This window comes from Aedes albopictus, chromosome 3 (genome assembly GCF_035046485.1).
Source record: "Aedes albopictus strain Foshan chromosome 3, AalbF5, whole genome shotgun sequence".
Taxonomy (NCBI): Eukaryota; Metazoa; Arthropoda; class Insecta; order Diptera; family Culicidae; genus Aedes; species Aedes albopictus.
The window spans coordinates 69,306,422-69,378,510 of NC_085138.1; the positions used below are offsets into that span (position 1 = coordinate 69,306,422).

Consider the following 72,089-nt stretch of genomic DNA (forward strand, 5'->3'; position numbering starts at 1 on the left):
ATTACCCACGCTAGATCCTTGCATACAAGGTTTGTGTGAATTAATTCGGTTCAATTACCCATCGTTGACTTATTCCGTTAGAGTTCAAACAAACAATACCTGTAAATCCAGTTCTTTTCAACTTCCACGCTACTAATATCACGTACTTAGGCTAAGGCCGACAAACCCTCATTGACACTCACATAACGTGACAAGCTACAAACTAGTTTTCGAAATAAACTGTTATGTGTCAATTTGTTTTCATAACAAAACATCACATATCGTAATTAAACCGGCACGCAGTTCAAGTACCCGAACTGGGACCGATCAATATCCGTTGCGTAGTAAATTAATGTTGATGTATACAATCCTACTACCTACTGGTCTTATTTACACCGACAACAAGAAGTACGCATTAACATCCGCCACTCGTCCTTGCTTCGATGGTAACGCCTCAACCGTTGACCTTCAAGCCACCTTCTCTACCCGTTCTTTCCATAAATTGAAGCCTATATAATATGTATTAAAGAAAACTCGGTCACCTAGATAAACAGAAGAAGGTTGCATTACTATACACGCAACTGGGTCGACCTCGTCGTCGTCGACACGCGCACTGTTTGACGACCTTGAGCTGGTGTCCTTTTGGTGCCGGCCTAAAAATAAAAAGGAGCAGATTGGTTTCCGGCAAACATGAATGTACACTGAACAGCTGACGACATGTGCCATCCTATCCGGAGGGGTACTGCCTGAGGCAAATTCGGCATAATGAACTGCCGAATCGTGTACATTACCAACCAGAAGTACAAGATTTTCGAATAAAAGTTTGTAGGGGGAGGAGGCACTGACGTCTTTGTCAACTTATGTCTATTTTTGGATTTTCGTTTTTTTATGAGGACATGGATAAGAGGATTTAGGTTACAATATTGCATACCGTCAGTGGGGGTGTCATTGGGCCAAAATTGCATAGGCCATCGCTTTGTAGGTCGTTACAACAATATTTTAGCTGTAAATCAATGTTGAATTCGGTAGACACGTTTATTTTTATGTTGTTTAGGATTGTTGAAAGTATAAATGCTTCAACTTTAATTTTGACAATAATATAGCCTAATTAAAATTGGCCCAATTTCACCCCTTCTAGGGGGTGACATTGGGCCAACCACTAAAATTCAATCTAAATAGTTCAATGTGAGAAATTATTGCTTGCAAATCAAAACTAGTGAATATATAGATGCTTGCGCACAACATTTCAGTGTCTAGTCACTTTAACATTACTTCACAGACAAACAAACGTGAAAGTTTGACCACGGTCATTGTAAACGATCAATGATCTAGTACAATACATCCGCTATCCCCTAGATATAACTCCCTCAATGCTAGCTCAAAGACGAAAGTAATATTTCCTTATCATCTACCTGGAAACTGATCTGCGTGCATTTTTAATTTTGCATGAATCTCACATTTATTTCTAAAACTAAGACCGTTTTATGCATAAAATAATGTGAATACTCTCAGTAGTTTTAATTCACATTTGTAGGGTTCTCGTACTGACTGCATTGCTTTTATATGGCCCAAAGTCACCCCAAAATGAATTATTTGTACTACAGCTCAAATAAATAAGTTTTTCATGCAAAATAGCATACAAAACCAAGAAAACTCATATTACTTTTCAAAACAACTACTCAATATTCCTAGAAAACAGCAATTCATTACATGTCCGGTGTTCAGCTGTTTTGTACTGGACATTTTAAAACAACGATTTTGTACAGTAGGCCTAACCAAGATATTCACATCACGTTTTCTTAATGGAAAATCAACAAATTGTGACTTTTTTCTACATTGGCTGGTCAACGCAAGTTATATTTACCATATACTATCCACTTTTTGATAATCACTTTGATAAATGTTAGTATTTTGAGCGAAACATCTTTCTTGATTTTTGGCCCAAAGTTACCCCCCAGGCCCAATGTCACCCCGACTGACGGTATTCATCAATTCATTTATTTGATTCTACGACATATTATTAAAAAAAACTGAAGCGATCTGGCACCCAAAATATTTGGTGTGTAGTTGCAGCCTTTCAACCTCAATAACGTCCAACATGCGCCAGTTTACGCTCTATCTGGCAATCTCGCAATACGTTACGGCGTAAGATCTACTATAACAAATTTTTATCTTGTAATTTTTTTAGCTTTGTTAATTTAAATGCAGGAAAATTCCAAGATCACAATTTGGTCTAATAAACCATTTTTTTTCATGAGGATTCAGGTATTTTTTGTCTATGTCTAGAGAGATTTATTTCCGAAAATTATGTAACTGTTGTGAGCATATCACCATTTAATACTATTTGCTATTTCAGATGTACAAGCGGGCAACCCTGCAGTCGGGACGACGAAACATCCTTCTTATTTTTTGAAGAGCCAAGATCGCCATATCATTCGGTGGCGGGTAGAACATGTTGTCCGCGTCGTTTTTCTTCAAGCCGTGTGTCAATGTCGCGGGTGCAGATGTGTTTTTTTAGAAAAAAAAAGATTTTTTTTTAAATTAACATGTTTTTTTTGTTGTTCAACGCGATTTTTTTTGTTTATTTTTTTTTCTTTTCTTTTACCTATTTTGTTATTTCTCGAATCGCCATTTTTTCCTCGCGTTTTAAACATTTATTGCAAAGTTCCGATGACCCTGGAGGGATCGGTTTTGCTTGTGCCTCGCACTGAGCCGAAATATACTTATTTATACAATAAATCGAAAAAAAAAAATCTTTTGATTTTATTTTCGCTCAACACGTTTTACGTTATTTTTTTTCAATAAATTCAGATGTTTTTTGTTCGTTGTTTTCGCGTTTTTTATTGTGTAAATTGAGTTTTTTTTCTCGGATCTCCAACTTTTTTTTAAATTTTTTTCTTTTTTTCGCGCGTTTCAAACATTGTAATGTATGTTCCGATGACCCTGGAGGGATGGGTTCTGCTTGGGCCTCTCATTAGCGTTAGCGTTAGCGTAGTTACGGTATACTTCGTAGATTGGATACTAACAACATTCATGTACCTTTTGCTAATCTTGCTCGGATTGCTTTTCGGAAAAAGGCCGGGGAGTTAACTTTGTTCCAATCTTATGCAAGAATACCAAAAGCACAAATGTCATTATTCCCGGCCACGCCCATCTTTACCGTAACTTGGCATAGGGGAAGGAAGTGTTGATGTAGCACTTATTTAAGAGGCCTCCGACTCAGTGACACTCCCATAAGTACTACAGAGTGGGTGGTTGGGTGATGTATTATGTAGGTCAAGGATTCGCCTGAAAAGCTGACGATGGACCCACGGCATTAGTTGTTTAGATGGTTAAAATTTAATCTTTTGAAAGCCGGCAATCAAAAGAGATTTTTTTTTTCTATTTATTGTTTAATCAATTATGTTTCTGCGCAGTGAGAGGCCCAAGCAGAACCACCCCGTAACGTGGGTAGATCACCTTATAATGGTGCGTTACGGCGTAAGATCTACCATAACAAATTTTGATCTTGTAATTTTTTAGCTTTACATATTCTTCAGAGAATTTCCCATGATTTCCCCAATTTAATAGAATATTTTAGATCTTTTGATTTTGAAATCAGAAACATTCTTACGATACGAAAAATAACAGGAAAAGAAAAATAAGATTCTAGAACATTCTCCGTAGGAATAAAATACAATTTAAAAAAAATCGACAATGTTCAATAGCGTTTTGTTTAGAATTCTGAGAAACTTTTCGAACATAAATAAGAGTAAGATGGTTTTGCGGTAGTCTAGAACATCCTTCCTTCGGGTGAATAAAGATGATTTCTTAACAAAATACTTACATTGACTAGGGGTTTTCAAACATTTTGTTTCACTGTGCATATTTCAGGGACAAACTGCCACGCGGTGCACTTGGTGCTTTGTTAGAAATGTTAATGTATTGTTATAATTATCTGATGCCTGATCTGTGGGGTTTGCAAAAAAGTGCATGAGTGCTTTGCTGGTAGTATAATCCAGATCTCAGAAAATTTACAGTGAAGAAATTTGAGCAACGGAGTGAGCTATTTTGTAGTCATCGATCCCAGGAAGGATTACAGCTGTTTAGTGTGGAAGTGTGAGGCCGACGATCGGCGTAAAAAGTGCATTGTTACAGCAACAAGAGGGCACGTTGACCTCCCTATTGTTCCTATTATTCCACGTTGGGGTTCATTGGCTTTGGAAGAAATTAGGCTGTTGTTGCTGTTGGGCTGGAGTGAGTTGCTGCTACTGTTGTCGATCGCCATTGTTGCTGCTGGCGCTGTGAAGCCTTGGACTGGAGGTGGCCCGAGCAAAGGATTGTATTGATTCTGGTAACTAATCGTGTGATTGCGCGGCGAAATTCAGGTATGTCATACAACCATTGAAAAGCAGTGTGGTGATTTTACAAGAAGCGATAGGTGCTGATATAAATATGTACATTGAAGTTTTTTTTACGACGGCAATGGTACCGCGTTAATTCAAAAAACGTCGTAAAAAAAACGTTATTTCAAAAACCGTCGTTAAAAAAATCGCGTTATTTCAAAAAACGTCGCAAAAAAAGTAAAAAAAAAATCAAGTTACGTTGGATGTAATCCTGACTATTTTGCGCGTGTTTTTGAAAAAAAAAACCCGGTTTTTTTTTTTACGACGGGTTTTGAAAAAAAAAAACGCGGTTTTTTTACGCGGTACCGTAAAAAAAACCGCGTAAAAAAACTTCAGTGTATACATATTTTGTTCCTTTTTTATTATTTTTCCCTGTACATACATATAAACAAAGCATGTCTCTATCCACAATCATTGATCCTTATGTGCCAGAATCAATCCCGTTTGTTCAATATCAACAGCAGTTGGAATTCATTTTTCAACACAACAAATTAGAAGAAGCACAATACAAAACTTTGTTTTATGCAGTCTGCGGACGGGAACTTTATTCAGAGTTGATAAAGTTATTCCCGGGGACATATTTCAAATTTGATGTTCTTTCTTATCAAAAAATACTGAGACCCTGAGGAAAAGATTTGATAAAACTGATTCTGATGTGATCCACAGTTTTAGATTTTGGACAAGAAAGCAATCAAAGCACGAAAAAGCAGAAGACTTTGTCATTACGGTTAAGCTTTTAGCGGAGAAATGCAATTTTGGTGCGTTTAAAGAGAGGGCTGTTCGAGATGTTTTGGTTATTGGAGTCTACGATCACCATTTGCAAAAAAAAAGACTTTTTGATCAAGATGACCTGACTGCTGAAAAAGCGGAAAAAATAATTCTAAATCATGAAATTTCGAACAGTCGTACCCGATATATTAAAGATGACGACGAGTCATTCCAATTTGACGACGAGCGTCCAATTTGTTTTGCATCTTTTAGTTTGAACGACGCTCAGAGAAATTATCCAATTTTACATCTGGAAGCGCTAGCAGTGGTTTGTGCGGTAAAAAAGTTTCACAAGTTTATTTTCGGTATGAAATTTGTTATATTTACGGATCATAAGCCACTGATCGGTATTTTTGGAAAAGAGGGTAGAACACAAATTTCAGTAACCCGATTACAAAGATACATACATACATTTATTTGTTCAGCATCATTAAGACAAGACATAATCAACAATAGTACGCCACAATATTCGGTTTGTGGCTGCCGCTCTCCATCCTCGTACAGGTATACCTCGATTTAGTGGACATTTCATTTTTGAAATGTCTATAAAATCGAATTTTACATAAAATCGAAGCAATTTTTTTATTTTATTTTTATTTAAATTTTGTACCAAAATGTATCAAAACATATAAAAGTTGCATGAAAATTGAGTTTTAGAAAACATGCTCGGAGTTTTTGGCATATATTAGTAATTCTCGCTAAATAACGAATAAACAATTTCCTCGCAATTTTGTTACCATCGAGATCTTTCGTCTCCAAAACTATGTACAGGGGATAGACAAAATGATCGGGACAGGCAAAATTTTCACTTTTCAAAAAATGTTCAACTGGCTGTAACTTTTCGAAAAGTGCATCGAATATTCTCAAATTTTTACTGTAAGTTTATCAACTAGTTGTGTATCAGTAGTCCAAATTTGGAAAAGATCGGGCTATTCTCCACGAAGTTATAAAGATTCTTGAAAAAGGTAAAATTATCTGATAGCAAACTTTGAGCTGTTATATCTCCGTATTCAATGAACTGATTTCAATGAATTTTTGACCATTTATGACTTATATAATGAACTCTGTAAAACGTTTGAATTACCTTGAAATTTTTAACAAGAGAAAAAGTTATAGCGATTTCATTTATTTCACGATTTTTTAGTAAATTGTTCTATTTTTAATATGCATCCCATTACTTCCTCAATTTATTGTCGGCTGTGTTGTTACTTTCCTTCAAAACACATTTATAAATAAGTCATTTAGAGGGAATTTAAATGAACTATAATTTGCATCTTGAATTTTGAAACGATGTTGAAGTTTTGGATAATTTGGCATTTTATTAGAAAAATAATCTAACCGTTATACTTTTCTTTCGTGTTAAAAATTTTAAGTTAAATCAAAAGTTTTTCATAGCTCATTATGTTTGTCATAATTGGTCAAAATTTAATTTCATTCGGTTCATTAAATCCGGAGATATAACAGCTCAAAGTTGGCTATCGGTTAAATATACCTTTTTCTTAGAATCTTTATAACTTCGTGCAGAATAGCCCGATATTTTCCAAAATTGGACCACTAATACACAACTAAATAATCAACTTACAGTAAAAATTTGAGAATAGTTGATGCACTTTTCGAAATGTTACAGCTACTTGAGAAAAAAATTGAGAGGTGAAAATTTTGCCTGTCCCGATCATTTTGTCTATCCCCTGTATGGTTGATTCAAAAGTAATAACAATAACTTTGTTGCATAAATGTCCCAAAAAAATTGCAAAAGTTCAGAAATTCATTCAGGAATTCCTTTGAAAATGTCTCCGAGGGTTTATTTACCCTGGAATTTCTTTATGAATTGCTTCATAAATTCCCATCTGAAATTCCGCAAGGAGCTCCTTCGGAAATTAAGAGATTCGTGACAAGCACTTGATAGAGCGTGGTAACTAGTTGTGCTGTATTTGCTGAACGATCTTTCTGTATGAGTAGTGTTGGTTTGTACCGCTATCTGCTCGGTCGCCTTTTGTTACGATTCTGAGGTGTTAAAATTAAGTGAACGCAAAATTTTCAACTTGATTACAACGGTCTCCGAATAAAACTTCTCACATCAAATTATCATGTTAAAAAAAAAAGACATTACACCGTCTTCAACCAGAGATTGCACAGACTGAACATTCACTAACATTAGGCAACGGACAATACGGAACACCCAGTGGAGGATTTTTCATTTGACGAAAAGTTTCCTCCGGCTGGAGCGGGAATCGAACCCTCACTCCGTGGCACTCACAATACGCCTAAACGACTGACGCCGCTAACCGTACGGCCACGAAGCCCACATGTTACAGAATATTTCAGAAAATCTTCCATGTATTCCTTCAGAAGAGTCATAACGAATTATTTAACGAAATTTGGCAAGAATTGCTTAACCGATTCCTCCATGATTTTTCACAAATCATTTCAGAGATTGTTTGAGATATTCACTCATGAATTACTTTAGAAATTCCTATAGTTATTTGTTCATGAATTCCTCTAGGCATTTGTTTGGAGAATTTTTTGAAGATTTCTTTAATAAATTTACCAAAAATTTCTTCAAAAATTCTTCTAAGACATCTTTTTATTTATGTTTGCAAAATCTTGTCCGAGTATTTGGCCAAAAAATCCTTTACTTTCAGCGATGCCTTCAGAAATAATTTTTCAGAAAATGTTTCAAAACTTCCGCCAAAAATTTGAACTGTGGTTACTTTGGGAATTTTTCCAAGGATATCACCAAAAATTTCTACAGCAGCTTCCAATTTCTCCAATTTCAGAAAGAGTAGTGAATGATTTTTTTTGTAAAAAATCTTCCAAGGATTCCTTCAGAAAATCCTTCAGAAAATTTTTTCGAGACTTTTTTAGATTTTTTTTTTTTGATAAATCATTTGGAAACTCCTTTAAGCATTCTCTCAAACGATCCCCAAAGATTTATTTCAAAACTTTCTCCGGGGTTTGCTTTAGAAATTACTCCAGAGATTTTTTTTTTGAATCTGAATTTCTGTTAGAAAAACCTCCTGGAATTTCTCTAGATATTCCTCCAGGGACTTTTTAAAAAAAAAGTGAGATCCATTCTGGAGTTTTCTGCAATGATTCCTATAAAAACTACCCTGGGGATTCCTTTACAAATTTTTCGAGGGATTGTTTCGGAAAACCTCCCATGGCTTTTGATTCGATTAATATCTTTAAAAATATCTCCAGATTTTTCTCCAGAGATTTCTTTACAAATTTCTCCAAGGATAGCTTTCAAAAAACTTCCACAGATTTTTAATAATTATTTTATGGACCCTTGCTGAGGTCCATCGCACTATTCATTTAAAAATCTTTCACGAGTTCGTGAAAAAATCTTCCACGGATTTTAAAGGAGATTCTTTGGAAACTGCTCGTAGATTTACTTAGAAAATCATCCAGGAAATCCTGAAAAAAAAATCAGTCAGAAATGTTTTCACATAATCTTCTAGGGATTCCTTTAAACTATTTATTTATATTTAAGAATGCCATTTAGAAATTTCTCCAAGAACTCCTTAAAAATGTCTTGCACGGACAACTTTCAAAAATGTTGCATTCAAGAAATCTTGCATAGATTGTTCCAGAAATTCATCTACGAATTTCTCGAGATTTCTTTAATAAAGATTCCTCCAGATTGTTTTTAAAGCATTCATCTAGAAAACCTTCCATGAACTTTCTCAAAAATACTTCATGAACTTTTTTAGAATATGAATACATTGAGAATCAGAAACTCAAAACTCCTTAAAAAATTTCTCAGAAGCTTTCTGAAGAACTATCTCCAAGGATTGCTTTATGAATTTGCAAGAGATTATTATGGAATATCATCAAATTTCTTTACATTTCTTTAGAGATTCCTTCAAGACATTCCTCTTTTAGAAATTGCTTAGAAAATCCTCCAAGGATTACTTTAGTAATTTTTCTGCAGATTTTGCAGACTTCTTTGCAGAGGATTGCTATTGAAAGGCTGGAAGACATTCGTGCAGAGATTCCTACAGAAATTGACACTGAGATTTCATCAGAAATTCTGCCGGGTATTCGTCTATGCATTGTCCCAGAAATTCCTCCATGATTTCCTCCAAGCGTACCTCTAAGAATTTCTCCATTGATTTCTCCAGAAATTCATTAAAAAATTGTATAGGATTTTTTTTGGGGATTTCTCTAGGATTTTAATTTCAAAAAAATCTCAAGAGATTTTGTTAGGTATTCCACCAGGAGTTTTCAGGCATTCCTTTCGGAATTTCTTTGGAAAATCCATCTATGGTTTTTAAAATATACCTTTCTTTCTCAGAAATTCTTCCAGGAATTTGTTGAGAATTTTCTTTGGATTTTTTTTCCTCCTGGAATTGCTACAGCGATACTTTCGGAAATATCTTTCGAGACTTCTTCAATATTACTAGAATAACTTTATTCAAAAGTTGTTCCACGGATTCTTTCAGAAATTGTTCCAGAAGTTCCTTCAGGAATTTCTCAAGCGGTTCCTTCAAAGATTTCTCCAGGAATTCATCCTTGAGAATGTACAAGTGAAGGGATGCTGAAATCGGGAAACCTTGACTAACTAGCTCTGATTCTACCATGATCACTAGAAATAATTTATCACACATCTTGTCAGTAATCTACCGAAGCATTACAATGACTTTTTTGAGGAATTTGCTACAAATTTTGGAATTCAATCAGCAGGCATCTACCAAAAGTCATAAGAAATGTTGAAAAAAGTTTGTTAGAAAACTTTGAGGAAAAGTCTGGTGAATGAGCAGTTTGCATGCATCTGTCAAAAATGTTGTCATTGCTCAGGGACCTGTAAAAAATATCACCAAAAAATTACCACATATACACCGCTCATCGTGAACATCGACAAAGCCAGAGATATTAAAAAAATGAAGTCAGAAAGGGAAGTATGATATTAAGGAAAACTTATAAAACTAAGTATTTCATGAGATATGCTTTGCCGCTATTATGGGTGCTCCACAAAACAATTTATTGATACGAAGTGCTCCGCCTGTCAAAAGGCTGAAAACCCCTGCATTATGAGTCATCATGATTCAAACTGCAAGTTTTAAACTGATTGAATATTAAAAATTTTGCCATTAAAAAATGTACATAAAATCGAGGTAAAATGTACATAAAATCGAAGTACATAAAATCGAGGGTCCATATAATCGAGGGTCCACTAAATCGAGGTATACCTGTATTTATATTTGGCAATCATTCTAACGAACATCAAGGTGAAGAGATTCCAAGTCGACAAGAGTCACAGACTGTAAGAAGATCAAATAAAAAAGATGAAAAGAGATTACCTTTATTATTAAAGCAATATTTGATTCTTTTTAGAAATTAGGAGATAGAATTTTAAACTAAAGGAAGGAGGAGTTGAAGTGATGTTAGTGAAGAGATATGAGCTATTACATGTGAGTATTGAAGAAAGTGAGTGCCTATATTGTAATGTATTAAACCATGAGCCTGAAAATACAGAAGGTTAGAATTTACGGACGTAGGCGGTGTTTTTATTGTGTTCCAAGTATTAACCCATTATCTCTAAATATTTCAATAACAATAAAAACTTCGAGTTATACGACGAAAAAGTTTCTAAACCAGTTCATTGTATTGCAATTCATGCATCCAAACTGGCAGTGGAGTTGATGATCCGGATGTATTCGTTCAAATTATGGAACGGTTATTTCATAGATAAATGGACATATTACTTGGAACAATTTGCGATTAAAATCATCGCTCGAAAACATAATAAATTGCCCAACCACGCTGTATTTCGCAAATAGCTATGTAGGTGGCGGTAGTGCACAAACGTTAAACAGGAAGAAAAACTATGCCAGCGCCTTGATCGAGCGAATTTGCGAACTACGGAATATCCGAACTAACCGTTAAAAAGTGAACCGATGAGAAGTGAGTAGAGTGGCATTGTGAGCTGACAGTCTAATAATTATGTCAGAGGAACCCATAATTATGGGATGAGTATACCTTACGTAATCTCAAAACTAAGAACTGCATGTAATCTATGAGTCTCATGAAAAATTTCCATCAGCTGCTCTGCTACTGATTCAAATGCCTAGTTGCTTTGTCTCACCTGATGATGAGTCAAGGCATTTCGATCGTCATGTGTACATCCCGTGTGCCCTGCAGGGGCAATCACACATAATCGAAATCAAAACCCAAATTGGGCTCCCCCACCACGCTCAGTCGCAGTAAGACGGCCTAGCTCTCTAAACGATCGCAGGATGTGGTTTTTGATAGTGGGTTTAGTCTTGGTGTTGGTTTTGATAGTGGTTTTGTGGATTCAGGAGCTGCGCCACAGAAGGGACTTCGCCAAACATATCCCATGGGTTAGACCGTACTGTCCGGTGTTGGGCAACGGGTTGCTCTTCATCGGCAAGGACGATTTGCAACGGTTTCGCAATATGCAGAAGATGTTCGAAGGAGATCGGGATCTGTTTCGGTTTTACTTGGGTCCAAAAATGGTGTTCGGTACTAACGACCCTGGAACGGCACAGCAAATTCTAAGTGATCCAAATTGTATGGATAAGCCGTATGTGTATGATTACTTTCTGGCCGGTGACGGAGTATTTGCCGCGAAAAGTTAGTTGTTGTGTGATTTGAGTGTGCAAGTAGAAGAAGAATATAGATTTTCTGCATTTTAGCAAGTGTATGGATGAGTCAACGGAAAGCATTGAACCCTACTTCAAACGCCAATGTGCTTCAAGGATACCTTCCTACCTTATGCCGGATCAACAGTGCCATGATCAAACGATTAGAAGTCATCCCACCTGGGAAAACAATCAATTTTATGGATTATGCATCGAGACTGGCTGTGGAGTTGGTTTGTGCTACCACGCTTGAATACGATATAAACCAGCTTGATGATCCTGATGAATTCGCCCATAATATGGAACGGTAATTGGTTAAGTGTACCTACCTGAATCGTCGACTTTCATATGATTTGCAACATTTGTAACTTATTCCCACACTAAATCGTGTTTAGTGTCTTTTATGTAGCTTCCAGGAGGATGCTGAACGTGCATCTACAGTTGGATGCTGTTTATCGATGGACCAAAGATTACCGTGAGGAACGAGAACTTCGTAAAATGATGGAGAGCTATGCAATGAAGGTAATTATCAACAGTCAGTGCTTCCTTTTTAAAATCGTCGACAAACTATTGTAAATTTCTACACTACAGTTTCGCCATAACTTGCCATAACTCGTTTTTCTTCACTCAATCGCACACCCCCTTGAAATCAATTAACAGATGATGGGTCTGCAAGTTGCACTTCAGAAACAATCTGCCGCTGAGTGAACATCTGATTCGTCATTGATCGATCATATACTGCCTATGATCCCATAACTGTCCCATATGAATAGGAAACCCAGCAAATATGGGACTGATATGCGATCATATGTAGTATACCGCTTGATATTAGCTGACGAAGGACTCCTCAATTGGCTTCAGCCTGTTAAACAGGATTCCGAACAAAATCTTGTAATCTGAATTGAGAAGTGTTATTCCTCTGTAATTCGCGCATGCCAGTCGATGCCCTTTGCTAGAAAGAGGACAAACAATACCATCCAACCAACTAGCATGCAGTTCCTCTCTTCCCTTATGTTGAGCTTGAAAAGCTCGGCCGGGAGTTCGTCCTTCCTAGCAGCCTTGTTGTTCTTCAATCTTTCTGTCTTGACCTCGTTTAGCGTTGGAAGTTCCACAGCCGGTCCGTCGTCGTCGATACGAATTCTGGCTGTCGCTTTTCCATTCCCACCGTTCAACAATACCTCGAAGTGGTCGCTCCTCCTGGCAGCCACCATTCTTTTATCTATCAGCGAGTTTCCAGCAAACTCTTGCTTCGCTATGTCGCACGCTACTCTGCCGCTACAATGGACACCAACACCCGGCTTCTGACAACATTCTTCTCGTCCGATATCCACTTCCACTGGTACTATTCGTCGAACCATTCATTCCTGGGTCGTCTTTAAGCAGTGCCTATTACTTCCCGTGCTGCCGTACTCAATGCTTCGTGAATGCACTCCCACAGAGTGCTGAGATTATCGCTCTTGAAGATCTCACTTATCCGCCTGTCCAGCTTCTGATGATAGTCAGCTACCGCACAGTCTGCTGAAAAACGCTTGTTGTTGAACCGCATCGATCGCCGATGCCAGAGTCCGATACGGTTGATAACACAAGTTTACAAAATAAAACGAAAGTCGTGAACTTCTGTCAACGACCAACATTTTTGAAGCACAATTTAGTGCTGATTTCGAAACGGACCTTCAAAAAAATTTAAGTAGAACAGTTTTTGAGTTTTAGCTCAATATCGAGTTTTGCAACTCTTCAAAATATGTAATTTACTAAAATTCAAATATATTGCGTTTTGTTCAACCAATTTTAAATCTTTTTCCATAAGTTAAAAGCTGAATACAATACCATTCGATCATCTGAATATAGGTTTTGCGTCAGATTGATGAAATTCAAGATTTTGGCGAGTTTTAGGGGCGATCTTCTTAAATTTTAGCAAAATTCCCAAATTTTTTTGAAGAAATGTATTTTTTTCATAAGAAAAAACCAACTTAAAATTCTTTCTCGACGTTTATTTGACAAATCATTGGTCGGCGCTAAGTCAGAGGGGACCAAGTAACAAAATTGACGAAAATTAGATTTTTAGGGCATTTGATAAAGAATTACTTAAGCAACTTAGAACATTGACCCAATTTTCATAATGTTATAATTAACGAGAGTTGTAGCACAATTTTCTTTTGATTGAACTGCAAAAATCGATAATAGTGTGCAGTCAGAGTGGACCATATGCTTGATGTCAAGAGAGTTGAAAAAATGTGTATTGGTTAAAATCCAATAAATAAAATAGTTTATCATCTAAATGTGATACGTTTCTAAATTGTATGACTCCCTAACGCATTTTCTGATGATTATTGATCAAAAAAGCATGTGAATAATTCCATTTTATTGTGGTCAATATCGTATTTTACAGATCATTGTGTTGAAGCATATTGTGGCATATCGCGTGCAGACAAAGTGGACCATGTGTCTCTAAGAAAAATAGTTGAAATTACCTTATTCTTCGTAATCCTTTCCAAATCAAAATATGTTTGTTTAGTAGCTGTTGGGCATCATATTGAAATGAACCAATACCCGTTTCATGAAGAAATTGATTTTACCGATTATTTAAGAATTGTGTACTTGGTTCACTCTGTCTGAACGAATTTTGGAAAAATTCCACTCCTCTGAATAAATTATTATGAACTGTGTAACAACAATAATTTCAAAAACGTACCGAACTATGAAATTACATTCAAAAGTTGTTAGCTATTAAAAGTTCAAGTTAAGAATTCTTAAATAGCTCATTAATTGACTACCCTTCATGTGATATTGAACTGTTGTACTTGGTCCACTTTGACTGAACATAAAAATTGAAAATGGTAATCAACAGTGTAATAACAGAAATATCGAATTTCAAACTTCCTGCTCACATTACACACTACTCCTTATAACTGTTGTTCTATTTGTGCATTATCTTTTCATCAAATATTTAAAAACTTGAGTGTGAACTGTAGTTGGTTAAAGATTTTCCAAAAACCGTTCAGTCAGAGTGGACTAAGTACAATCAATTTCTCGGTTTCAAGCTTTATTTTACGTTTTTTCGTGATTAATACAGAGCGATGCTGTGATGAATAGTTATTTAGATTTATGGCAAAAACTCAAGAACATTTGTTGAAAAACTTAAAACTTATAGGTTGCAAACTATAAAGTCGTTTTTCTAAAAATTAAGTAAAAGACACATGGTCCTCTCTGACTTAACGCCGACCATATGTAGGTGAGTTACAGTAAAAATTTCAGCTCAATCGGAGCATTGATTACGGAGAATGAGATGTTTGAAGTGAGCGACTTTGCTTAAAAATAGGACAAAAATCGATTTCAAATCATCAACCTTGTATGGAAAGTCGAAAAAATTTCCGCTCTACTGTAATTTTTTTCTTTCGCGTTTTCGAACTCAGGGCATGGTTCTACACCAAAAATGATCATCAGCTTACCGAGTTCAAAAATGCTGTAAACTAGTGTAATCGAGCTCGATTTTTACTAACTGCGAGGATCTGAGTCAATGTAGGAGCCTCTCAAAGTTCTAACATCAATCAGGTCCGAAAAGTATCGGACATCTACCAGCACATGTGTCGATTTGGTTGCAAACTTCTCCGTTTGGGTGTGCTTATGGATACCCTTGTTTGCCAAGTAATTACTAGAAATGGCCATCACTCTGGCAGCAGCAAAGTTGACTAATCTCAGGCCGTTGGGTTTAGTGACGGAATAAAGGCTCTCCGTAACGACGGAAAAGGTCCTTTCTTAATACCTGCGCGTTGACGTCACCGATGACAACCATTACGTCGTGTTTTGGGAATTCTCCATAGATCTTGTCAGGACATTCGTAAAACGCATTCTTCAGGTCGTAGGTTTTGTTGTTGGTCGGCGCATAGGTATTGATCAGAGAAAATAGGTAGAGAAGCGAATAGTGTGAAGCCAAAAATACCTTATCGAACCGTCAAACTGGAATGGGTGACAAAACGTCGAATGTCAAAACGTCGAATGCCAGAACGTCGAATGCCAAAACGTCGAAAGGACAAAACGTCGAAGGGACAAAACGTCGAAAGGACAAAACGTCGAAAAGTGTGTATGTGTTCACAGTTCAGCGTGGATTTTTTTTTTAAATTTTGTGTGAATTTAAATTGATCGGTAGATCCACCAAGATGGCAGGATGACGAACTGATTAACACACGAATATTGTCTCGTTATCTGGGGTCACTGCCCGAACGCTGAAGGTCAGTGACTCATTTTGCACTCTATAATGCTTCAGTTGAAACCACTAGCTGAGTAAAGATTATTGCGAAGATACTTGGCATTGTTATACTAGTACCATATTCTGTGAATACCGGATGAATTGCGGAGAAGGACAGCTAGTCAAAACCCCGCTATTTCAAGTAGAACTCCGGTTCTTAATGAGGAAGACATTCCCTCCCACCCCTTACGTTGGGATGGAAACTACCGGCAAGTCGTGCCGTAAACCAAACCAGACGCCCTGGAAGGAATAATGCACCCGATGATCGCCATCGCCACCCTAAAGGTGCCAGAGATCCTGCAGACGATAGCTAGAGGCTACCATCGAAGCTACCCTGAAGGAAGCTGTGACGTAATGCTGAAAATTTGTGGAAGGAAATTTGTGACAGTGTGCCACTCGCAGTGTTGCATTTGAACGCGATCAACTTGCGTTGAAGTTCAAAAACGGCACTCTGCGATCAAACATATTTGGACATTGTTCAGTTCAAAATTTGATCAAGAACTTCACCCGCAAAAACATGGCACCCTGGTACCTGGTAAACTTAATGGTTATGAGCCTGCCATTTTTTCACATATTCTTAACAATCTTCGATTGATTCGATTCAGAAAGTCACCCTCTTAAGAGGGGGAACCAGTTCGGTCACCGTAGATTACCGGAAAATCCGGATTTCGGTGCAGAATCTTAATGCCCGATGCCAAAATGTCCCATTTCATTGTGGTGCATATATTCACGCAACAACGCATGTACGGTCAGGTTTTTTTTTTACGCGGTTTTCATTTACGCGGCCGCGTAAATTAAAACTCCATACAAAAAAAAAAATTCATCGTCTTATTTTTGCATGATTCGTCGAGAAATGGTGAGACTTTTTTTACGCGGTTTTTCGGATTTTGAACTGAGTTTTTTTTTTACGCGGTACGTATCCCCCGCGTAAAAAAAACCTGACTGTATGCAGATGCGTCACAAAGTCCTAGGGCAGCACCATGGTCAGGACGCACATAAGATTTGATGACACATCCAAGCTCAGTTCCTTTTTGGCTCGCGTTTAATTCAAATGCAACACTGGGTGCCAGTAGAAGGGGCCTCAAAGAAGTAAGAGTAGAAAAGCCGGGAAAGTTCGGGAATAAATAATTTTACACTTAACGTGACGTGATGTGTGTTTTTTATATACGACAGTGCGAATATTCCCCACCCACGAAGAACTGGTCAAGGAACATGCCGACCCTGAGGTGTTGTTTCAGGGAGCCTCAGGAAGGCTTCCCTCTGAACTAGTTGGCAGATACAAGTGAAAGAATGAGTATCCTTTAAAAGAATAAAGAACTCACTATTTGCTTAGATTACTCGTTTTCGACGTTTTCGACGTTTTGTCCTTTCGACGTTTTGTCCCTTTCGACGTTTTGGCATTCGATCTTTTGGCATTCGACGTTTTGGCATTCGACGTTTTGTCCCTAAGCCGTCAAACTGGTATCCTAATGAACAAAATCAACAAACCTTAACGATTGCCGCATAAGTAAAGATAAGTATTGCACTTATTTCAAACATATTTTCACCAAAGTTTCCAAATATCATGGATGACAGTGCAAACAACATTGATTCCTTAAATTAATGAAAATTGTTTAATTTTGGAACATCAGTTTCATAATGACTAGTTAATAAAACAACAGTATAAACAGTTTTCAAATGCGGTATGCGAGATAGGCATTACCTTCGGTGGGTGGATTAATCTGCGCGGCGGCAGTTACCAGCATCCGAGCGATGAAATCAAAACAGAAAAAGTGTTGCCGTTCAGGCGGCTGTTCCTATTTCCTACCTATTTTCTCTGGTATTGATCAGGCTGTAGTCATGTTGCCTAGCTCGCGTTGGTGGGGTGCCGCGACGCGATACAGCGTTGCTTATTCAACCGCTAGATGCCATGACAGATGCGTTTAAACCGCATCTCCTCGGTAGACAGACGCTCGGAACGCACCTCCTCAAACTAGCTGAAGTCAGAAGGACAACAATTTTCCAATACATTCTGTCAATTTGATTACATCGTATCGAAAACCCTTATAATAGACCGTTCGCAATGCTGTTTTATTTTGTATGGCGAGTTTTAAAATTTTTAAAACTCGCCATACAAAATAAAACAGCATTGCGAACGGCCTAAAACGATGCGTTTCAAAATTAAGTGGTCACTGACGTTATTCGTTACCTTTTCAGATCTACGAGAGTGCAGAGCAAAAATTCTCAACGCCCAACGAAGCCGATCAAGACAGAGAATGCGAAAAAACCAGAACCCTAGTACAGCAGCTTTTTGCAAACAAACATCGAAAGTTCGAAAAAATAGAAATCCTGCACAACATCTACACAATCATCGCTGCCGGAACTGATACCACGGCAAGTGCAATGTCCTACACCTGCCTACAGTTGGCCATGCATCCCGAACACCAGCAGCGTCTGTACAACGAAATCATCGATATCTTTCCCGATGATTCGGAACCAACCATCACCCTGGAAGCGCTCAACTGTCTTCCATACCTGGAAATGGTTCTGAAAGAGTGCCTACGGCTGTATCCTGCCGCGTGGATCATAATGCGGGAGAGCACTGCCGAAGTTACGATCAACGGGCTGCACATTCCGAAGGGGAACAAGTTTGCGGTGAACATCTACAGTATGCAACGAAGGAAGGATGTTTGGGGACCGGATGCGAACCAGTTCAACCCGGAAAGATTCAAGGAGGGTCGTCCCGCAACTTGCCATCGGTACGCGTTTCTTCCGTTCAGCGGAGGTCGCCGAGATTGTTTGGGTAAGTGTTCAGCAACGTTAGGAATTTTCTTTACTATTTTGTTTTTTTTTTTTCATTATCAGGTGCTCGCTACGCAATGATTAGCATGAAAATAATGATGGTATATTTACTGAAACATTTCCGGTTTACAACCACCATGCGTGAGCAGGACATACGGTTTCGTTTCGATGCACTGCTGAGAATAAATGGAGGACATCAGTTGCAAATCGAGAGACGATGAATGTATCACTTTGAAACTTTGAAGAATTTGTCTGATGACGAAACTTGTATACAAGCACTTTTATAAACTTGATAGAAAAATTACACGTAAATTTTATCCTTTTCTATGTTCATTCTTGAGAACTCCCTTTATTTAAGTTAAAAGTTGTTCATAACTTCAGTTTTTCATAAAAATAAATCACAATCAGTGAAGTACTAAAATTGTAGTAATGATCTGAATTTTTGTATGATGAGATGGTAAATTCTCCGTTTCTGCAATGAAATGGTGCAAAAGCGTGGATATTCTGATTTCTTACTTAATTTGATGCTGTTTGAGCAACTTCGGTTAGTACCGTTGTTGAAGGGACAAGAAATGGCGAAAACGACAACACAGCTACCCAAAATCTTGCTCAAACAGCATTAAATTAGACAAGGGATCATAATTCCCACACTTTTTATACAATTTCTTTGCAGAAATGTGTAGGGATTGAGAGGGGTACTGAGAAAGTGAGATACAGGGCATATAGCATTGGCAGCAGTAAAGCGTTTCCACCAAAACAAAGCAAACGATAAAAATGAAACGATGCTTGAGTCCTCTTGAGTCTTGTAAAGTAAATTGAACGAGAGAGTATTGCATCCACAAGAAAGGTGACAAGTTAATGCGTGAGAACTTTCGAGCGATCACCATTTTGCATGCCGCCTTCAAATTGCTCTCCCAGTTCATCTTCTGTCATCTTTCACCTAAAGTAAATGAACTCGTGAGAAGTTACCAAGCCGGTTTCATCGACGGCCGGTCGACAACGGACCAGATCTTCACCGTACAGCAAATCCTTCAGAAATGCCGTGAATATCAGGTCCCAATCTCGACGGGGACTGTGATAAGGTGATGGGCTATCCTGCCTACTATTAGACATCATCCTGGAAGGTGTTATGCGACGAGTCGGGCTCAACTGCCGGAGTACGATCTTCACGAAATCCGGCCAATTTGTCTGTTTTGCGGATGACATAGATATTATTGCTAGAACATTTGGAACGGTGGCAGAACCGTAAACCCACCTGAAACAGCAGCAAAGGTCGGACTGGCGGTGAATGTGGCTAAAACAAAGTACATGCTGGGGACATGGCCTTGGCAGCCATGTTACGAAAAACTGGGATACTTTCGAGGTGGTAGAAGAATTCATCTACTTCGGTTCTTTGGTAACGGCTTGTGTGGTATATGTCTGACAATAAGCATCTCTCAGTGTGTTTAGAGTCTTATCCCCCAATATGTCAACAGACAACTGATAACGCACGCACATTCCCCACCCAGGGTAACGCCCACGCTATCGAGTGATAGCTGCTGATGACATCACAGCAGGCCACGACTCTTCCTCTTTCTTTGGTCAGCGTTCGACCACGTCGGACGTGCAGTGTATCGGGTCGCTGCGCTGGGCGATTCTCATCGAGGACCATCAGCTAAATTCCCACAATGGCAATCCTGCCAGGCTTTATTGCGACTTTTTTTGCAATAAACTCAAACATAGGTGAGAATCGCTCAGCTAGTTAAGTAAAATTAAAAGTGAAAATGATTGAAAAATGCAGATCGTGGTGAAGCGGCAGGTATGAGTTTGTTTTTTTTTCTTTTTCGTTCAAGATGTGCAAAGGAGTGTCACGTCGTTCACCGAATAGAAGTTTTGGATTGAAAAATATAAAAGACGCGTCGCGAGGACCGTCCGAATGACCTGATTTTCCAGTATGCCATGCTAAGAGACGTGTCTCGAAGACCGTCGGATAGGTTATGTTCGATTTTCGGAATGGAAAGACGCGCCTCGAAGGCCGTCGAAAAATGCGAAAAAAAGGGCGCGCCTCGAAGGCCGTCGGAAGTGCAAAAAAGGAGCGTGCCTCGAAGGCCGTCTAAAAATGCGAAAAAAAGGGCGCGCCTCGAAGGCCGTCGGAAATGCGAAAAAAGGGCGCGCCTCGAAGGCCGTCGAAAATTGCGAAAAAAAGGGCGCGCCTCGAAGGCCGCCGGAAATGCAAAAAAGGAGCGCGCCTCGAAGGCCGTCGAAAAATGCGAAAAACAGGGCGCGCCTCGAAGGCCGTCGGAAATGCGAAAAAAGGGCGCGCCTCGAAGGCCGTCGAAAAATGCAAAAAGGGACGTGCCTGGAAGGCCGTCGAAAAATGGAAAAGAAAGATGCGCCTCGGAGGCTATCGAGAAAAGGAAAAGGGTGACGCGCCTCGAAGGCCGTCGAGAAATTCAAAAGAGGATCGAGGGAAGAGGGACGTGCCTTGAAGGCCGTCGAATTGATTTTGAACTTCAAAATAGCGACTGAGGAACGTGTCTCGAAGAACGTCGTGTTTTAATGAAATGGTTTTGAAGAACCGGAAGTCTCACCGCGAAGATCGTTACAATCACATGTGTTGTATTCGAGGTTATATTTGCCTCAAAAGCCGCAGGTTGGGTTGACTTTGTTTTGGAATAATAAAAAAGGAATCGACGGACGCGCCGTCGAAATGTTTAGTGTTCATTTTGCGAAATGGGACGGCGCCTCAAGAAAACTCGTGAGAAATCTTTGGTTTTGGACTTAAAGAGGCAAAAGGACAAATGTAATCGACTAGTAGATACATTCTATGAAATTTGGATCATCGACCGTGTTCGAATCCCAGAACCGTTACAATAGCACTCCGAACATGTTCAAGCTGGAGTATTCATTTGTCAAGAATAAACTTCTTGAAGTACTTGTGTACGAATTAGTCGTTTTGTGAAACAAAGTTTGGACTGAACGGTACAGCAGTGAGCTAGTAAGATGCGAATAGTTTAGTGGTATTATAAATTAGTAGCTTAGTCATATGTTTGATCACTTACATTGCGTAATGGACTATTTTTCACTATCAACTAAATATATAGTTGGATCGTTAAGCTGATCGATTCCCAAAGTTTCCTGCACTTATAATGCGAGAAAATGCATTGATGTATGAAGAAATAGATACGTAAATTTATTGCAAATCGTATAAAATTGGTTATCAAACACGAAAAAAGGTATTGCAGTATGACGGCGCTTTTAATTGATGACTTTATATTGTTCGCCAACCTCAAAGCTTTAAGCCCACTTTTGGGTTTCTACGCCGAAGATCCGACGTAAGATCCGTTGACAAAGAAATAACTATGACAGCAGTCGCCGGACAGTTGGTTATTCTGATATTTGACGGCAGTTACCCGTTAGTTGTGTGACTGCATTAATGTCATGCAAATAGAGCATTTGCTTTGTGTTATAAGTTAATGTGGACAGATTTCTTGGTGTGTTATTGAGGAATTTAAGGATGTGCTGTACATATCGCGTAAACCTTCGTTAAAACGCTCATGTAATTCAGCGAAGCAAAGAAAATATTCAGTGAAAAAGGCAGTCATGCTTTACATTTGTGAAATCCCTAGGTAGGAGCATTTTTTTTCTCGTTTTTCTTGAGGGAAGAAGGGGAATGTGTGGTATATGTCTGACAATAAGCATCTCTCAGTGTGTTTAGAGTCTTATCCCCCAATATGTCAACAGACAACTGATAACGCACGCACATTCCCCACCCAGGGTAACGCCCACGCTATCGAGTGATAGCTGCTGATGACATCACAGCAGGCCACGACTCTTCCTCTTTCTTTGGTCAGCGTTCGACCACGTCGGACGTGCAGTGTATCGGGTCGCTGCGCTGGGCGATTCTCATCGAGGACCATCAGCTAAATTCCCACACGGCTGACAACGTGAGCCGTGAAATACGAAGGCGATCAGTGGTAGTTCTGCCTACTATGGGCTCCAGAAGAAACTGCGGTCAAAAAAGATTTTCCCGCAACAGATGTACCATGTACAAAACGCCAACAAGACCGGTGGTCCTCTACGGACACGAGACATGGACCATGCTCGAGGAGGACCTGCAAGCACTCGAAGTAGGGTGTTCCAAAATTTGAAAAGTTTCGAAAAGTTAACTTGCTCACCAATAAAATGATAGATTAGGGTCTTAGCAACAATAGTTCCATACATAAAAACTCAATCAAAAATTGTTTAAAGGTTGCACGCATTGATTTTATGAAAAATGAACGATTTTTGGTACTGTTACCAAAAATATGCACAAATGAGTTGAAAAATAAAAGAAATAAAAGTCATCAATCTCAGTAAATTATAGGGTCCCGCAAACAAAGTTTGAAGGGAATTCAGGTCATTAAAGTTGATTCCATATATTTGGCATAAGATAAAATATCTAAAAATCTAGATTTTCTTAGACATTTTTTCAATAATGCTCAATTTATAAGGATTTGATTTTTTTTTTCCTGTGAATGACAATTTCCTCATTTTGTAGCAAATTTTGTGTAGATTATTTCGACCGAAGGCTGTTTTGAGCTACCTCCTTCATGGGTTGAGATATTGGTATAATAGTGATAACACAATCAATGGAAAAATCGGAGTTTCTAACGATATTCATTTTTGTTACTAGTTTCCATGACTACCATGCAAAAGAAACAGCATGTGACATGTTATGCATGTGAGATGTTATGCAAGTACATATTATTGAAGAATTTCAGAAATAATTGGGTTGCTTGGATTATTTTACATTAATTGTGCTTACCGATTCAAAGAACAAGCCCTATCGAAAAGTAACTCGTTATGAAATTTTAATCATATAAGTGATCGCAAGTCAGACAATCAAATTCTATTTGAAAAATTTATGGATATCTCTTGAGCGATGATCGTTCAACAATATTTACCTTTTCTGAATAGGTTTAGGCACGCAAACTAATTATTATTTCTAGTTATACCAAATCTTTTGCTCTTACATTGAAAACAACAAAAAATTAAAAAAAAAAAGATAGGGGATTCTGGGGTAATACGCACCACTTAAGGAAGATGCGTCGAAATTCATATAAAAAGGCAATAATTTATTGGTTTAATGCATGCATTCATTGCATATACTTTCATTCTAAGAGAAACCAAACAAAGTTTCAGCCTTAATACAGTTCAGCTCTTGAAAATAACGTTTTTAGTAAAGACTAACATTACGGCTTCGTATGTTTATGCGGGGCAGTATGCACCCTTGCTCGGGGTAAAATGCACTACAACAATGGGGCAGGATGCACTCAAACAAAGGGGCAAGACGCACCACAACATTGAGGCAAGATGCACCGTCAACTTTAGCAATCTTTTTATTTCTTAGACAAAATGCATGTTTTATAAGGTTTTAAGACAAACAATAGCTCAATTTTGTTTGCGATTACTTACAGAGCACTCATAGATATGATTACAGCTTGTTTTCTATAGGTGCGTTTTGCCCCAACCAATGGAGTGCATATTGCCCCAATCAATAGCAAAAAATTAAATTGTTTAAAACATATAATTTACGTAGATTACTGTTTAAGTTATTTTTCCTATGCTTAGCATTGCCCTCAATGAACTGAATAAACACAACAGCATTAGATGTTTGGTCGATTTTCACCATCAAATCATTCGATAAACGATCGGGAAAATTACATCAGAATCGTGCTTTTCAATTTTATTCATTTTTCTCACTAATTACGTAACGCAGATATGTGAAATTTTCCAGATGCTCATTTATTAAGACGTTCAATTAGACTGATAAGGTTTCAAAGCTCTAAAACCGATAATCCCTGAAAAACAAAGGGGGTGCGTTTTGCCTCGACAGTGCGTATTACCCCAGATGCCCCTAGAAGTAAAAAAAATACTAATAAAAACTGTAAGATCGAACCATATGGTTTACTAAATCTCCTCCAACCAAGCGACATAAAATTTAAAATATGTCCATGTAAGTTCAGGCATTTTTACGAATGCCGAGATCTATTATATGGTTTGAGTTTGATAGCAAACCATTAGCACACATATTTGCTGCTGGGCTTGGATAGTAGGAAGCATCAAGATGTTCGGAGTCCACTAATAATACCAAAAAAAAAAATATAAGTTAGTGCTTGATTTAATTTGTTACAATAGGCGGATAACCTATGAAATGGCAATGTAAAATTATTCTGACGCACAGCTTACTTGATAAAACATAATTTGTAACCAAAAACCACAAGTTTTGAATCGTACATATTGTTACCGTCATGCAGTAAGAGTTAGTAATGATCAAAGCAACCTAAGAATTCCTAAAATTCTTTAAAAATGTTTACTTGCACGTACTGTTTGTGCTGTTTTATTTGCATGGTAGTCATGGAAATTAGTGAACAAAAACGAATAACGTTTTTGTTTTAGAGGAATGTAGAAGTAATACTTAAAATAACTTTTGAATAAATCCTTTTGGCACTTTCGAAGAAATCATCGAAAAAAGTCAGGAGGAAACCCTGTGAAAAAAACGTGAATTGCTGAATGATCCCTTAAAAGATTACCCGGAAGGAAACGTGGGAGAATTTTTGTAGGATTTTTTTTGCATAAATTCCTTTAGAACTGTCGAAAGTTTTCGGAAAATAATAACAATAAATAACTTTCTGTACAGATTAACTGAAGACACAAACTTTCCAGGTGGTTCGCAAATTTGAGCATGATAAAAAATGTGCATATTCCATGCACAATAGCGCGATACAGCGGTAAAATTTCGCACTTAATACTACCAAAAATACAAATTTGTTATATATCACATTTTCTAATACAATAAACTGAGTTTGCTATATTGTTGATCAGGGGCGTACAATTTCGTTTCAATGATACACTTTCATGCAACATTTGAATGAGCCACTTCAAGTGTTTCATACATTTTTCTAATGACTCGGTCGTTAAAAAAAACTTTTCCACTCATCGTAGCACTCGGTAGTCTCCCACCCGGTCGCATTGCTTGTGCTTCACCCGTCAGAGCATTAGTGTCTCACTGGTGCGCGCTAGTCTCTCAATGGTTACGGGCGCCGGTTAATTGGATTTAAGTGGTCGAATTTGTTATCCTCTTTCATAAAATATAATTATCATTCTATTGGCGTGCACCACTATTTAAAAATGTGGTTTAAATAGTGTTTTTAGCATGTTGAAGTATTTCAATGACTCATAAATGAAACGAAAATCCAAGTGTATCATCCCATGTTTCATACACACTTGTTTCTGTAGCAGCAACGAACGAGTGTGTTGCTGGGTGAGAGATGAAGCATCACAGCAGTCCGTTCGCATGGGAAACGATTTGCTACAGTCGTCGTACGTCATGTTTTCCTTTCGAAATTGCACGACCCTGTTGTTGATATAAAGATGATCAACTTACATTGTAATTCATTATAACTGACTTTGTCATAATTATAATGTTTTTAAATCAATTCCATCGAATATATCTAAATACAACACACCCTGAGAGCTATCAACCATTGATATAATTATGTTATGTTTTTGTTATGCCTTTCTGATCGGTTATTGTTGTTCTAGATTCAGAAATCTTGTGCGCACTTTTATTCCACTGTCGAGGCTTTATCAATGTTCCTTTCTATAAGAAGCACTAGAAGTTTTTTGTTCATTCGAGTGCACCTTTCAAACTACCGTCAACCCCCGTTGGTTTGACCTCATCTAATCTGAACACTTTTTAATTTGACCCCCTCTAATCTGCACATCGTTCAAACTAAAAATGGTTCAAACGTCATTCTGCTTATGGAACGGGGTGAAACGGAACGCAGAATCAAAACAAAACAGCAAAACGGGTTACCATCAGTGTGTTTTTTGATGCCCACAGGGTTACCAGAAGTTCAAATTAAAAAATGAACCACGTTGGTTTGCATGAGATGTCGTTCAAACCAACGGGGGGTAGACGGTATACTATGGAATGACGATTCTCCATCATCAAGAGATTATGTGATTCTTCTTCCTCTTGTCACCACAAATTCTTATTTTAAAACGTCCAAAAATTACACAAAAACAGCTAGAAACACAATTGTTTTTATACATAACTCTGCCTCAGCATGACGAAATCGTTCCAATTTTCATTGGCAAGCAAATGGCCTGATAACGTGTTGAACCCGTACAGATTTGCATGGGTTCTTAACCCTCTAATACCCAAATTTTTGATTTTGATCTAAATATCATTTTTCGTCATCTAAAATCGATTCAAACATGTTTTGGAAGATGATTCTTTTTAATTCTCGATTTCGTGAATTTCAGTTTTTGATTTTTCTATTTTTAATTTTTGAACATCCCCACACTTTTATATTTTTCCTGGAAGCCAATTTGGGGAACGGATTTTTTGAGATGAAAACATGTTGAGATTTTATGATTATTGTTGAAATATTATTATTTCAATTTTTTTTACAGAAAATTTTATTTTCCGTGTAATTTTAGGGAAAATAATTTTAGAGTGTATTCGATTCCCTTAAAGTATTAAACAAGGATAGAATGGTTTGAGAAAAAATCAAAATATGTCAATTGTAGCGATTCAATACAAAATAAACAATGACTTCCAAAAGGTGACTAAAACATCAATTTTTCAATGATTAAAAAAAATGTAAATACGCTTTAAAATACACCAAAAACCATTCTGAGATATACAGAACAGTCCTAAATATCAGCCAAAAATAAAAAAAAAATGATTTTCCACGAAACAAAAATTACAAAAATGCTCAAACTATACCCCGTCTAAAGGCGGGATTGGGTATTAGAGGGTTAAGGGGTTAGTACCTAGCATAATCTGAAAATATAGGCATACATATTCCAAATTTCATTAAGACTTGAGCAAGCACTAGTAGGGTAACCAATATAATTTGGACCCCCATATATTTTGGACCCCCTGGGTCGTATTATCACAACTTACACAGGTTTAATGATAGGATGACCGACATTTTTACAATCATTCGCTAAATAAGATTGCTCTGCACGGGCAGCAATCATTTCCTTACTGGATATATCCTTATTTGCCTTGAAATAAATTTTTACCAATCTCATCATCCGTGTGAGTGTCGTTCATGTTTACAAAAAGAGATTGCGGTGTTGAGGAAACTTGCAGATGTAAACAAAAATGTTTATCATTCTAGCGCATTAAATTTGCAATGTTCGTCTAATCAGCCTTTGTCAATCAAGTAATTAGGATGTGATCCAGCATATTCAAGCGTCAAAATGTTCCAAAATAGTTTCAAACGAGTTTAAACACCGGGTGTCCAAAATATATACTGAGGAGGGTCCAAAATATATTGGGGTGTCCAAAACAGTGAAAACAGATGCTTCAAAAATCAGTTATTTTCATCAAATTTTCAGCCAGAAATGACTTTGTGGGTATTTTTAACGGACAGAGGAGGCTTTTACGAATATAATAACATCATTATTATGTGTAAATACCCTCTGAATCTGTTTGATTTTGACTTAAATTCAAACTAATGTCCTCTAGGGGTCCAAAATTCAACCGTTACCCTACGCGATTTTTGATCCCCGCATGGTATGTTACCCCGCAACTCGTGCGCAAAGAAAGCCCCATTCCGAACTTTCTTGCCCAGCATTACTCTGATTACGCTGCTTATACAAAACCCAATTAGACTTGCGCTCACACAATTAATCGTTTTGCGGTCTTACAATAAGTGCGTGAAATAACTATAATGTTTCATTTCATAGTGTATTATGCCAAGCTGGTAACAACCTTAATTATAAAATCTACAGGTGCTAAACAGCTACATGAAACATGCATAAACTGCCAAACTACTTACCGGCTTTAACAATGTACGACACTCTCCTATAGGAGAGATAAAAAGGCGTTAGATTAAAAGGCAAATTAACACGTTCCTAGATCAGTTGTAGTGCGGTTGTCGATCGTAGTATTTCAATTTCCACATAGGGTATCGGGATGCTTCGTTGGCATAGTCCCCTCGTTCGGCCTATCTCAACGTAAACCAAAAACTCAATCAAACACGCATAACTGGATTTCGGAAAAGCAATGCGGCAAACAACTGTAACATTTCGTTTCAATTTTAGCACTTTGGAACATTAAAATTGAATGAAAATGTCACTTTGTTTCACTTTTGTAGACGCCATGATTCTTCGGCTTGGTGGGTAGTCTATACACATGATCATAAATGGCATGATTCTGGAACATTTCGAAATTACTTTTCAATAACTGAACATTTGATGCGACGGTCAAACATGCTATTTTAAACTTGTGTTTTTGTTTTGAACGAATAATAACTATTTTACAAATTGAATGTGGGCCGAATATTGAGGACATTTTTTTTCACTATGTACCCAAATCTTAGCCCATCCGTCAAAAACACCGATAAAATGACGTCAACAACATTTCTTGCGTAAGAACCAGAAAGAACGAACAGGAAGAAAGATTTTGTGTGCGGTGACTGTAAAAATATAACACAATAATAGGGTTGCGTTGTTTTTGTTACTAAATTAAGAAAGAACTTTCGTTTAAGTGCTTCATTTATAGTTTTTTGAAAATTTGGCTCCGAAAATGTAATTTAAAAGTAAGATTGGCGAACAAACAGAGATAATACTTCAACAGAAATGTTGAAAAAATGAGATAATTAGTGGTTCTAGTGCATGGAAAGCAATAGGCCAACGTTGTATCCACTAATAGGCCAATTTTTGTACCATAGACCAACGTTGCATACCATCGCATCGAATCTTTTCAACTTAATTAAATAAATTCTTGAATATTTACGTTAGTTTACTTCCAATTGGTGAAACATGCATTGCCTAGAGTGTGTAAAAAGGTCAACATATTATTTCTAGTGCTATTAATTCATGAGTTATGGTCAAAAATGTCAAGACAGCTTGCAAATTAGGCCAAGGAATGGTACATATACCCTAGCATGTGGTTCGTAGTTTTGGCTTTCGGTGCTATTCTGGGCCTCGCGGCTATCTGGTCCATAAAGCAGAAGAGAAGTTTTCCGCAAAACATACCTGTCGTTGAACCATGGTATCCGTTGATTGGAAATGGATTGCTTTTTCTCGGGAAGAACGACAAGGAAAAATTTTGGAATTTGATAAAAATAGTTGCTGGGAAAGACGGACTGTTTCGGCTATATTTGGGTTCGAAAGTATTTTTTGGCACGGGTGATCCAGACATGGCCCAGAAAATCATGACGAATCCCAACTGCATCGATAAACCGTACATGTACGATTATTTCCATCTTGAGAAAGGAGTGCTTTTTGCTAAAAGTAAATATGTTTTCATTGAGAATGATTGAATCAAATTAACACTTTTCTCCATATTGTGACAGCACACATTTGGAAAGGTCAAAGGAAAGCGCTGAACCCTGCCTTCAACATGAAAATACTGGAGGGTTTCGTGCCGATCTTCTGTGACGCAACCAAGAATATGCTGCAGCGACTGGACACCATTCCAGCAGAAGAAACGATCAACATTACGGACTTTCTTCTGAGGTGCACGTTGGAAATGGTATGTGCATCAACGTTCGATTTCAACGTAAGCGATTCCCCCATGATCGATGATGCCTTACATCACATGAAAAGGTAACTATTAGTGTATCAAAGAATTTGTATATACCTAGCAGTATACTGCTTTGCAAATCCCTCCAAGAATTCCATGAATATTGCACCATACACCATATCGCGTAATTTACAAGGTAAACAAGCGATTTCAACGGCAAATCCACCAGATAATTTCTCACCATTTAGCCTGAAAAATCTGGATGAATACAGGGAATAGGGTATGTGTGCCATTAGTAATCACACGCTCCCATGTTTATCATATTCGAAAACACACGATTGTGGCACCGATTGATTCCGTTCTTTTTGTTTTCAAGGGTGCTCACTTCTAATATAAAACACAAAAATAAGAAACAAAACAAACAGCGCTTCAATCCATTGTTTTTCGTAGGATAAAAATAGGAGCCACCTGCTTAATAAGGGAACCAATACCCTACCTCCCAAAATTTTGTCGAGTGATGAACAAGGTTCAAATACAGATTTTCTTTCGGTCGGTAACGTTGTGGTAATACCGCACATAGTGTAGAAACAGTGGACTTCGCACCCCCCAAATTCTGCTTTAATCTTCGGCACTTCATACATCAAAAATGGTATTTGTATAAAGAGGGCAAAGACCAGAGCTGTGGCGAAGTCGTGGAAAATTTCCTTTCACTCGGGCCAGGGCTGTGAGATCTTTTGAGCCATTTAAGTCTCCTGGCATGGATGGGATGTTCTCAGCGATGATCCAAAAAGAAGAGAAAACACTGATTCCATCCATGGAAGAGATTTTTAGAGCGAGTCTGAATTTGGGACACATACCCAACGATTGGCGTCAAGTCCGGGCTGTCTTCATTCAGAAGGCAGGAAACCCGAGTAAATGGGGATAAACTGTGTTATCGATGTTATCATTTTGTTAATTTTGTTATCATCTTTTCCAATTGTTTATAATAAATTTAATTATGGATAATATTGATATATCGCGATAACATAAAAATACTAAATTATAACAAAATATGTTATCAGTTTCCAAACGCATATTTCGAAGCTTTCCCACAACTGAGAATCTGATGATCCTCGAATCTAAAAAAAGATTCCGCTTTCCGTCTTCAATGCGACTGCAGGACGAAAGCGTAGTCTACAACGACCAACCCTATCAATTAGTCCCGTTGGTATATGAGCTATCGGCAGCGACCAGCAATCACTCGATCAGGGTTTGAGACTCGCTGGGCGTAATCAGGTATCAGAAGGCCGGCTCCAGAGGCACGTTATCCTCCATTTGGGACATTTGTGCCATCGCCAAAATAATAGCCTATTTCATCATCTACCTGAGGGAAAAGGAAGGAAATAATAAGAAGGGAACCATCAGTGTAACATACGATGCCGTCTGAAATACTTCCCTCCAGATAACCAGATGTCCACTCTTCCCGGGAAGGGAATTTCGTGGAAAATGTCCTATATGGAAAATTACAAGCAGTTGTAAGATCACTTGGAGCAAGGAAAATTTTGTCCCAATTCACCAAAAGTGGAAACAACGAGGTGTATGTTGATGTGCGGTTCACAGGTTCCTCTAGTAGACCGAGTACCCGTAGACGGTAAGTGCAAGAAAGTGCTTATTGTTTGAGATGAATGTGTAGTGGAGCAACGTCTAAGAGAACTTAGAGCGCTGCCGTGGGAGTTTAAGAGAACGCTCCAGACATCGCCATTAAGCACATCCTTTGGAGATGGCCTAATTTTGATTGGACCGTTCTCACTTCGCCCTTTTGCCACCACACAAGACATCCATAGGTAAATATTGGCCGAACAACTGTTGTGTAGATCCATTTGATATACTTGGGTTTTAGACCCCAAGTTGTACCAAAGGTTCGCCGGCATTGCCCGAAGGTCATACAAGCTTTCTTGATTCTGAACTCAATATGAGGTGTCCAGGAAAGCTTGGAATCAAGAATGACTCCAACGTACTTTACCTACCTGTTCAGTCACATCGATTTCAGAATCAAAGAGACGCAAAGGTCGAACGCCCTGTACGGTTTCGCCTTTCCGTAAAAAGAACAATAGATGTTTTACTCGGATTAACCGAAAGGCCATATTGACGACACCAACCCTCAACTACCTGTAGGGCGCTTTGCATCAGGTCGAAAAGGGTGGTGATACACATACCAACTAACAATGCTAGGTAGTCGTCTCCCTGGAGGAAATCCTGGAAGAATTCTTGAAAGAATTTCTGGAGGAATGCTTGGATGAATTGCTGAACGAATTCTTGGAGGAGTTCCAAAAGGGATTTCTGTAGACCAATAGTAGTGCATGCGGACTTTGAACGTTTTAATTCCGAAATAGTTTGGATGACCTTGATCACCAAGTGAATGTAGCAGAGTTATTATAATTGCAATCGCTGGCCCTTGTAATTATAATTGCGTATTCGACGAGCAAAAGCTACAATGAAAATATGCTGAGATATAGCGATTTTACGATCCATACTTCAAAATACTATGAAGATCATTTGTATGCCTGTGGACGCATAAATAACAACACAAAGAGATTCTTGTAATATAATGAGATACATCAGAAATATTCGTGAAAAGTTTACACCGATAAAGTAAAGAGACGCAAGAGTAGAACCTGTAGAGCTTGAAGGTCTCAATCCCAGAATGATCTAGATCACCAAGTTAATGCTGCTAAGTTATCAGAATGGCACTCTGACGCTCTAAGAGTAGCGTAGATTATATTCCGCGAGCATTCGCTACAGTGAAAATATCCAAAGATTTACAGATATTGCGACACATGCTTCAAAATACATTGGGGTCCAACTAGCAACACATGACCATGCTGAGGGTGACGGGTTCGATTCCCGGTCGGTCCAGGATCTTTTCGTAAAGGAAATTTCCTTGACTTCCTTGGGCATAGAGTATCTTCGAGCCTGCCACACGATATACGCATGCAAAATGGTCATTGGCAGAGGAAGCTCTCAGTTAATAACTGTGGAAGTGCTCATAGAACACTAAGCTGAGAAGCAGGCTTTGTCCCAATGAGGACGTTACGCCAAGAAGAGAGAGAGAGAGCGACACATAGAGATACTCGTAATTTTATGAGATGCAACAGACACAATCGTAAAAGAATTATGCCGATATAGAGTGAAGAGAAACAAGAATATAGTCTGTAGAATTTGAAGGTCCTAGTTCCAGAATAGTTTGGAAAGCTTGGAATAACCTATGAATGTACAAAAATCATTCTAGTTGTGCACTGAGGCTCCATCAGCAGTATGGACTTCATTCCACGAATATTTTTTTTTACAATTAAAGCATGATATAGTTTGTAGTTATCGTAATTCAAACTCCAAAGTGTATTGGAGGCCTTTGTATTTCAAGGAATGTTCAACTACCACAATAGCGAGATGGTCGTAGCATTGCGAGGATTAATGGACATCAACGTGACTAAATTTCTTGAACAGAATGAACACAAATGATGGTAGATCCAGTAGATCTTAAGACAATGAATTCCAGAGTAGTTTGGATGACCTAGATCACCCAATTCATGTACCGTGAATTTTCATGGCGTGTTTTAAGGCTTTTTGAGTACCGTAGACTATGTTCTGTGATCATTTGTCGTGTATAAAATTTGGTTTAGAATGTTGTATTTGTAACACAAACTTCGGAGTACTTTGGTGGCCTTAGAATACCTCTGGGATGAAAGTTTCAAAAGACTATGTGTTGGGTAATGAATGATACATTACATGTCAAGGATCAGTCAAAACTATTGAAGATTAGCAAAACAATGAAATTTGAGCAAAAACATCTAGAATTTATAAAAAATACAAGAAAGCCACATACTTTCGGATATTCAGCAAAAGGTAGAAGGGTGCGAAGAGGGGAGGTACCATACATTTCTTAGCACAACTATTCCCCTTGACTAAAGGGTGATACGGTTAAAATTTGGTCACACAATTTGTTTCATAACTTGAGACTGCGTACACCAAAACAGCTGATTTTTGCATCAGTAATGGTACATTGTATGTAGCTTGTACCAGAGATACTTAACCAATTTCAATGAAAATTTTTCTGTATGTGGAGTGTGCATATCAAAATGATGTGTAAAAATTTCATTCAATTTGATCCAGCCGTTACAAAGTTATATTTGCTTAAGTGGCACCCGGTCAGTTTTTTCATACTCAAACTGCTTCAATTTTGAAAGTATTCATACAAAATGGCTCAAAATTTTACTAAGAACATATTTTCATAAAAGTATTAACTGTAAAATGTTGATAAAAATCGGAGCAGTATTGGTAGTTCTATAATCAAAATTGTGCTTTACTGACCTTAAATTTCCGAAAATTTACTATGGAACGCCTTTGTACAAAATTTTAAAAAGGTAGGGCGATGGTTTTATCTATATATCAACCAATACTAAATCGATTTTGATGAAAATTTTATGTTATCCAGCTTTTTACGCTACGATGAGGGGTGATTCATTTTTGACAGATGCTGCCGACAGCCCTTGCAGCATCACAGTAGCTGAAAATTTCAGTTCACTGCTCTCGAATTGTCAAAAGTTTTCACATAGCAACGTTACCATTGTAACCGTTGTTATTGTAGTAAGAAATGCAACAGTTTTTGGGTTTTAGTGTTATTTGGAATCTTTAATGCATTTTTTTTCTTTTCAGGAAGGAAATAACTCAATCTAACGGTTCAGTAATGTCAGAGGATCTTGGAACATTGGGGATTAATATTGAAAACCGATCAATTCTACCTCTTATCGCAGTGAAAACCCCGTTCAAGTCTTTCAAGTTCTTTCCATGATAGCACCCCTTAAGGACAATTTTAATCTTTTATTCCAAAAGTTGGGAATTATGCCAATAAATCTAATTTCATTAGTCAATCAGGTCTGGCGAATGTGCCATCTCAGACAAAGGTCATTTTTGGTCATCTCTGACTGGGGGCGGGGGCCCTTTTCCCTTTGTACACGTTTGTCCATACCATCATATTGCCGAAGTTTGTATGAATAAAAAACTTTAGCCAGAACCTATGTCAGAACCACCACCGCCGGCTCATTAAGTTTATGCACGAGCCCTTATGTGAAGTTGGGGTAAAACGGGAGGAGCTAATTCGTGACCATTTTTAGAATTTCCATCAGGAAGCACTTGAAGGACTACCACAGAAATCCAACTAAGATCGGAATGAATAACCACTATTTTATCAAGGATATTGAAATCAATTCCTAAAGTGGATGGCTTGCATACTGCTATCGGTTTTATGGGTTGAACCTCCGAAAATTATGAACTCCGAACCGAGCTTGATCCATAACGGCTCCGGAACTGATGCAGGAAATGTTTTGAAACATTTACAACCATTATACCAGTTGCTCAATGTTCACTCGAGATTGTTTGTTAGACCTAGATGGAACACGATCACAGCCTAAAAAGAAATAATTTTATAATTCCATTTAATGTTAAATATATTCAAATAAATAGCTTTGCGAAAGTTCAAGGTGAAAATTTTTGACAGCTTGTGAGCATTGAACTGAAATTTTTGGCTGCTTTGATGCTGTATGGGCTGTCGGCAGCATCTGTCAAAAATGAATACCCCCTCATCGTAGCGTAAAAAGCTGGATAAGCTACATACAATGTACCATTACTGGTCCAAAAATCAGCTGTTTTGGTGTACGTAGTCTAAAGTTATAAAAAAATGTGTGACCAAATTTTGACCGTATCACCCCTAAAAAAGAATCCAGGGTAAAATATTATAAAACAAAGAAGATATTGCATTTCTACCAAAAGAAGATCGTCCCGGGTGTTTACGGGTTAAAGAGCGTTTCGGATGCGAAATGATTACTCCGGTGGCTTGTTATAGCCTAACTTATGATAAATTATACAAAGAGTATAAAGCGTATACATCTCTTGGTGTACCAGTGTAATGCTCAAAAAGTTCTCTGGGTTCTACCCACTTCATATAAATTCCTTTATGCGTGTTTATTTCAATATTTTAGGTGTATGTACTATGCAGCCAAAAGAATGCTAAAATTCCAATACCACCTAGATTTCATCTACCGTTGGACTAAAGACTACCTGGAACAAACAAGAGCGCGTAAATGTTTGAATGCATATGGAATGCAGGTATTATGTCGCACGGAATCACAAACCACAAATCCAGATAATAACATTCCATTCTAGATCTACAATAATGCAAACGAGAGGTACACTAAAGGATTACTAACGATCGATCAAACCGAGCACGATACTAACGAAGGTTTCCGAAAACCACAACTTTTTGTGAATCAAATATTCACCAACACCTTGCGAAAGTTTGACCAAGAGGAAATTATCGATAACATATTCACGATAGTCGGCGCTGGGACGGATACCTCGGCCACTGAGGTATCCTACACATTGCTGCAGTTGGCTATGTATCCGGGCTATCAGCAAAAAGTGTACGAGGAAATCATGGAAATATACCCGGAAGCAGAACCACATATTACCCCGGAATCTCTTAAACGACTCCAGTACACGGAAATGGTGATGAACGAGTGTTTGCGATTGTATCCTGTAGCGCCGCACCTATTGCGCGTAAACACTGAAGATATCACGCTTTGCGGAGCACGGATTCCCAAAGGGTCCATGTTTGGAATAAGTATCTACACCATTCAACGACGAAAGAACATATGGGGACCAGATGCCGACCGTTTCGACCCGGAGAGGTTTTCCCCAGAACGATCTGCTGGAAGGCATCCATTTGCATTTTTGGCGTTTAGTGGAGGATCCCGAAATTGCGTGGGTATGAAGGATGAGTGAGGTATTAGAGTGGGTCATCCGTTATATAAAAAAATGGAACATTTGATGGCATCCCATCAGATTGAAGCTTTTTCGGTTCCAATAGGGGACCCAAATAACTGTGCAAAATTTGAGCATGATCGGTTATGTCTATGTTTTGCGCATTGCGTTTGAAGTTTGTATGGGGTTTTACATGGGAAAACATACTTTTTCGTATTTCGCTCATAAGAAGCTCGAACTTTTCTAAAATCATATAACTAATAATGTGAAAACATAGCCTAGGGTGTCCTGAAAAACTTTGTCGAAGACCACGAAGTGATCTGATGCTTATAAAAAAAAGTTATAGCGTAGGCATTGCTTGCCGAAATAGCATGATTTTGTTGCTATTGTTATTCCTTGACTTGACATGTTAAAACTTAAACACATGCATGCGGTTTGTTGAATGTAACTTATTTTACAAACATCGGATCGCTTTGCGGTCTTCGACAAATTTTTTCAGAACATCCTAGGCTACTATTCTACATTATCGGTTAATAAATTTCAGACAAACTTTTTCAACTTATGACAAAAATGCAAAAAAGTGAGTTTTTTTTTTTATATTTATTTTAACGACCTTTTAACCAAAAATGGTCATTCAGGTCAATCGATTTAAATATTACGCTAATGAACTACATTACAATCTTTTAACATTTTTTTCTTATTTTCGCGAGACATTTTTCCTGTCGTATTGATGTTTTATTAAAACGAACAAGCCATGCATCTACGTCCTTGGGATCTGGTTCTGGTCCAAGATCGGAATCCATATCCACAGTGCTTTCCGATCCACTTTCGCTACTGTCAATCTCACTCTCGTATTGTTTATCAATCGGTGTCGTTACTGCTGCGATGATAGCTTTATTATCAGTCTTCTTACGCGGTGGTGATGTGGTCTCCGATGCGCTCAATTTTCGAACCGTCCGTTTTAACTGCTGCGGCTGGGTCTGCTTTTGTTCTGTGTTGCTTGGTTGCGAAGGCGGTGGTGTAGAGATACTTTCAGCTAGCTGCGACTGCTCAGTTGCTCCAGTATTATTTTTGGCGGCTTTTTTGTTCTGCGAACACGTTTTGCCTGAGTGGAGAGGCTGATGGCAAAACCTACAGCTCTTCGGTTGTGTTTTGTACGAAACAAGTGTATTTTCACCGAGAACGGTGATGTACGATTTTATATGGCGATGTAGGGTCATCTTTGCCACACGTACTCCGGATGGGATACCCTTGTAAGAGAAGGTAGATCCCCACACAAGCTCTTTCACTTGGTGCACAATCCCGTATTGCCGTAAATTAGAGGCAATATCGTCGTTGCTGATGTTCTCGGACAGGTCATGGACTTTGACCTCAATGTATCCGTCGTCTAACGCCAGACGTACTTTGTATTTGGCACCATCAACTTCGATGTGGTGCTGCTCGTTATGATGTTTAACGACATCTTCGGCGATTTGCTGGTTAGAGCACTTGACATAGGCACAGTTCTGTGCATGGTTCACCTGCAGTCTTTTAATTTGTTCACGTTCTAATCCGATGACTACATGAAGAAGATGATGAATCTTCTCAAACGAAGGTCGGGATTTAAAGTTGGAGAAATCCACTTTGAAAGTGTTTTCACGGTGCCCGATCACCGCCATTGGCGGCAAAACTTTGTAGTCTATAGCGGAGCGAAATGAGATACGTCCGATTCTCTCAGATACTAGATAACAACTGAAAAAGTGAGTTTTCCCATACAAAATCCCATACAAATTTCAATTGCAATGCGCAAAGTGTAGACGCAACCGATCGTGCTCAAATTTCGTACAGATACTCAGAACCCGAAATGGAGCCAAGCAAGCTTTGATCTGAGAAAACGGTTCCGATGACCCACGCTAGAGGTATACTGATAAGCTACATTTTTATAAAATGTGTCTATTTTCAGGTGCTCGTTATGCGATGATCAGTATGAAGATAATGTTGGTATATCTGCTGAAGAGATACCGCTTCAAAACCAAGATACGAGAGGAAGATATGCGATTCCGTTTCGAAGCTATCTTACGCTTAGATGGAGGTCATCTGGTTCAGATTGAAAAACGCCAATAACACATGATTACTATTTGGAAATGGTCTTGTTAAAATAATGCATCGAAAACGGAAAAAGGGCATCAGCATTTTAAACTTTAATTATATAATGCGTGCATAGCAGTCTTGTCGTTGAATCCAAAGAAAACTAGGGGTGGGTAGTGTTTAAGACATAACCGCAAACTTGATGTAGGATACAAAGTACAAGGGTACGGCTCTATGGAATTGTTCGAAATGGTTACAAAGTCTCAAGCTTTCTTGCGTCTATTGCGTTGATATTGTAGCATACTTTCAGTGTATACAATACGATAAGTCTGATAAAAAAAAGCTGATCGAAATAAAGCGAACATGTGTAAAGTGTAATTGCTGTTAATGGTTAACCAAACCGAAGCGTAAAAGTAAAATCATTTATTTCAACATCTACATAATACAGGAGATACTCAAAATAACTGGGACAGGTAAAATTTTCACTCTTAAAAAAAGTTCAACTCGCTGTAACTTTTCGAAAAGGGCATCAAATATTCTCAAATTTTGACTGTAAGTTCATTAACTAGTTGTGTATCCGTGGTTCAAATTCGGAAAAGATCGGGCCATTCTACATGAAGTTATGAGGATTCTAGAAAAAGGTGCTAACTTTGAGCTGTTATATCTCCGGATTCAATGAACCGAATGCAATGAAATTCTGATCATTTATGACTAATATAATGAACTTTGAAAAACAGTTGACTTAATTTGAAATTATTAACAAGAAAAAAGTTAAATCGATTTCAATTATTCTAGGTTTTTTAGTAAATTTTTCTACTTTTCCTATGCATCCCATTACTTTTTCAATTTAATGCCGGCTGTTTGGTTGTTTTCCTTTGAAACATAAATATATTCAAGTCAATAAGAGGGAATTTAAATGAACTATAATTACTATCTCGAATTTTAAAACGATGATGAAGCTTTGGATATCTCTCTCTCTCTCTTCTTGGCATAACGTCCTCATTGGGACAAAGCCTGCTTCTCAGCTTAGTGTTCTATGAGCACTTCCACAGTTATTAACTGAGAGCTTCCTCTGCCAATGACCATTTTGCATGCGTATATCGTGTGGCAGACACGAAGATACTCTATGCCCAAGGAAGTCAAGGAAATTTCCTTTACGAAAAGATTCTGGACCGACCGGGAATCGAACCCGTCACCCTCAGCATGGTCATGCTGAATACCCGTGCGTTTACCGCCTCGGCTATATGGGCCCTGCTTTGGATATATTGGTGTTATATTAGAAAAATAATCTAATAGTTATAATTTTCTTTCATGTATTTTAAGTTCAGTCAAAAGTTTTTAATAGCTCATTATATAAGTCATAAATGATCAAAATTTCATTGCATTCGGTTCATTGAATCCGGAGATATAACAGCTCAAAGTTGCCTTTCTACAACCTTTATAACTTTGTGTAGAATAGCCCGATCTTTTCCAAGAGTGGCTCAGTAGCTCGAGAGACAGAATCGCGCGCGTTACGCTTTTGGTGCTTTGATTTTTTTTCGCCTTCGGATTTTTACATAGTGTGGCAGCGAGACGAGAGATTCGATGATCTTCAGTGGCTCAGTAGCTCGAGAGCCTTTCCTACTAACAAACACTCCTTCCTGCAGTCTTTGGTAGAGTCGCAGCAGTAAACGCGGTTCTTTACTTAACAAAGGTTGTTACTAATATTCCTTCCCTCTTCCAACCTGACTGCAAGGACGTGGCCGGCGCCGTTATTGTGTTGAGTCTCTGAAGCGTGCACAGTGAGAATGTTGACCACTCCCAGTCAATTATTCAGTTGATTCATTGTGTAACTGTCATTGGTTCGGGTCAATCACGGAGTAGCAACCATAGATAAGTGCAGTCAGTCTAAGCTAAGCTAAGCTAAGCTAATAGCCCGATCTTTTCCAAATTTTGACCACTGATACATGGACTGATGGACTTATAGTAAAAATTTGAAAATATTTAATGCTCTTTTCGAAAAGTTACAGCTAGTTGAACATTTTTTCAAAAGTGAAAATTTTACCTGTCCCAGTTATTTTGAGTATCCCCTAGCCTGTATGTACATCTTGAAGAGTTTTGGGTTTTTACCTGGAGTGGATTTGCTACATGATTCGAACTCTTGCCCCAGTTGTATCAACCAAAGTAGTATCAATCAAGTTAGTATGTATTATCAATAGACTTCTTCTTCTTCTTTATGGCTCGACGTCCCAACTGGGACTTGGCCTGTCTCGCTTCAACTTAGTGTTCTTTGAGCACTTCCACAGTTATTAATTGAAGGGCTTTCTTTGCCTGCCATTGCATGAATTCGTATATTGTGAGGCAAGAACAATGATACACTATGCCCCAGGGAGTCGAGAAAATTTTCCCGACTGGAACGGGAATCGAACCCGCCGTCTCCGGATTGGCGATCCATAGACTTAACCACTAGGCTAACTGGAGACCTATCAATAGACAAAAACTGTAATTTGTTTCATGAGAATGGCTTACACACCGCACTTTGCTTGAAAATTCTAAACCATTAACACCGATCTCGTTTGAGCAGCCTACCCAAATGACATCGACGATAATTGTATTCGGGTCAATGGAGTTAGCAGAGAAGAGAAGGTCATCTCCCGAGTCAGAAATTAATAAATATTTCATGCTGTTGGTCGCGACACCTAGCGGTTGAAGTCACACTTTTTACACGGAAAATTTCAATCGTTTTGACACGAAAAAGCAAAGTTTTTCAGAGGCAGGTACACCAACTCAAAAACTGATTCGCAAAAAAAAATGTGTTTAACTAGGAACTATTCCGGGGACACAGCCAAAGTTGCTTATCTCTTAAAACCGTAAATTGGGTACGCGATACAATAGTGATGGGAATATGTATAAAATCGTTATGATAATTTAGAAAAATTGGTAAAACACCATTATTATGCTTTATAACAGCCTGCAATTTCAAAAAACATCTTCGGTAAGTGTACCATATTATTGCAATAGTTGTCGAAACAACAATTGATATGCTCTCAATGAAACAAAATTTCGAAGAATAAGATAATTTATCATCGATATCAGGTCAAACATGTCTAAAGGTCCTATCTGCAGAAGAGAGGCTCTCTTTGGTTTCCCTCTCTTTCGTTAATATCTCAGCTGTTTATTTGTATTATGATTGTCTCCTTGCATTGAACGATGGTCAAAACAATCGTCGTTTGATTTGTACTGCAAAAATAGTTGAAAAGTGTACCATTACATTGCAATAAATGAAAGAGAAAGTTAACCCATTTCCGCCCAGTGATCTATTTATAGATCAGATGCCTCGAACGCCCAGTGATCTATTTATAGATCAGTAACTTTTGCGATAACTGTGGAGAAATGAAGCATTTTAGAAGACTGATGTCTTCAGCAAAGTTGTTGAGGAGATCAAGGACTCTCCAATATTACGTAATTTAGTACGTATTCGCTCCAGTAGGTTGCGCTAGTGATCATGAAACATTGTGCTTTGATAGGTGTTTCGTCTACAGCCAATGCCAATACCGTCGCGCTCGTATCTTGAGAATCCAACTACATAGAAAAAAAAATGTCTTCAGCAAAGTTGATCAGGACATCAAGAGCTATCCGATAATGAACTAGTTGGTTCTAGATTTATCCGCTAGGTGGCGCTAGTGAGTCCTGAAAAATTTAAACCTCTGTATCTCGAGAATGCGACTACATCAGAGGTTCCCAAACTTTTTGCTACCACGGCGCCTTTTGAAATTTTCAAAATTGTCGCGGCGCACCAATAACTTTTTACAAAGAATTTTAATAATTTTTCCGTACCTACAAAATCTATATTAACCCTAAAAGGGATACCTGGGGTTCGTTGGACAGGCGCCTTTCAGAGCTCGTCTTTGATGAAACACACTCAGCGAGGTGACGAAACTGAGGCCATGAAGGTATCCCTTTTAGGGTTAATAAAAATGGAATGGCGTTTGTATGTCACGAATAGGCTCGGGAACGGGTCAACAGATCGACAAGATTCTTTTACTGTTGCATTCCGCCAGGCCTCCGACGTGTTCGTACGAAAAAATAATTAGAAAAAGTGACCGGGAAGGCAAGAAAAACGGGGAAGTCCGAAATTCCATTTTGAGGGGCTTTCCTCATGGAACCAGATGTCAAAAAAACAGAGTGAGCAGGCAGGACGACGTTTGCCGGGACTGCTAGTTTCAAATATAAATCATTAAAAAGCCTTATATGTCATGCTTCCTTGTAAATCGAAAAAAAAAATTGCCTAAAGATTCGCAGAACTTAACACAAATTTCAGATTTCTGGAGGATTGCATTGCAAAACTTTTAAATTTGTTAAATAAAGTACGTAGACTACCAAATTTTAGGGAAAATAGCTACATAAATTGATTGTTTAAAAGCTGTCAGAAAGGCTGACAGTGACGGTGAGGGGTCATGTTTTTGTATTCGAAAAAAAACTGAACTCAACTCAACTTAGCAACTCAAAAAAGGCAGTTTTCAGAATCATGCATGAAATCAACACATAAATTGTCGCAGGTTTTTTTTACGATGAGTAGCTAAATCAGCCTAGAGATGGAAATCTCAATTATAGAGACAAACAAACAAGTTATGATAGTGATGTAAGTAGAGATGTCGCCCCGAAACGATAAAGACAGCTCGAAGACCTGGAGATTGAAAGTAATTCTAGATGACAGTATTATGGAAAGAACTCAAAAAAGATTCTTGAAATATTTACTCTGAATTACTAGCTATTGATAAAATCGAAAACTAAGCAGAATCATAAAAAGTCCAAATAACAATTTGAAAGTCTTTACAAAAATTTTAAAAACTCCGGAATTTTCAAAATTTTGTAAAAATTTAAATGTTTCATGAGGATATTAGTAGTTCCGGAAAACATTCGTAGACTTTGAAACATTTACTTTTCAGTTGAAAATTTAGAAGAAGAAAAACCTTTTTAATGACTTTCTTTTGAAGTCGAGTTTGAAGTCTTCCTCAAAAAGGCAAGAAATTGGTATAGAATCTATAGAATACAAAAAAGGGATTGAGGTGCCACTAAACAATATAAAACAACTAATAATATATTCTGCCTTCGTTAATAAGAGTTTGTTCTTTGCGTTTTGGCTCAAGACTCTGCGGCGCACCTGAGAGATGTTCACGGCGCACCAGGGCGCCGCGGCGCACAGTTTGGGAAGCGCTGGACTACATAGATGAATTTCGTCTTCGGCAAGGTTGATCAGGACATCAATAGCTATCCTATAGTGAACTAGTTGGTTCTAGGTTTATCCGTTAGGTAGCGCTAGTGAGTCATAAACAATATAAACCTCAATAGCTATCCGATAGTGAACTAGTTAGTTCTTGGTTTATTCGCTAGGTGGCGCTAATGAATCCTGAAAATATTATACCTCTGTATCTCGAGACTCCGACTACATAGAAGAATTTCGTCTTCGGCAAGGTTGATCAGGACATCAACAGCTATCCGATAATGAACTAGTCGGTTCCAGGTTTATCCGCTAGGTGGCGCTAGTGAGTCCTGAAAAATTTAAACCTCTGTATCTCGAGAATGCGACTACATAGAAGAATTTCGTCTTCGGCAAGGTTGATCAGGACATCAATAGCTATCCGATAGTGAACTAGTTGGTTCTAGGTTTATCCATTAGGTAGCGCTAGTGAGTCATAAACAATTTAAACCTCTGTATCTCGAGAATCCGACTACATAGAAGAATTTCGCCTTCGGCAAGGTTGATCAGGATATCAACAGCTGACCGATAGTGAGATAGTTGGTTCTGGGTTTTTTTTTTTCCGTTAGGTGGCGCTTGTGAGTCCTAAAAAATTAAACCTCTGTATCTCGAGAATCTGACAACAAATAAAAAATTTGTCTTCAGCAAAGTTGATCAAGACATCAAGAGCTACCCGATAATGAACTAGTTGGTTCCAGGTTTATCCGCTAGGTGGCGCTAGTGAGTCCTGAAAAATTGAAACCTCCGTATCTCGAGAATGCAACTACATAGAAGAATTTCGTCTTCGGCAAGCTTGATCAGGACATCAACAGCCATCCGATAGTGAGATAGTTGGTTCTGGGTTTATCCGTTAGGTAGCGCTAATGAGTCATAAACAATTTAAACCTCTGTATCTCAAAAATCCGACTACATAGAAGAATTTTGTCTTCGGCAAGGTTGATCAGGACATCAACAGCTATCCGATAATGAACTAGTCGGTTCCAGGTTTATCCGCTAGGTGGCGCTACCCAGACAACCAGTAATCGTATAAGATGTTGCATAGGATGATCAAGTGGAGGCCATATACGTACATGCCTCTATTTAGGCGCATGTAAAATGTACGCATATCACCTCCACTTTTACATCTTATACAACATCTTATACGATCACTGGTTGACTGGGTAGTGAGTCCTGAAAAATTTAAACCTCTGTATCTCGAGAATGCGACTACATAGAAGAATTTCGTCTTCGGCAAGGTTGATCAAGACATCAATAGCTATCCGATAGTGAACTAGTTGGTTCTAGGTTTATCCATTAGGTAGCGCTAGTGAGTCATAAACAATTTAAACCTCTGTATCTCGAAAATGCGACTACATAGAAGAATTTCGCCTTCGGCAAGGTTGATCAGGACATCAACAGCTGACCGATAGTGAGATAGTTGGTTTTGGGTTTTTTCCGTTAGGTGGCGCTTGTGAGTCCTAAAAAATTAAACCTCTGTATCTCAAGAATCTGACAACAAAGAAAAAATTTGTCTTCAGCAAAGTTGATCAAGACATCAAGAGCTACCCGATAATGAACTAGTTGGTTCCAGGTTTATCCGCTAGGTGGCGCTAGTGAGTCCTGAAAAATTGAAACCTCCGTATCTCGAGAATGCAACTACATAGAAGAATTTCGTCTTCGGCAAGCTTGATCAGGACATCAACAGCCATCCGATAGTGAGATAGTTGGTTCTGGGTTTATCCGTTAGGTAGCGCTAATGAGTCATAAACAATTTAAACCTCTGTATCTCAAAAATCCGACTACATAGAAGAATTTTGTCTTCGGCAAGGTTGATCAGGACATCAACAGCTATCCGATAATGAACTAGTCGGTTCCAGGTTTATCCGCTAGGTGGCGCTACCCAGACAACCAGTAATCGTATAAGATGTTGCATAGGATGATCAAGTGGAGGCCATATACGTACATGCCTCTATTTAGGCGCATGTAAAATGTACGCATATCACCTCCACTTTTACATCTTATACAACATCTTATACGATCACTGGTTGACTGGGTAGTGAGTCCTGAAAAATTTAAACCTCTGTATCTCGAGAATGCGACTACATAGAAGAATTTCGTCTTCGGCAAGGTTGATCAAGACATCAATAGCTATCCGATAGTGAACTAGTTGGTTCTAGGTTTATCCATTAGGTAGCGCTAGTGAGTCATAAACAATTTAAACCTCTGTATCTCGAGAATGCGACTACATAGAAGAATTTCGCCTTCGGCAAGGTTGATCAGGACATCAACAGCTGACCGATAGTGAGATAGTTGGTTTTGGGTTTTTTCCGTTAGGTGGCGCTTGTGAGTCCTAAAAAATTAAACCTCTGTATCTCAAGAATCTGACAACAAAGAAAAAATTTGTCTTCAGCAAAGTTGATCAAGACATCAAGAGCTACCCGATAATGAACTAGTTGGTTCCAGGTTTATCCGCTAGGTGGCGCTAGTGAGTCCTGAAAAATTGAAACCTCCGTATCTCGAGAATGCGACTACATAGAAGAATTTCGTCTTCGGCAAGGTTGATCAGGACATCAACAGCCATCCGATAGTGAGATAGTTGGTTCTGGGTTTATCCGTTAGGTAGCGCTAGTGAGTCATAAACAATTTAAACCTCTGTATCTCGAGAATCCGACTACATAGAAGAATTTCGTCTTCGGCAAGGTTGATCAGGACATCAACAGCTATCCGATAGTGAGCTAGTTGGTTCTGGATTTATCCGTTAGGTGGCGCTAGTGAGTCATAAACAATTTAAACCTCTGTATCTCGAGAATCTGACTACATAGAAGAATTTCGTCTTCGGCAAGGTTGATCAGGACATCAACAGCTATTCGATAGTGACCTAGTTGGTTCTGGGTTTATGTGTTGAGTAGCGCTAGTGAGTCATAAACAATTTAAACCTCTGTATCTCGAGAATCCGACTACATAGAAGAATTTTGTCTTCGGCAAGGTTGATCAGGTCATCAACAGCTATCCGATAATGAACTAGTTGGTTCTAGGTTTATCCATTAGGTAGCGCTAGTGAGTCCTAAAAAATTAAACCTCTGTATCTCGAGAATGCGACTACATAGAAGAATTTCGTCTTCGGCAAGGTTGATCAGGGCATCAATAGCTGACCGATAGTGAGATAGTTGGTTCTGGGTTTTCTTCCGTTAGGTGGCGCTAGTGAGTCCTGAAAAAATTAAACCTCTGTATCTCGAGAATCTGACAACAAAGAAAAAAATTGTCTTCAGCAAAGTTGATCAAGACATCAAGAGCTACCCGATAATGAACTAGTTGGTTCCAGGTTTATCCGCTAGGTGGCGCTAGTGAGTCCTGAAAAATTTAAACCTCCGTATTTCCAGAATGCGACTACATAGAAGAATTTCGTCTTCGGCAAGGTTGATCAGGACATCAATAGCTATCCGATAGTGAACTAGTTGGTTCTGGGTTTATCCGCCAGGTAGCGCTAGTGAGTTTTAGAAATTCTTAGCTGCTGAATCTCGAGATTCAGACTACATAGAAAAAATCGTCTTCAGCGAAGTTGATCAGTACATCGAGGGCTAACGGATAGATAACGAGTTCATTCCAGGTTTATCCGCTAGGTGGCGCTAGTGAGCCCTAAAAATTCTGAACTTCTGTATCTCGAGAATCAGACTACGAAGAAGGATTTTGTCGTCGGCAAAGTTGATCAGTACATCAAGGGCTAACGGATAGTGAACTAGTTGGTTCTGGGTTTATCCGGTAGGTAGCGCTAGTGATCTCTAAAAATTCTGAACTTCTGTTTCTCGAGAATTAGACTACATAGAAGAATTTTGACTTCGACAAGGTCGATCAGGACATTAAGAGCTATCTGATAGTGAACTAGTTCGTTGTAGGTTTGTCCGCTAGGGCTCCCAAAATTCTGACCTTATATTGGTAAAGTAGTTTTTACGATAAAATAGAACTACATGGCTACAGATTGATAATACAACAAGCTAGGTATCAAATCCGATGATGAATTGATTGGTTTTATGTTTGCCCGTCAGGCGGCTTCAACGATTCATAGAAATTTTGAACTTATGTATCTCGAAATTAGAACTACATGAAGGACTCTGGTCCATATAACCACAGCTGTAAATTACGTGAGCCGTGAAATACGATCACGCATCAGCAGTGGAAATCGTTTCTACTGTGAGCTCCGGAAGAAGTTGAGATAGATGAGAATGAGATGTGCAGAACGCTAATAAGGTGGTCCTTCATAAAACCATGCTCAAAGGACACTTGCAAACATTTGGAGTTTTCGAATGATGAGTGCTAAGGATAATATTTGGCGCTGTACAAGATAACGGTGTGTGGTGGCAGAGGATGAGCCACGTGCTCGCTAAGCTTTGCGGTTGCCAAAGCCAGAAGGATACGGTGGGCAGCATATACTACTAGAATGCCGAATATATAGAAATGATTAGAATGATGCATATTGCAATGCCTAAAAACTGTTGAAAACTATCCAATGATAAACTACTAGTAAATTTATTTAGTTATTACTAATGTAATCCTTTTCTGGAACATTTCAAACTGTATTTTTTTATTAAGAGAATATCAACTATTCCTTGCATCATGATCAGTAATCCAAAATAGGTTTACATAGCTCATAGAAATAAGGTAGCTGCGCAAAAAAAATAGAAAAATATTTTTTCAACGTTTCACGTACATATGCCCCACTGTGTATAAAAACGAAAATTTCACCGTAGATTTCCGTTTAAATGACAGCAATAATTTTCTTTTATGGGATTGAGGTACTCCAGAAAAAATCAGACGTCTACTGTGATTGTGGCATAATTCGGGCGTTAATGGGTTAACAAAGAGAGCCTCTCAAATGCAGATAGGACTTATTGAAATATTTGGCCTGATATGACGTCATCTGATGTTCATTAATTTTGATTATACCTGAAATAATCAATACACTTTGAGCCATGCAGTTGTTTTGACGTTTATACACGATGGAAACGAAATGGGCAGAAACAAAATAAATCGAGTCGATTTTTCACGCCTAAAATTTATCACTTTTCGTGTGTTCGGTTTATTCTGAGATGCCCTTCTCTTCTCTGGAGTTAGGTTAGATGCCACTTGCATCAGAGACATAAATGCATCACACAACAAACTTTCAATCGACTAACCCTTCAAGTTCTAAAACGATGTTAGAATCACATTCGCTTCCCGTTCGAGACGAGGATTTTTTCTGCGACTTAGATGACTCTTATCATTCTATCTGGTGCTACGCTCCAACTGAAACACAGCCTGTGCTTCTCGCGCAGAAATCTATTATATAAACAATTTTACGTCCTTATACATTGAACAATGTTCTCGTAGTTTATATTTATTCAATTTCAAAACTATAATTTATAAAAAGCCACTTGATGTGTGCAAATGAAGCCATTGCTTAAGGAGTATATCTATTACCAAATTTAATGTACGAGCGGAAGCATACATATGAGCGTTTGCGCTCATAAATTTTTGCACAATGCATAATAGCTCAGTTTGAAGAGTATCGTACGCGAGCATATCTGATCTACGCCTTTTAAATCGAATCACTCATCAGCTGCCCAATAACATAATGATTGCCTCTCGCAGTTAACACTAGTTTACAGCAATTTTGCGTTCGGTAAGCTATGATCGTTTTTCTATTTTTTTTTTTGAATTCAAATTCGGAAAGGAAAAATACAGTACAGCCAGGGCCGGATTTACAAATGTGGGGGCCCTTCATATAGAGGGTATTTTTTTTCCAAAATACGTGGGAAAATCTAAAAAATATGAATCACTCTTACAAATATAATAATGAAGGTATTAATGTCATTGTGGAAGTATCTGAATGTAGAACAATAAGCGTGGAAAAATTATGATATCAACAGAATTTATTCATTACAGATTTAAAATAAAAGAAAGAAACTTATATAAAGTAATAAATGCTTTTCACGAGTGTATTCACGGCATAAGATCCCAGAAGAAATCATGCCAGAGTTCATAGAGAAACTGCAAGAAGAATTAATACCTAGCTGAAATTTTGAAAAAATTTCTCTTAAATTTGTAGTGCAATCGGTGGTGTCGTTATAGCGAAATGAAAAGTTAATTCTTGTGGATATCTTCTGAAATCTCTGGTGAAGTTACAGCTCGATCACCATAACGCGAGGTTCACAAAACTCTGAAATAAAAAAGGAATTTCTTATTATTTTTTTTTACTTATTCGTTTATTTCGAAGGCTCGGGCGCCACATGAGCATAACTGAGCCGAAATCTTTTGTTTTTTTACAATGTTTTTCCATTTTACAATTTATTACTGCCTTAAGCTATGTTAGTTTGGGAAGCCGAAGTACTCGCGGCTGTTTCGAGGTTAAGGATTGAGAAAAAAAAAAAAAAATTGGGAAGGAGGGATTTATGGGTTTAAAACTAAATTATTTGCTAACTTATACTAAAACATTGATGGGACAAATTGTCCATATCTGTAACGGAACCAAAAAGAAAGGACTTTATCGGTAGAAAACGACAAGAAGAAGACAAACGGAAGGGGGGTGACGACAGACAGGGGCGAACAACAAAACCAAAAGGCGGACAACGAAAACAAGGAACGTACTACATTAAACTCTGACATCAACAGGAATTTCTTATTGAAAATGCTGAAAAGTTTTGGTGGAAATCCACGATAAGTCCTGGAGAAATTTCTGACTAGTTTTCCAAAACAAATACCGGAAAAACTTTTAGCTAACTTTTACACATTTTTTTCTGAAATTTTCACAATTGATCTATGGGTTTTATCAGGGGTTCGCCATGGATGTAGCCTTATTTTAGTAAGAAAATTTCTCAAATAAATTGAAACTGAAACTTTTTAAAATAATCTGTTTTAAATTCATGCTAGATTCCCTTTTAAAATTTTTTCAACAGTTTCGGTGTTCTCCGATTCGAGTGAGTCGTAAGCTGCCTAAGTAAAATAAAATTCAAAAGTTCCAAAAATACGTCTAAATTTAGAAAAAAAAATCTTTAATTCTTCCAAGATCTCCAGAGAAAATTCTTGATTTTTTGACTCTGAAATTTATAAAATTTTGGAGTTCCTCTAAAATTAAGCCGAGAATTTTCCCCAGGATTTTCGGTAGTTTTTCTAAAGCAATTGCACAAAAAAGTTTTGGAGGCAAAATTTAAAATTTCATAAATAGCTGGACAAGTAACTGCAGTCTTTCTAAAAATAATCACAAACATTACATCTTGTCAGTATACAGTAATTTAAAGTCAGTATACAGTAATTTAAAATCAAATCCAGAGAAGTTTACTGCACTATTTTTTTTCTTACTTCACGTTTTTTTTCCGTTAAGCTAAATTTTGTGGGGCCCCTGAAATGTGGGGGCCCGGGGCCCTGCCCCCCCTAAATCCGGCTCTGAGTACAGCGCAAGTTTCAAATCTATATTCACGTTGAGAAACAATTTTAATGGTGTTTTTCGCATAGAAAAATAAAAACATAAAAAAGGTGTAACTTGTGACAGAACTATTTTATTCAACAAATGTTTGAGCCCGATTCCGAGATCAGCACGTGATTATGAATGAAAAAAGTCCATGGCATTCGTTTTATTTTGTAAACCAGTGTAATCAACGACGACAGATAGCTGCCATCAAAATTGCCGTGAACCGCAGAATTACAAACCGTTTAGCTGCGATCCTCCTGTTAGATTGGAGAAAATCAACATCTTTCCAGATCAGTTGCAGTGCGACAGTCGATCGGGAGAGTTCTTTTTATTTTTTTTAGAATGTGGATCGTAATCCTGGCTTGCATCGCTATTCTGAGCCTGGCGGCTATCTGGTCCATAGTGAAGAAGAATAGTTACCCGCAAACTATCGGTATTGTAGAACCGTGGTATCCACTGATTGGAAATGGATTGCTTTTTCTCGGACAGACAGACGTGAAGAAATTTCAGAATTTAGAAAAGGTATGCAGTGCTGGAAAAGAGGATTTGTTTCGATTGTATTTAGGTGAAAAAATAATATTCTACACGAATGATGTCAACATGGCTCAGAAAATCATGACCAATCCCAACTGCATGAATAGACCTTACATGTACGACTTTTTCAATCTCAATAAGGGATTGTTTGCGGCTAAAAGTAAATATGATTTCTTTGAGAATGTTTGAATTAAGTGTATAATGTTTAGTATACTGTGGCAGCTCACCTCTGGAAAGGTCAACGGAAAGCGCTGAACCCTGCCTTCAACATGAAAATACTGGAGAGTTTCGTGCCGATTTTCTGTGACGCAACCAAGAATATGGTGCAGCGATTGGACGCCATCCCAGCGGGAGAAACGATCAATATTATGGAGCATCTGTTGAGGTGCACATTGGAAATGCTTTGCGCGACGACATTCGAATTCGATGTAAACGATTTTGCCAAAATCGATGAAATGTTACATGGCATGGAAAGGTAAATATGCATTATTAAGATATCTTTGAAAGAGTGAAGCTCTGTTACACGGTATTCTCACAATAGACGACATTTGATATACAAATGATACATAAAATGCAAACCTGATTAACACATTTGAACCCTCCTTACACTCATACAAAGGGTATAAATACCGCTTGGAACCGACTTCAGTCCGACGAAATGAGCAAATATCAGTAATTTGTTATATCCTCAGTGTGCACAATGGTGAGCCTTTCGGCTTCTGTTGTTAATTCATTACTCTACATTGACATATTCGCCATTTAGCGACCCGCATGCGCCATGCCGAGCCAGTTAGCTCCTGTTTGTCAATTGTTGAATACAGTCATGACCCGCTAGTTGGGGGCTTAATAGTTGGGTGGCTTTTTAGTTGGGGCTCCGTTAGTTGAGCAGTCAGCCAACTAAAAAGCACCTGGATGTCATAATTCAATGTCAAACTGAAAATGACAACCAATCTGTAATTCCGAGGGGCGAGCTAATGAGTTTTTGGATTCTTAAACATTACTGATAATGGAAAAGAATTTCTATTTCATATTTCTTAAAAAAAAAACAATATGTACAATTACTTCGAAACAAATGCAAAACAACGGCAATCTTTATTTTGTCGATCATTGAAAGCGTATTATGCTTGCATTTTGGTCCGGGTGGTTTCATAAACATCTATATTTTCACTTCACCGACTAAAAATGGGTGAAAATAATTATTTCTCGCATTGGCCATTTATGTATCTTGCAAAATGTATCAGTTTTGCTCTAAATGTAAAACAAATTGAAAAAAAATACTTTTTACTTCAAACCTAAACATGATTGAAAAAAACAATGCGCACGCCCCTTGTACTGCTGTCACTTCACCCAACTAGCGAATCGCATTCGTTGGTTGGGTGGAGGTTGTGGCTCAACGAGCGGGTTCCGACTGTACTATCTTCGCCATTTAGCGAACTACCAGCACATGCCGAGCCCTTTGTCTCCCGTTAGTACGCCACACCAGTTAGCAATAAGCATCCGCGTTAAGCTCACTCTGTTCGGACATTCGCACATTCCGGTTGGTGGTAGACTTCCGGTTCACCAGGGCCGACGACCTTTAACTGGTACTACGCAACGGACTACTCGGTCAAGTTCCCGGTGGTGGATCAAGCCTATTCCGATCGCGACCCATCACACTTTGGTATTTCTGCCATCTCCGCTGCAGCGATGATATCATCTGCGTGACCGACTTCTTGACCGCATTCCATATTCTTTCGTCCTGACACGTTCTCGCTACAATGTTGTTGGAACTCAGGTTTCCAGCACCGCTCGCTAGCATGTCGCCACGTACTTCTTCAAATCGTGGAGTCAAACATCACATGCTCCGCTGTCTCCTCGATGTTTGAGCATGTCGTGCAGAATGGGGTCTCTGCGTGGCCGAACCGATACAGATACTTCCTGAAGCATCCATGACCTGACAGAAACTGGGTCACGAGGAAGTTCACTTCTCCGTGTTTTCTGGACATCCATAACGACACATCTGGGATTAGCCGGTGGGTCCGCCTTCCTTTCTCCACGTTATCCAACTCTTGCTGCTACTTAGCCAACGAATCCGCTCGGATCGTCTTTCTCGCGTCTTCCTCTGCCAGGGTGAGGGGAATGGGTACCATCCCAGCGATAATGCAGACTGCTTCTGACGATATCGCCCTGTACGCGCTTGCCACACGAACAGCCATGAGCCGAAACGTCCTCGTTAGCTTCGTTCGATTCCTGTTCAGCTTCTATGTATCGAGGAGGATACTCCCGCCATAAAACATCTCTTGCTACACCTTGGTACACCGATGTACGGCATAATCCGCGATACAGCATTGACGACTTTCGATGACTTCTCATAGGCGTAGTCGACGGGGCAGATGAAACTCAACCGGTCGCCCAGCATCACACCCAGGTATTTTAACGCACGCTTTGATAGGCTAACGTGTCCGCCGACACTTATATCGGACCGCTGAACAGCTTTACAGTTGCTGCTCACAACTATCTCTGTCTTATGGTGAGACAACGGCAGCTTCACTCCACTCATCCACAATTTCGACTCCTCCGGGTAATTCGAATTTTAACATTTCGTCATACATAGTATTCCACAACGTTGGGCCGAGTATGGATCCCTGTAGCACACCCGCTGTGACTCATAACCGATGTCTTTGTCTCGTAGACTAAGACATTTTCGTGGTTTAACTATACCTTCGAAAGAGCCCGTCAACAATTACTTCCAGCTTGGCATTTCAGACACATTTCAGCTGATGTCGTTGGGCCCTTGATCTTTGCCATCACGACGCGATAGGCTTGTCCCCAGGGATTGGCGACACAGCTCCTTGCGTTCCTCTCTAATCACCTTAGACCTGTCTCTTTGAAGTCTTTTGGCTCTAAGACACGTAGGATCTTGAGCGTTTCATTCCACCAGTTGTATGCAATGGACGCTGGCGCAAGCGCCGCGGCGCGCCGGTGGGTATTCGGTTCAAGTGTCCTCGGCATAATAGCATACCATGCCCTCGCTACAACTTTCGTTAGATCCACAGCTGTCGGAGCGGGAGTGTCGCTGTCTGCCCGAGGTGCCTCTACAAAAAGGTCCTTGTCGAATTCCTTCGTTTTCCGCTTCCTTTCGCAAGTCCGCCGGGTGAACGACGAAGAGGAGATCCGCCGATTGATGGTACAGCCGGTTTTAACGGTACAGAGGCAAACGTACTGTTAGCCCGCTCGCCATTTCAAGTAGGTGTCATCCTTTATTCAGGGAACAGAACAGCACGAATGTCGCCATCCGATCCGTATTCCGTTGTCGTTTGCGTTGACCAGTATGTCATAATCAGGTTGCTACTGGCATCAATCCTAATGTGCCGGTTGGCACTCCGGGTGTATGGGCTAAGGCATTTTGAAAGCGGTACCAGGTTGCTAGTGCAGAGTTGATGCAGATGTTTGTAAATATGTATTATTATGGGTATTATGGGGATCCAACAGAGTACACTGTTGAACTCCCCCCACATTCTAGGCATCCACTGCTTGAGCTATCTGGAAACTAGCAGCTCGATTACTCCCCGAAGGAAGAGCTAAACGGTGGTAATCCACACGAAAATTTTATTTTCTCTAGATGTTTCGTTACCGAGATATTTCACGAAGAGTGCTTGGAAGCACTCATTCCCGAGATATCTTACGAAGAGTTTATAAGAACAATATTATTTGAATCTTTGTGATAGGGTCTTGTACCATTTGGACAGGTGTACCTATTTTGGCACTTGTCGCTATATCTAAGTCAATTATAAACCGATTGATTTGAATTTTTGTACAGAGTTACATACTGTACGTGCCTAACTCTATACAGAAATTCAAATCAATCGGTTTGAAATTGACTTAGTTATAGCGACGATAGGCCGTCCCTTATTTTGCAAAAATTGGAAATGTTATAAGTTCGTTAGTGGAAAATGATCGTTTTAGCTAAGAAATGATCTTGTCAAAATTTGAAGTCCATATCTCAAGGCTAAGTGGTCCCTCAAGGGGCCTAAAGTTATCAAAAATGGTATGAGACCAAAAAAACATGAAATTTTTTTAACGAAAAAATACGCTATTCTACTAAAACCGGTGATTTTAGGACCCTGAAGGGCCAAAAATGTGCTTAGATTTGCGATATCTCTACTCGTTTCTGAGTTATTGACAAAAAACAACCGAAAAATCAGCCTTTTTGACCATTTTTTTAGATCCCGGAGGAAACCTACCCTATTTTGTTCAATAACTCAAAAACGAGTAGAGATATCGCAAATCTAAGCACATGTTTGGCCCTTTAGGGTCCTAAAATCACCGGTTTTAGTAGATAAGCGTATTTTCTTGTCGAAAAAAAAATTTCATGTTTTTTTGGTCTCATACCATTTTTGACAGGCCCCTTGAGGAACCACTTAGCCTTGAGATGCGGACTTCAAATTTTGACACGATCATTTCTTAGCTAAAACGATCATTTTCCACTAACGAACTTATAACATTTCCAATTTTTGCAAAATAAGGGACGGCCTAAGCGACAAGTGCCCAAAATAGGTAAACCTGCCCAAATGGTACAAGACCCTATATTTGACAAAGTGGGTCTCAAGCTATTTCTCAGCCATTTGTCAACTGATTCAAGATCCAGTAAACAAAAGATACGATATTCCAGAGCATGTTTGTCCTGCGGATGATCCTAGGTTAATTTCCGATGTTTACAACCTGCAAGCTGGTTTCAACAGTGTACGATTTAGTAAAGAAAAATTAGGATATGCCAGATTTTATATGTATACTAGATCGAAAGACAGGTCGAGTTTTTTAACGTAGAACTATAATGCGTAAAAAACTACTGAAGCATGCATATTTATTTTTTTTAGTTTTTTCTACTATGCAGCCAAAAGAATGTTGAAATTCCAATACCACTTAGACTTCATCTATCGCTGGACTAAAGACTACCGGGAACAAACAAGTGTGCATAAATTTATGCATACATATGGAATGCAGGTATCTATGCCACAAGAAATTACAAATCACAAAACCAGATAATAACATTTCATTCTAGATCTATAATAATGCAAACGAGAAGTACACTAAAGGTTTACTAACGAATGATCAAACCGAGGACGGCAATAACGAAGGTTTTCGAAAACCACAACTTTTTGTGAATCAAATATTCTCCAACACCTCGCGAAAGTTCACCCGAGAGGAAATTATCGAGAACATACTCACCATACTTGGCGCTGGGACGGATACCTCGGCCACCGAGGTTGCCTACGTCTTGCTGCAGTTGGCAATGTACCCGAGCTATCAGCAAAAAGTGTACGAGGAAATCATGAAAGTTTTTCCGGAAGCGGAACCACATATTACAACGGAATCTCTTAAGCGACTCCAGTACACGGAAATGGTAATGAACGAATGCTTCCGAATATATCCTGTAGCGCCGAACCTGTTGCGCGAAAACACTGAGGATGTCACGCTTTGTGGAGCACGGATCCCCAAAGGGTCCATTTTTGGAATAAGTATCTACACCATTCATCGGCGGAAAGACATATGGGGACCGGATGCCGACCGTTTCAACCCGGAGAGATTTTCACCAGAACGATCTGCTGGAAGGCATCCGTTTGCATTTTTGGCGTTTAGTGGAGGATCCCGCAATTGTTTGGGTACGAAGGAAGGGCATACTGACAAGTTGCATTATTATAAAAATGTGTCTAATTTTAGGTGCTCGTTATGCGATGATCAGTATGAAGATAATGTTGGTATATCTGATGAAGAAATACCATTTCAAAACTAAAATACGAGAGGAAGATCTTCGATACCGCTTCGAAATCATATTACGCTTAGACGGCGAGCATTTGGTCCAGATAGAAAAACGCTAATTATATGATTACTATTTGTAAATGGTGTTGTTAAACTAATGCAATAAAAAGGGAAACAGGGCATCAGTATGGAACTTTAATTAAATAATGCGTACATAGAAGTCTTATGCCCAAGTAACCATGGTGCTGTAGCCTTATTGCATGCAGATATACGGTGTATTTATTTAATTTACAATACTTTACACGTCAAAACCAGCTCAGACCTCTAGCCTGACGATGCTAAACTGGGACGTCGATTACAGCTAAACCAAAAATCCAATATTTAATCAGCCAACAGCTGACCGTTACCCGCACGTTAAAGATAATAATCAAATCTAGTAAATTTGCCGACTAGCACACCTGATCTGTAGTCGAAACTATCATTTCAACCGAAAAACCCGATATAAATATACTTTATTTTATTTTATTGATGCACAAGGGGGTCATAGGGCCAAGTCTCCAATAGAACTCGCATTGTCCATAATACACCTTTGAATTTGGGAGTAGGCATAGCAACCTCTTTAGCCCTGCGACTTTTAAGTTTTGCGTGGCCTTAAGGATTGGGAAAGGTGAGAAATCGATGTGGTGTATTGAGCTGTAAGAGAATGTGTTGTTAGTTAAATGGTCAACGTAATTTACCTTTGGGTCGCTTGTTTGGGATAAGCGTTTTGAACATACTGGTTTTGCTGGGTTTCTCTTTCCTATTTTTGTTCGATCGTGTGGTTTTTTGTGGTAGGTAGTTGTGATTAAATTTTGGTTATATTCTTGGAATGCTGCTTCTTCCTCATCGCCATCTCCATTGAAATACGATAAGCCTATGTCATTTGCTGTCTGCGGTTTCTAGCAAATCGTCTTCGTAGTCCAACTTCAACATCTCCTGCTACAATCTCTTCGTCGCTTTCTTAAATTCGGCTCTGTCATCACCAATGTCCTTCCAATTCCAACGAACATCCGTCCATATCCACCTCTTGTCTACCGCTGGATTTCCACGTGAAATAAGGTCTTTCATCTTTTTCCCGGGATTTTGTAGATTAGTGCTTTATGCATGCTTCCTTTCCTGACATTTCTGAGCACGTCTCTTAAGTGGCTGAGTACAAACAATGCTCATCACCAGCGATATTTTTTACCAGCATCGCACCACCGTCGTACTTCATTACTTCCATTTTTCACTGCTATCCCTGCTTATTTACTGCTATCACTCATGATACTCCGATACATGAAAATATAAATGAAATGTTAGTAGCGCTTTTGGTGATACTTTTACGACGGCCATTCAGAATGGATCAACGGATGCACATGCGAAGATCATCCCTGCTGACTAGCAGCGTTCATCAAACTCAGTTGAAGATGAAACTTAAAATATACAAACACGAAGAGCAACAAATAGACGAACGCGAATATTCTAAAAAAAAGAATGATCTTCCATCCGATCTTCAAGTGATCCTTACAAGCAATATCTTTCGTTTAGGTACTTTTGAATGTCCGTATGCAACTTGTTCTCACAAGAAACCTGCCTCGACCAAGTTGGCAGGACGCGCCCATACCCCTTTCTGAACCGAAGGGCAGGAAAAAAAAAACCCGATATAAATATCAGGCCAAACATGTCTAAAGGTCCAATCTGCAGAAGAGAGGCTCTCTTTGGTTCCCCTCTCTTTTGTTAATATCTCAGCTGTTTATTTGTATCATCATTGTCTCCTTGCATTGAACGATGGTCAAAACAATCGTCTTTTGATCTGTACTGCAAAAATAGTTGAAAAGTGTACCATTACTTTGCAATAATTGAAAGAGAAAGTGAACAAAGAGAGCCTCTCAAATGCAGATAGGACCTATTGAAATGTTCGGCCTGATATACTTAATCAAATTCACGAAATATAATCATTAAACTTTATCACGATGCACGCTACGATCGATCATGTCCGCATACAATTGACCATTGTTTTACAGTCTATTGGAGTGCATTGACTGGACTCTGTATTTCATTCCCAAGTAACATTTTAAGTTTTGTTCGGCTCTATTAGAGATTACAATTTTATAAAACTTGCAATAAAACTGATTTATACATCAAAACCTCTTGATAACCTCTTTAAGAGCATCTTCTGGCTAAGTAGACCACTACGCATTAAGAGTAGCAATAAAACAGTTTTAAAACCTAGTAGAAAAAAATCCATTCTCAAAAAGAGGTTATGATGGTTGTTGTTTTTTTTTTTCAACAAAAAGTATGACAGCTCAAAATGCAGAAAAACTTCTTCGATGGCACGTCAAGTTCAGGAGGATATATCATTCGCAAGTAGAAAGCGATCATTTCAGAGTAATATGTTAGTAGTTATTGTGTTGGTAGGCTTATGCGCATTCAATTTTACCGTGAATATTGGGATTACAGAAACATAAAATAGGGCATTGGTTCCCTTGATAAGCATGTGGCTCCCATTTTCATCCTACGAAAAAAAAAAGGATTGAAGCGCTGTTTGTTTTGTTTCTTGTTTTTTGTATTTTTTGTTAGAAGTGAGCACCCTTGAAAACAAAAAGAAAGGAATCAGTCCATGCCGTAATCGCTTGTTTTCGAATAGGATGAACATGGGAGCGTGAGATTACTGATGGAACACATACCCTAATTGCGCTTCGAAAATGTTGAATATTATCATCTTGGAATGGAATAAATCAATTTGTTATTTTAGTAAAACTTTCTTGAATCACAAGAAAACTCAGCTGAGAAAGTTTATTTATGTAAACATGTTATGGAAATTGCGGCAAACTATCAATTCATTGCTAATTTGAGCAAAACTAACCATTTTCCATTCACGTTAGCTAGTTCTTCAATATGGTGACGATCATAATTAGCGAAAATAAAACGAAAGCAAGTTTACTTTTATGATGACCGCAATATACCTAGCAGTGTCATAGTTTTTGCTTGTCCACCAACATAGGGAATCGCGCTACTTGGGCGGTGGCTTCTATATTCGTCTGTTTTCCACTATAACTCAGTCAATCTTGAACCAATTGACACAATTCTTGGAATGCGGTGAGATAGGTATAGTATCTACCCGTGTACAAAATTTCAAGTCAATCGGTTCAAAATTGACCGAGTTACAGTGGAAAACAGACGAAAATAACAGACGAAGAAAACCACCGCCCAAGTAGCGCGATACCCTATGTCGTTACTAATCGAATGATTCGCCATCTGTTGAGAGCTTGAACAGTTTTATCGTGATAATAATGAATGCCAGTAAGTTTGCATATCGGAGAATTTCGTTTACACTTAAAATCTGGCTTTATGGATATCTTCAAGTATTCTATAAAACATTTCATCAATGGTTTTCATAAAAGTAGTCATTAAACTGTTAGTTTTAATTATTGCTATGATAAAATCCTAATAAAATAAAAAAAAACCAATCAGCAATGAAATTGTTACTTGGGTTATGACCTTGTAGATTCACCTAGTTGCATAACAGCTAACTTTACCACACGGGTCGTTTCACCTTACCAGACGACGTACACACTATCGTTTGGCGTATACTACCATCCTTGCCGTAGATGACTACTACACCTTTACCTCTACTCCATGACTTTCGTTTGCCTTCCGTTACGTAGAATTCAGGGACCTTCAGATATCTTACTTCATTCAGCCCCTTGGTTCTCCTATAGGAAGGTTTTCCTCTATCCTAAGGGAAGTATCCCTGAACTGGAGACGCTCGTCTGCGTGTGAATCGCCAGATCGCCATAATGCACGATTCTCTTGACAAATCCTACAGAACTTCAAGGAACTCGGCTCGAACAACGAGAACGGCATCGACTTTTGTTCCTTTCATTCGCATAATGCCAAATTCATCGGCAAAGGACCAAGCTTCGCTTGGTTTTCCGTAGCTTGAATGGTTTCTATAGATATCAGCGATATCAGCAAGCAGATAGGCCGACCGCAACTCATCAGAAGAGTTGCATTCCCTGGTGTGGCCGCTGGTCTTTGGAGAGATATAGGAACAACAGTCACCGAAGTCAGGCTCCGAGTCACGAACCCACTTCGTCAAACAGTCGGCAATAATGTGTTTAGATGGTACCAACCGCCAGCATTCGGAATGCGTCTGGCACAGAATTTATCCGATACGATGGGCGATGAATTGTTTGTAGCGAAATACCCAGGAGGACGACACATGTTTTCGCAAGTCAAAAAAGTAGTCACATCCGCTGAACAAAAATGGTGAAGCTTTTGAGGGATTTTCACATTTCGGCTTGGGAAAACTGAACTTGAAATAATAAAAAAAAAAACAAGGTGTAAACCGTGGGCTGATCTCGACAAGAATTACTCCGTTTACAAAATATAAACACATTTTTATTGTATTCAACCACAAACTTCTGCTTCTATGTTCGCATTATTAATGAAAGTTCAATATCGATGCCCTGTTTCCCTTTTTATTGCATTATTTTAACAACACCATTTCCGAATAGTAATCATGTTATTGGCGTTTTTCAAACTGGACCAGATGACCTCCTTCTAAGCGTAATATGATTTCGAAGTGGAACCGCATGTCTTCTTCTCGTATTTTAGTTTTGAAATGGTATCTCTTCATCAGATATACCAACATTATCTTCATACTGATCATCGCATAACGGCCACCTGAAATTAAACACATTTTATAGTAATGCAACTTATCAGTATGCCTTTCCTTCATACCCAAACAGTTACGGGATCCTCCACTAAACACCAAAAATGCAAACGGATTCCTTCCAGCAGATCGTTCTGGTGAAAATCTCTCCGGGTCGAAACGGTCGGCATCCGGTCCCCATATGTCCTTTCGCCGATGAATGGCGTAGATACCTATTCCAAAAATAGACCCTTTGGGGATCCGTGCTCCACAAAGCGTGATATCTTCAGTGCTTTCACGCAACAGGTTCGGCGCTATAGGATACAATCGCAAACATTCGTTCATTACCATTTCCGTGTACTGGAGTCGTTTAAGAGATTCCGGGGTAATATGTGGCTCTGCTTCCGGAAAAACTTTCATGATTTCCTCGTACACTTTTTGCTGATAGCTCGGGTACATTGCCAACTGCAGCAGGATGTAGGACACTCCGGTTGCCGAGGTGTCCGTCCCAGCGCCGAGTATCGTGAATATGTTATGGATAATTTCCTCTCGGTCGAATTTTCTCATAGTATTGGTGAATATTTGATTCACAAAAAGTTGTGGTTTTCGGAAACCTTCCTTAATATCGTCTTCGTTTTGATCTTTGGTTAGTAATCCTTTGTCGTACTTCTCGTTTGCCTTATTATAGACCTAGAAAGAAATGTTATTATCAGGATGTATGGTTATAGTTATGGTGTGGCATAAATACCTGCATTCCATATGTATCCACAAATTCAAGCACACTTTTTTGTTCCCGGTAGTCTTTAGTCCAGCGATAGATGAAATCCAGATGGTATTGGAATTTCAGCATTCTTTTGGCTGCATAGTAGAAGAACCTAAACATTTTAAACAAATACCGCTTCAGTACGCTTTAGGGTTCTACGCTAAAAAAAACTCGATCTGCCTAATTTTTCTATACTAAATCGTACCCTGTCAGAAATGATCGGCTACCCTGCTTAAGTCTCAAACTCGAGGTTTGGATTATGAATATGTTATTTATTAGCTTTAATTGTCACCTATATGGTTTCAAATTATTCATTTTACACGGTGTCCTCTGTGTATCCTTGTCTTTGGCGTTTTTTAATCCATGCTGATCTGATTTCATCGCTGCTGTTCTTTTTTGTTCTTTGAAAGTAAAAAGTTTGATCTTGCCTAGTTCAGGTAGTGGCTACGGTTAGGATTACTTAAATCAATCTTCAGCATAAAAGAACAGCAACGGTCAATCTTTTCAGACTTATGCAAAACGCAAGAACCTTACTTTCATAAGGGGAACTTCTATCTTGGAAACCTTGTAAACCCGGTATTTTCTACGTTCCAAATTTCATGATTACTCACCATCCACTCCAAGTGATTTTTATGATGTCGTTGATACTACAACGACCTTCATCATTATGGATGCTTTCGAAGAAGCTTGCCCTCTACGGTCTGTGAAGACTGCAAAAGGTACCCCTTGGTGGAGCTCTGATCTGGCGAAGCACAGGAAACAATTAAGAAGAGTTGGAACGGACAACGTTCTGCTGGCCTACAAGAAAGCTCTCCGGTGTGCTGAACGATTCTCCTGGAAACCCCTTATGTACCCTTAATACCGGAATACGAAGGGTTATAAAGGGTTATGACACACATGTGATACAGGAATCACTGTACAATTGCGCTTGAAATGAGTGCCATACTGAAAATTCCCTCAGTTGAAGTCAGTCTTGTTAAAATTTTCATAACACTGCGTACCGTTGTACAGGAATCACACTCGAATCACATGTCTGTCCGGGGTATAAACCTAGGGCGCAGATATGTTAGATGTATACAGCTACTTTTGAATTAGCGAAGTTTATTGAAGTGGATTGGAATTGGGGTTTTAAATATTGAAAAATGCCTTTTTCTGAGCCACTATGTTTTTTTTTCAGATTTTTAGAACTTAATTTTGGTACCTTAAATCAATTTCAAAGAGATTTTTTGAAATCACCTTTTGACAGCTGAGCAACTGTTTGACAGCTTCGCCCAGTATAAACTGCGACGAGGGGTGATTCGAGAAATCGCTCCCATACAAACTTCAAATTGATTTTTAAATAGGTTCCCGGGCATCAAAATTCATGAAAATTTGGATTTCTGCTCAGTTTGACATGCAGATTCAGAATATCGAATTATCTCAACACCGTTGAAGAGGCCAATTGTTGCTTATAACAGCTTAGAATAGCCTAGAATTGTTGCTTAGGAAGCAAGGTCTGAATCCTCGATTAACAATAGTGAGCGAATTGATACCGGTATAAATTGTAGGGAGATTGGTTGATTCGCAGGCAGGATTGTTGATTGGAAAACTGAGTTTGTAAGTCATGGCATTGAATTATGTATTATGCCCAAGATTATATCGCAATTTGAATTTCGAACTTCGTTTCCCAAACGGCGATTTCACTTCTTCTGATAAGGAAGTTCTGAAATGCTTCAGCACACACTTCCTCGGTGTGTGGATATTTAATCTTCGGATAAACCTGATGTCTTTCATGAAGTTAAGATGCTCTGTGTTTGGCCCAGAGTATTGTAACTATGTAACTATATAATCGACTGAGTGGACACTGAATAACTTTGCTCCTTTCAAATCTCAAATGAGATAATTGAAAGGTGGAAGCAACATTTTCACGAGAACCTGAATTTAGAGTATAATCATGGGATAGCCAGGCAACGGAGAAAACGTCTACGTCGGTGTAGAAGAGGATGAAAATGATCTAACTACCTCAGCGTAGGAGACGCCATTCATCAGCTTAAAACCAACAAAACAGCTGGTAAGGATAGTAAAGCCTGTATCCGCAATATTCGGGACACAGAAACACAGCTGTAACTCTGCAATAGATACATTAAAATTGCTCAAATTTTGCCTAATAACATCTTAAGATGTGTTCATTTCACCTACAAAATTTCATGTGAATCGGTGCAGTACTTTTTGTTGTAGCAACGAAAGAGTAAAACGTGCGCCATTGAATTTTGTACAGCCCCAAGTTTAGCTTGTCAGCGCTGTAACTTTTGAATTTGGCACAGGAAACGGCTGAAATTTTGAACACAAACCTCTCAATCTACATTTGTTCCATGGGCAAAATTTCAAAAAAATCGATACACTATCAACAATTTTATAGTCGAAACATGTTTTGGGACTGAACGTGATTTTAGCCTCTCAGACAGCAACTAGTCAGCACCCTTTATTGTTTCCATTGTTCTATTGAAAGTACTATACCAAAAATCATCAAATTTTGCAGGCATAATATACACATAATAAACTAGCTTCTGTGAAAATTTCATGAAAATTGGCAGAGAAATTCAAAAGTTATGAATTGGCAAAAATCGCACATGAAAAACACGAAAAATTTTCACTAACACTCACCTCTATCAACACCAGTAGCTTTCAAACCAATTGGTCAAAGTTGATGAAATTTTGCAAGAATGTGTCTCTATAAGTATCATAACTGCTAACGAAATTTCATAATTATCATCACAGAACTTTGAACTGTAGCGTAGAAGAACCATCTACTATGCGAATGAAAATTGATCATGATTGTACAAAATGCTTAAACCCACGTCTGTTTGTTTTTCATCCACAGTTAAAAGTAATGCATCGATTTTTATGAAATTTGGCACAAATAATAAACATACACCAAAGAGTTCTCAGTCAATTATTTGGCCAATTTTACCGATTCATTACAGAGCTACTGACGTACTTCTGTGTCCCGATTATTGCGGATACAGGCTTTATCACAGCTGAACTCATCAAGATGATAACAATGAATTCACAGTGTTCGATTCCGCTGGAATACAGTGAATTCATTTTCAATGGCAAAAATGTTAGTTTCAAACGAAATAGCTGCTTTCGAATGCTTAATGTTGAGAATGATTTGACTGACGAATTGTTCATCCTAAACTTATGAAATTTTCGAAATACTCTTTAGGTTTTGGTGAACATTGACCGCATCATTGAGGTCACGTGAATCAATCTTTAATAATTATGCACTCGTTTGCAACAAGATATGTAGGCATACCGGATCACAGTGCTTCACACTTTCAACGATATCGCAATGAGTCATATTTACCATTCCATGTTATTTAACATTTCATCGACTTTGGAAAAATCGTTCACATCGAACTCGAACGTTGTCGCGCAGACCATTTCCAACGTGCACCTCGACAGATACTCCATAATATTGATCGTTTCTCCCGCTGGAATGGCGTCCAGCCGCTGCAGCATGTTCTTAGTTACGACACAGAAGGTCGGCACGAAACTCTCCAGTATTTTCATGTTGAAGGCAGGGTTCAGCGCTTTCCTTTGACCTTTCCAGAGGGGCACTGCCATAATAAACTAAACATTATTCACTGAATTCAAACATTCTCAAAGAACTCATAGTTACATTTAGCCGCAAACAATCCTTTTTTGAGATTTAAAAATTCGTACAGGTATGGTTTTTCCATGCAGTTGGTCATGATTGTTTGAGCCATGTTGACATCACTCGTGAGGAATATTATTTTTGGACCTAAATATACTCGAACCAAGTCCTCTGTTGCAGCACTGAATACCTTTTGTACATTCTGAAATTTCTTCACGTCTGTCTGTCCGAGAAAAAGCAAACCATTACCAATCAATGGATACCATGGTTCCGCAACACCGATAGTTTGCGGGTAACTATTCTTCTCCACTATTGACCAGATAACCGCCAGGCTCAGAATAGCGATGAAAGCCAAGATTACGATCCACATTCTAAAACAAAAGAACTTTCACGATCGACTGCCGCACTACAACTGATCTCGAAAGATGTTGATTTTCTCCAATCAAACAGGAGCATCATAACTGAACGGTTTGTAATTCTGCGGTTCACGGTAATTTTATGGCAGCTCTCTTTTGTAGTTGATTACACTAGTTCACAAAATAAAACGAAAGTCCTTTCCATTCATAATCACACGCTGATCTCGGAATGGGGCTTAAATTTTTTAAAAGTTGAACAGTTTTAAAGTAATGGCTGAAAATTGAGCTTAACACGCTAAGTATCGACCAGCGATGCCAGATGATTTTCTGTATCACTAGTTCAAAAATCTGTATCCCATACAAAATTTGGGTGAAAATCTGTATCCTATACAAATAAAAAATCTGTATTTCATATAAACGCAATCTGTACAGATGCTCAAGAATCTGTATAATACAGATAAATCTGTATATATGCCATCCGACAGGCAAACAACGTGGAACTTTTTTTTTCACATCTTTATCTCAGTAGTTGGTGAAGCAAATTTCAATCTTTTGTGTCATCAGAATCCTACACTATCCTAGAAGCGTGTAGTGAAAGCCGATTGGAATTCCATGCAGCTTCCGGTGAGAGCCAGGCGAATACACTAGTTCCACATTTTCAACTTCTTTCGGTTCCATTTTGTTTCCAGATTGGTTTGTCTTTGTAATGAGTTCTCTCGAAACTTCTACCTACAAGATATTTAGCAACATTCCGTCTTTGGCAAAGTTGTTCAGAACAACAGCTATTCCCTGGTGATGGATTTCGTAGTTTTGAATTTCCCTATAACGTGGCGCTAGTGTCCGGTATGACTTTGGTGAGGTATAGAACGAGATTGAAGCCAGAAAAGGTACGATCTGCGGCAAACTTTTTCAGAGCTAAGAGTACTTCCTGGTGATGGATACTATAGTACCGAATCTCAGCACATAGGGTAAAAGGGTATAATGCGCCCCACCGGGGCAAAACGCCCCCCTTCATTTTCTAGCGATTCAAGCGCTTTTCGCATGCGTGATCGATTAAAAATCTCAAATATTGAAGAATAATTGCCGTCAAGCTGGTCCGTTAGTGGATTGGTACAGAAAAGCAATAAAAATATCAAAAAGTCTGAAATCGAGGCTTTTGGCGTAATATTTTACCTCTTGTAAACTGACTTCATTGTAAACGAAGCTAGTTCTGTTCGCTTGTGTTACTTTGCAACTTTTATGCAGTTAAACACTTGTTGAAAGACCCTCCTAGGATAAGCATGTGGTGGAATTATCCCCTGGGACAGTTTTATCACGGGGCTAGATGTTTTTCTTTTGATGGGGCGTATTACCCCGTTTGTTTTGAAAAGGCAAATTTTGGAACGTTTTCGAAAAACGTTTCAAAGCTTCCATAGCCACCTCTCCAAAGGCAAAGTTCGCATGCAACACTTCACTAGCTTTAGTAACAACGATTTGCAGTGAACAATAGATGGAATAATGCGCCAGTTTTAGATATATTGTCATTTCTGCTTAGGGGGGGCATATTATACCTGTTTACCCTAGTTACTTCCGGTACGACCTGAGACAAAGAACGAAATTAAAGCAAGATGGACGGTACGCTCCTCGGCAAAGTTGTTCAACGATCTGAGCACTTCCAGGTGATCGATCATTTAGTTACTTCTGATACGAACTTGGAGAGATACGTGCACTACCGTGTTCCGAATTTCGCCACCACGTTGTGCTAGTGTACAAAGTAACTTTAGACACGAGTTTGATGAGATATGCTAATGAAATTCAGGCCAGATAGGAACTTCTCTGAGACTCACTCTAAGGATTCCTCTGAAAATTTTTCTAGCCTATGGAAATTTCTCACGAAAATTCCTTCAGGGAATTCCCCTAGGTGGTGTCCGGCCATTTGGCCGAATGTCGTTTGGCCGAACGCCATTTGGTCGAATGCCATTTGGCAGAAAGGCTCGTTTGGCCGAATGCCGTTTGGCCTAATTCTGATCAAAGAAATTTTTAAGCGTGGGCAAACTCTGAATAACATTCTAGCTGCCAATGTGACAATCAGAAATGTTTCCTTCTTTTAATCATAGGCTATTCTTTTTTGTTTTGGACTTGTTAGAATCCCAAAATGGCCGCCACAATGGTCGACTTTGGCACCTACTCATGATTTCGAGCGCACAAATCTCTTTGTAAACAAAAACAGGGCACCTGAGCTTCTTATTTTAGCTTTTTACAAGTGAGCAAGAACAGAATAATAAAATGCACTGTTGTTTGAAGCTTGCTTCTTGAGATTTGTGCTTTTGAAGTTCTGATGCACTGTTGAAGCGGGATTTGAAGACGTTTGTCCTTAAGGGATTAGCTGGCGCTGAAACTGTGAATATATTTAGCAGAGATTTTTCGTTCTTTGAATTATAGGCTCTTCTTTTGACTTACATTGATATAGAAAACAGTGACATAATCACTTAAGTTCATCATTACTTTCTCGGTCAAACGGCATTCGGCCAAATGGCGTTCGTCCGAACGGCATTCGGCCAAATGAACCGGAGACCCCACCTCCCCCCAGGGTTTGTCATGGGATTTTTTTCAAGGAGTCATTCGGGCATTCAGAAATCTATTCGTGCATTTCTCCAGAGATTTCTTCGGGAATTCACCCACTTATTCATTATGCCTTTAGCAATTCCTCAGGAAATTCTTCGAGGGATTCCTCCAGGAGTTCATCAAAACATTCCTCAGGAAACTTCTCCTCCAAGGATTTCTGTGAACACTCCTTCGAGAATTCCTTTAGGGATCCCTTTGGAAATTCCACTAGAAATTTATTAGGAAACCCTTCCAGTGGTTTCATCGTGAATTTTTGCAGTAGTTTTTCCTCACGGAATTCCTCCAGAGGTTTCATCCGAAATGCTTCCATGGGTGGCATTTCTTCTGGAATTCATCCAAGGTGTTCTTCGCTTGCTCCTTCAAGCATTTTTTATTTTGGAATTTGCTCCATTGAGCACTTTGGGAATTTCTGTAGGGATTCCTTGGAATGTTTTTCCAAGTTCCTAGAAGAAATAATTAAATAATTCATACAGAGTAGACCTGTGCGCCGACTATATTTTGCTCGGCGGCGGCGTGAGGGCCCCCAGTAAACCACATATCGTATAAGTAGGTTCACGTCGAATCGCATTTCCTTGGATTTAAAATCATAATCGTTTAAAATGCTAAATCATGTAGCAACAACGATAACACAGTTTGTATATAAATTATTATTGCGATTTATTTATGATCGTTCAAATTGAAATTAAAATAAGTCATATATAACGCAATTCGTATTCGCTTTGAATGGTATCTACTGAACGGATATATAAAATATCGAACTAAATCACATTGACATAGTCATCCGACCCCCTTTCACCACCACTGGACCGCCACCATCGGATCGTCGCGTTTTTCTTATTACAATGCCAGTACTTACATTTATTTCTGTATCTACTGATGTTTCCATGCATCCCAAAAGCACTCACCATCCTATTCACTCTTTTAACCCTTCTTACACGCCTTCAATATAACTTAAACACTGGACGGACCATGTTTCCATTGAGCTGCTGACATCAATTTGAAATACTGTCGCGGTGCAAAACCATCACCCATCCGTCCCGATAATAACGGTGCGCAAATATTCCAAACAGTATTTACACCCGGTCAATCGATTGAACTTGTTCCGTATCCACACTAAACGTCTAAGAATGGAATTCCCGCTCCGGCACCAGAATCTCACTTTGCAAATAATGCTACCCAACCCATCTATCCCGGAGGATGTTTTTTTCACTAGCGCGAGGCGTTGTGCCGTGATTCGGGACACATCCAACGATTTCTTCCTTAGCCGGTGACCATCAAACGAAACACTGATTTGACCGCTGGCACTTCTTTCACTATAACGCAAGCACGTATGAATAATCCACAATAATAAGTTTGTTAATTTTTAACAATATTTTTCCGCGACGACGACGGCGACCGAGCGATGCGAACGTTGTAAACATTACTAGCTGTAAATAGTGCCGAATGGAATTCGCTACATGTTGTATAAACTGACAGATCCCAATATGATATATCAGAACAAATAAATATTAAACGGAATCGTAAGGACTTCGTAAGGAGATTTGCTACCCAGTCTTCATACCAGTATGTATGGGAAAGAGACAAAGCAGTATCACAGCAAGAAAGTTAAGTTTATATTGGCATAAATGCCAACATCATTTCAAGAGAAGTAGGTTGGTGCAGTGGTATAGTATCAGACTCATGATCTCGAGGTTCTGTGTTCGAGGCTGGTTTTCAACTTTTTTTTGGTCGATATTTTGAAACTTCGTATAACTAATCACAGAAAGTCCTTTTTGGCCGTTTAAATCGTTTGATTAAGATGTCGTATTTCTGATCATAGGAAATCGAAAACAGTCGCCTGAAGTATGTATATCGCCTCCACTTTGGTGCGTATATAGCAGTTTTGTGCACTTTATACGATTGATTTGGTTTCTATATGGTGATGCATATCGAAAATTATACAGTCCAAAATGTTAACTGGGCCATTTTTGACCGGCGGCGGCGG

At 38.7% G+C, this 72,089-nt stretch overlaps 4 protein-coding genes across 4 annotated transcripts; 3 read left to right on the forward strand and 1 right to left on the reverse strand.

Moving 5' to 3' along the window:
- The first annotated feature begins 10,431 nt into the window (after positions 1–10,431).
- LOC109427016 (cytochrome P450 4c21) lies at positions 10,432–19,081 on the forward strand. The gene is made up of 5 exons (XM_019702566.3): positions 10,432–11,729; positions 11,792–12,044; positions 12,133–12,259; positions 18,180–18,765; positions 18,828–19,081. Exons 1-5 carry the CDS (start codon positions 11,372–11,374, stop codon positions 18,983–18,985), a joined length of 1,482 nt encoding a protein of 493 aa, XP_019558111.2. The 5' UTR covers positions 10,432–11,371; the 3' UTR covers positions 18,986–19,081.
- Positions 19,082–29,695: 10,614 nt separating this feature from the next.
- Positions 29,696–39,600, forward strand: LOC109426977 (cytochrome P450 4c21-like). Its single transcript, XM_019702544.3, has 5 exons — positions 29,696–30,044; positions 30,107–30,359; positions 36,291–36,417; positions 36,475–37,075; positions 39,014–39,600. Exons 1-5 carry the CDS (start codon positions 29,696–29,698, stop codon positions 39,172–39,174), a joined length of 1,491 nt encoding a protein of 496 aa, XP_019558089.3. The 3' UTR covers positions 39,175–39,600.
- Positions 39,601–52,082: 12,482 nt separating this feature from the next.
- Positions 52,083–58,524, forward strand: LOC109427103 (probable cytochrome P450 313a4). Its single transcript, XM_062858385.1, has 5 exons — positions 52,083–52,491; positions 52,554–52,806; positions 57,188–57,314; positions 57,373–57,973; positions 58,032–58,524. Exons 1-5 carry the CDS (start codon positions 52,140–52,142, stop codon positions 58,187–58,189), a joined length of 1,491 nt encoding a protein of 496 aa, XP_062714369.1. The 5' UTR covers positions 52,083–52,139; the 3' UTR covers positions 58,190–58,524.
- A 3,968-nt stretch (positions 58,525–62,492) lies between these two features.
- On the reverse strand, positions 62,493–67,576 carry LOC115266198 (probable cytochrome P450 313a4). The gene is made up of 5 exons (XM_029872171.2): positions 67,170–67,576; positions 66,855–67,107; positions 63,494–63,620; positions 62,835–63,435; positions 62,493–62,777 (listed from the first exon to the last, which is right to left on the reverse strand). Exons 1-5 carry the CDS (start codon positions 67,513–67,515, stop codon positions 62,617–62,619), a joined length of 1,488 nt encoding a protein of 495 aa, XP_029728031.2. The 5' UTR covers positions 67,516–67,576; the 3' UTR covers positions 62,493–62,616.
- Between the last annotated feature and the right edge of the window lie 4,513 nt (positions 67,577–72,089).

Coding starts and splice junctions, on each gene's coding strand:
- LOC109427016 (XM_019702566.3), top strand. CDS start 11,372: ATGTGGTTTTTGATAGTGGGTTTAGTCTTGGTGTTGGTTTTGATAGTG. Junction 11,730..11,791: donor CGGAGTATTTGCCGCGAAAA/GTTAGTTGTTGT, acceptor TCTGCATTTTAG/CAAGTGTATGGATGAGTCAA. Junction 12,260..18,179: donor TGGAGAGCTATGCAATGAAG/GTAATTATCAAC, acceptor TTACCTTTTCAG/ATCTACGAGAGTGCAGAGCA.
- LOC109426977 (XM_019702544.3), top strand. CDS start 29,696: ATGTGGTTCGTAGTTTTGGCTTTCGGTGCTATTCTGGGCCTCGCGGCT. Junction 30,360..36,290: donor GCCTTACATCACATGAAAAG/GTAACTATTAGT, acceptor TCAATATTTTAG/GTGTATGTACTATGCAGCCA. Junction 36,418..36,474: donor TGAATGCATATGGAATGCAG/GTATTATGTCGC, acceptor ATTCCATTCTAG/ATCTACAATAATGCAAACGA.
- LOC109427103 (XM_062858385.1), top strand. CDS start 52,140: ATGTGGATCGTAATCCTGGCTTGCATCGCTATTCTGAGCCTGGCGGCT. Junction 52,492..52,553: donor GGGATTGTTTGCGGCTAAAA/GTAAATATGATT, acceptor ATACTGTGGCAG/CTCACCTCTGGAAAGGTCAA. Junction 57,974..58,031: donor AGGATCCCGCAATTGTTTGG/GTACGAAGGAAG, acceptor GTCTAATTTTAG/GTGCTCGTTATGCGATGATC.
- LOC115266198 (XM_029872171.2), bottom strand. CDS start 67,515: ATGTGGATCGTAATCTTGGCTTTCATCGCTATTCTGAGCCTGGCGGTT. Junction 67,108..67,169: donor AGGATTGTTTGCGGCTAAAT/GTAACTATGAGT, acceptor TTATTATGGCAG/TGCCCCTCTGGAAAGGTCAA. Junction 62,778..62,834: donor AGGATCCCGTAACTGTTTGG/GTATGAAGGAAA, acceptor GTTTAATTTCAG/GTGGCCGTTATGCGATGATC.